Below are 50,887 nucleotides of genomic sequence, written 5' to 3'. Positions count from 1 at the left end.
TAATTTCCTTTGCTACGATCCGAGGGACACGGGATAGTCCCCTCAGAAGATACCATTATGCATACATTTAACCGGGTTGGGCTTGAACCAACCCGACTGCAAAATTGGAGCTCATGCTCTTTGCAACCCTTCTCAGCTCTCACCAGGTTACGCCGCTCTCTATTTTCGTGGACGATGGACAGTGAAAGTATATTTCGTCCGTTCATTTTTGTAAGCGATACATAAAATTATTTTTAGGAAAATGTTTTGGAAATCATTCATTTTCCGCAAAAGAAACGAAGCCAGTAAGATTAATGTTGCTCTAATACCATATGCTTTTGATGCCAAAATGACGCGGGACCAAATTTTGGGTAGTGAAATTAGTTGAGAACAGTAGAAAGGTTAGCGAAATAGGGTAAGAAGAAAGGAAAGAGAAACGGAGAATAGAACGGAAAGAAAAGGAGCCGCGAGCTCTTGGTTACAATTCAGTAATCTCAATTTGATTCATGGTAAAGGTCGAATTTACCAAGAGTAACATGAGCACCTTTTGTCGATATAGTATCCCACCAAACAAATTCAAAGTAAAGGTCGAATTTGATTGGAACTTGACATCTGTTGGAAACGAACTTAGAACTATCATCAATGACAGATATTCAGTACGAATCGAATGTGGTTCATGACTCAATACTGAGTTTCAAAATTTCAACCAGTGAACTTATGATGTGATTTGAAGGAGAAGCGTCGCCAATGAAGATTTCGGACACACTTTTATAATATTAGGAAGCATACGAAAGACACTATTTCATTTCCAAGCATTCAAAAGATAATTGACACGACACATTCAACTTGACTTACCATAGACAAGACGTATTAGTCCAATTGACGAATGACAATGTGATTGACTATAATTAGGGTCGGATGGATTTGCAGTTGATTGGATTTCCACAAATGGTTCGCATTTTCTTCGTTGCTTTAGTCAAAGAGAGCAATGGTTGAGTAGGGCTAGGAATTAGTCCCGGCATGGCGACAGCTATTCCCTTGCCGGCAGATACGGGAGCCTGAGTTGACGGCGGCGACTTGGAGCGACTCCTTATAGTTCATAACCCGATGGGTTCTATTGGGTTTTTGGACTTGGGCCGCCCATAACGGGCTTGATCCAAGCCCAACCCACAAGTCTCGAAAGTTCCAATGGTGGGAATAGCTACAAAAAGAGACAACTTCTCTTCTTGCTCAACCCATGCACGTATAACAGGTAGACTGGGGAGGTTTGACATGTAGACGTCCCTCCCACTGGCGGGGTTTGCCGATCTAGGGCCATCTGGTTCAAAGGGCAGCATAAGTTCCTAGGATCTTCCTAAATCCTAGGTCCGGGTACTATATATATCATTGATTCACTCTCTAATCAAATGTGGAGCCACCACCAATCTGATTGGGGTAAGTCCTAGACCAATAGGAGATCTACTACCTATGTAGCATGGGACATTTACCACCTAAGCTAAGCTACTAATTTATCGTGAAAACTAGAGTTCTAAGGTCTGTGGACTCGGTTACACGTGGGGAAGAGTTAACACCCACGCACGCTCTTTTGGTCCTACAATTCTATCAGTTAAGCTATAGTTTCCAATCATTATTGATTTTCTAAGTAAAATGCATGATTTCGGGTTTTAAAACCAAATGCCGCCTAGTTGGTTATTTGGTACCGCTACTGATTAATGCCCACATTCTTCTTGAAAGGGCGTGACCCATAAGTGTGGCCGTTGTTGCCGTCAAGTTTGCTTCGAATCAGCTGATGTGCTTGTTTGACAGTGAATTTTCCAGTGGAATTAAGCCACAGAACTAGCCTATCTTCGGACGGAAACAGAGGCATCTAGATTTGGGTGATGGCATGGACAACACTTGGCCAAAAGAATGGATTCGGTTTGGGAACATCCCAGTTTGGGATAATGATACAAATAATTTCTGAACTTTGGCCCAATGTACAATGTGGTCTTTGAACTTTTAATTTGTTCAATGTGATCCATAAATTTTTGGTTTATATTCAATATAGTCCCTAAACTATATAAAAATGTTCAATATTATCCATAAACTTGAATTAATGGAATAACAATATCGAACTTTTTCATATAGTTTAGGGTCTAAATTGAACTTGTATCAAAAGTTCAGGGACTACTTTGAACAAATTTAGAGTTCTGGGACATCATTGCACATTGAGCCAAAGTTCAGGACTACATTGCATATTAAGTCAAAGTTTAGAGATCGATTGTGTCATTTTCCCTATTCTCAACTACTTTCATGGGTGTGGATTGACAGAAACATCATTTCTTAGGAGTGGAGCACCCACGGTTGGAGTCTCCAACCTCAATGGACCTGATCAATCTCTTTCCGGATAGGCTACGCTCGTGGCTGTGTCTCATGGTCCCAAACCCAAGTTCCATAAGAAAAGGCTCTCTTGAAATGGCCATGCCTTCGGAAACCCCAAACCCCCCCATCTTTGCTTCAACCTTTTCCCAATGCATCCCGGCTTTTAAGAGCGAGAAAGCGTTGCTTGTCAGGGCCGGCTCCCGGTATAACAGCTGCAATTTCACGGGGGACATTTTAGGCACTTGTCCTCGATCTAGGCGCGTCATGTGTGTGTCCAGTTTTACGGGGTCGTGAGTTCATTTCACGTCGCGAGCGAACCTTTCAATAGCTCGTGTGCAGGGTTGAGCTATAACATAACTCGGGTGGAGAGACTTTCTGACTTCTAGCTCCTAACATCTTGGTGGAGCTGCGGTGACGGGCTCGCCAATCTTGAACCTTCAGGTTTTGTGCGATGTAAAATATCTATTACTTAAACTAAACATTCCATAGTGGGTGAGGACCTCTTGTAGCAACGTCTAGAGAGAGTCGTTAGTGATGGTCGCTCCTCACTACCCTATTACTAATGAAAAAGATATTTGAATTATTTTTGTCATATAACTATTCTTTGTTGTTCTTTTGTTCTTATTCTAAACACATTTGTACGAGAAATGTTACGGAAGTTTTTCCAATTATGGACGTGCCAAAAAGTACGTAATTTTATCAAAATAAAGTGGCGTTACAGCAATTTGGCTTTCATGTAGTCATTCTGATTCAGGTGACTAAGTAACATCCCATCCCGTAACAAGATTAAATTGGTAAAGCTATTGACTAATGTGTCTTCCCTTTTCTTTTTCCTATACACACGAAATTTCCAAGTAAAGAGAATTTGTTACAATTGTTTGCCCTCGGCTGTACGGCGCGGCCCGATTTTGCTATGCTTGCTGGTCTAGGCCACCCAACTTCGATTTGCTTTGAGTTCACGCGATCCACAATCGAACTTTGGGGAAAAGCTGGATCTGCTTAGTTCGGTTCTCGCATAATTGACATTTTGCATACTAGATTTATCAAGTTTAATCTCGTAGTTTGGTAATTTTAGTGCCCATCTAAGCAAATGTTTAATGGTTCTATTACGTTAAACACGTGCACCATGTAAATCAATTAATGAAGGGTTGGTTTGGTTTAAAGCTCATTCACTGGAAAAATGAGACTGAGATTTAACTTAACTGTCAACCAAACCGACCTCTTTAGTTGGAATAGCTTGGTTAGATAGTATGATTTCTCAATCTTAGGCTCTGTTTATTTCACGGAAAATGAATGATTTGGAAAACGTTTTCTTAAAAATAATCGCTTATTACGCTTGAAGTAATTAAGTCAATGAAAATTATTTTCATTATTAACAACAATTTATGTCTAAATATTTTCGTGAACAATGATGATCTTTTTTTCGTTTATTTATTTTTGTAAGGGATATTATTCATTTTCCGCGCAACAAACAGAGCCTTATTATTTTCCTAAGTTTGTAATGATTCTTGACCAACCAAGCTAACTAATATTGTCTCATTCTCCCAAAGGGAATCACGTACGTGCCAACACTTTACTTCATTCCGTTCAACTTTTAGCTAATCAAAGCTCTCCCAGTTCCTTGCTTTACGCATTGGCCTTCCTCTTTAAAGTAGCAGAATTTTCTTAGTTTTTTGCTGCTCAATAGATGCAAGTTATTATAGGAATGATAGGAGAAGTGTATATAGCAAGAAAGTATGGTCACTTTCGAGAGGTTTCGGCTTTAAATGAGGTGGGGAAGGGCAATGGTGGCAGAAATGAATCCATGCTTAACGCCTAGGACAAGGATGGTCTGTCCGATCTATTGAAGAATAGAATTGGCTTCATTGGCTTGGTCCATCTGAAAATTGAAAAGCATCGAGCCTTACATTGGTCTACCACTGATCTGATGGTTCAGATGTATCGAGTTCTCATAAACTAAGCTCCGGCTAGATGGGGTAAATTTTGTCTGTGATTCCTATACATTATTTCAATTTTCATTGGTTGATACACTAAGATTTGTAATTCTTTCAATTCGATGCACTTTCTTTTTTTCCGGTACAGTGAGTCAGGTGCTGTTTGAGCCCAACTTTTGTGTATCTTGACTGGTTCTCCTCCCCGGGCAATATTAAGGGCATACTCCTCCACATTGAGCTACATTTAGAATTTTACTCTAGAAGTGCTACCAACAAGGTTTGAAAACCGACGCCACAAAAAGTGGAATCTCCCTTTCTATCGAAACCAACACATTATTGGTTGATTTGATGCACTGTAATATTCTACGGAGCAATTTTCCACAGAAATCTTAGATGTCTACCTCTATGTTTTGTTGCTATTTTTACTGATATTGATAGCATCCTCTTCTAGATATACATTACTGCTTAAAGCATGCTATTCGAACGCGAAATGATATTTGTACTAAGAAATCTAACCGTGACTCTTTTACTAAGTGATGCGAAGATGTTTTTTGTCGGGTGTAAAAGTAAGTGTGACTAGTACATTGAATGATTAGTTTGCTTAGAGCAGTAGAATTTAGTACCTATGTTCATGATCTCCTTTACCACATGAGTAATGCCAAGTATATTGAGAAATCTCCCTAAAACTTTTTTATTAAGTAATGATTCTTAGGGCCCGTTTAGTAACGTGCCAAACAGTAAAAATTTCTATTCTTTTGTTCCCAGAAATAGTTTGGGAACAGAAATGCGTTTGGCAAACTTTTTGTTCCCTGGCACATTTTTGCAAAAATTTATGCCCAGAAACAGTTTTGGAAGAGAAACAAGAAGTAAAAAAAAATTGCTTCTTGTTTCTCGGCACAATTTTGAGAATCAGTTTTTTTCTTCTTTTTTTTTGTTTTCTTCTTTTTGTGTTGCTCTTCTTGGGCTGTGGTCGGTCTCCGACCGCTGGCGGCCGCGCCGGCCCGGCCGGCCACGGCCCGGGGCCGAGGAGTCACGGCCCTCGCCGGCCGGCGGCGGCGAGGGTCCCCCTTGCCGGCGAGGGCGAGGCTGGACCCTCGCCGCACTTGGCGAGCGGCTTGCGGTCGGTCATGGCGAGGTCGGCCTCGCCCAGATCGGGCGAGGCCGAGCCTCGTTGTGGGTCGCGACGGCGAGGCTCGGCCTCGCCAAATCTGGGCGAGGCCGGCGGCGAGGGCCGCGACGCCCTGGCCTGTGGTCAGTCGCTGGCGCCGGCGACCGGCCATGGCCAAAGAAGGAAGGATAGAAAGAAAAAAAAAGAAAAAAAATATTAGACAATTTAAAATATTATTAAAATATTATTAATAAAAAGAAATTTTGTGTAGTTACCAAAAGTATTTCTGTTCTTTTTTATCCCAGGAATAGAAATTTTGGACAGTTACCAAACGCCTTCAAATGCTTAGAAATTATTTCCGAGCACAGAATAAAAAAGAACCATTTCTGAGTAGAAATAGTTCCCCGGCATAGAAACATTGTCATGCGCACCCTTAATAAAGTATATCAAGAACATTAGATCTCCCAAATGTATTGAATTTAATTCTACTATTATCCCCTAGTTCATAGAACATCAATTCTTGAGCAAAAGTTAACTCAAGTTATAGCTATAGCTGACAAGATTCTCCTGAAAGCATAATAATTATATGATGCATGTGTAAAGGAGACTAGATTTCTGTTCTTGTTAGTGTTTCGCCGGAAATTGACCCACGTAGCGAAATACCTTTCACCAAAGGTTTATCTTTGGTTTTTATTGAATCGGGTTCAGTGGCAGTTAGGACAAGAAGTGGATCGTGTAACAAGAACTAATTTAAACTAAAGGAAAATAAATGCAAGTACTGGAAAGATATATTGATAAACTGAAGAACTACGTAAGTGTTTTTGTTGATTATCATGAATCCTTTTATAACACTTTAATATAGCTTTATATAGTCTACTATAAAGTGTAACTACATATAAGCGGTCGGTATTCAAATTAACATTTATAAACGCATCTCTGCGACTTTAGGCTGCATGATTGCACATTGACTTTATCTACAAGCAGTTACAACTTCTCAATTATCGTCGGATATAACTGTCAATCGGTATCCTCACCATGGTTGTAACCATACTTTCACAACTTATAGGCTCCATGACAACAGGTTACAACTCCCCAATTGACAATGGATATAACTGTCAATAGGCATTTCACCATGACATCTTCATTGTCTTTAGTTTTTGTGTTCAACATTCACCTAAATTTGTTAAGTGTCGATCATTGACCAATAGCCATTGTATGCCGACCAGTATCACGGTCATCGAGACAAGGTTGTCGACTAGCGTCTCCGCTATCAATAACTCATCAATTATATACCCACAACACTGACTCATATCGACATCCTGTGGATTTTAAAAGATTTGATCATTTTTTGGTGCCAACATTAAGTAACGAATGTCATTGATATCACAAGAATAGGTAGTAGTCCCACTATTGACACCATATAATGTCAAACTGTTAGCAATCCCAATATAGAGCATTTATTCCTATCATTCAAACTTAGGATAACATTATAAGCTAAATCTAGTCTCTTTGACCAGTACTAAGAGTAGACATATTTAATTAGGGAGGCAAATGAGGCCTAAAAAGATTCGAACTTGGGACCTTCTGCTCTGATATCAAGTAAGATTTTGTGGGACTAGTGCCAACTATCCTAAAAGCTTAATCTATTAATTGAAGGCTTGGCTTAATTATTTTATAACTCCCCCTCACCATTCGTCTAGACGTGGACATATTTAATTAGCCGAGAAAGCTCGAGGTCACTTAGTAGCTATTCATGAGCTCAAGCCCAAACTATCAATAAAATATGAATCCAAACTATAAAAGCTCTTTGGTGGCTTAGCAGCACTGCCTCCTACAACCCTCTCGACCCCCGTGCCTTTCTGTCGATGGAGAGTATGAACCACATCGCAACATATATAAGTCGATCATTTAGGTGCATTTCAATGTAACTTCTATGCAATATATGGAGATACACAACACCGAAGTTTACTCTTTCTTTGATCCAATACTATCGATTGGTGGGGATTAGATCCCCAAGGATTTGAAAGAATTCCAAACAAAAGTCACCACTACCCAAGGAACATGCGACTCCAACACACGGTGAAGGAATTAAAATAAAGTTAATCTCATATGTACGAATGAATAAAAGGATTTGGATCCTCTACTGCACAATTACCCCAAAATGACATAATTCTCCACCCATGTTGAAAATGCAGATATTACTTGCTATTAACATGTAATTTATATGTATTATGGGGTCTTTCCGTAATTATGTTTCTATTTGTACCCCGAATGTACTTAATCACTCTTATAAATACATATCATACCACCCTAATTGGGATTGAGCTACCATTAACACTTTGTTGTTATTTCTTCTCGAACTCTAAACCATCAACACCTGCAAGGGTGGAGAGAAAAGCTATCGTAGATTATTGCTTCCACCGTTTCTACGCAAAATCACAGGCCTCTTAGGTTGCAATATACAGGCACGGTCCGGTTCTTGGATTGTACTCCGATCGAGAGTGCGAAACGGAGTCAAAAGAGACGGTAATCCATCCATGTCGCGAATCCGCAGGGTTCGTGCCATCTCGATCCGTGAAATTTACCGGGCTCAACACGAGGAGCGCTAGGTACTTTCAGAGGAGCCAGAACCTAGCGCCCCCCACCTAAACCAATCATCGTTTCCTAATAGAACTAGGGTTCTCTCTTTCCTGTTATATTTTTTGCACTTGAGCAGGTCAGGATGTGGCGGTGCCGAGAGAGAGAGCATGATGTTCAATAAAGTCTAGCCGCGCGACCCACGATTAAGCTAAATTCCAAAATCATCATCACCACCACCACCGTGATCTCGTAGCTTTTATGGCCAAGAGGCCCCGCCAGAAAAGGCACCAGCTGTATCAAATGCCCCTATTACGCCAAAAGGAACAAATCAAAACTGCCAGCACATACGCAAAAGCTAGCGCTAACACGCAAATCAAGTCTCCCCCACAGCTAAAGTAGGAGATTGATTGCTCCCGTGGACGCCGTTCACCAAATCATTCCTTTTCCTTCTCGTTGAAGATGGAAAACCAAAGTAAGAAACGCAAGGTCATCCTGTTGAACAAGCACCATCTAGTCAGATACTTGCCCTAGCGTCCCTTATAAGTTCATCATATAGGGTTAGTACAAGCGATCGACGGCATTGCATTAGTTCTTTAACATCACCTCTCAAATTCGGTCTTTTGATGTAGGGAAAATAACACAAACAGTCTCTGAACATTAGCCAAATGTCCAATTTATTCCCTAAACTTTTAATTTATTCAATATAATTCCTGAACTTTAGCCTAATATTCAATGTGGTCCATGAATTTTTAATTTGTTCAATGTGGTCCCTAGACTTGTGGTACATATTCAATTTAGTCCCCGAACTATATGAAAATGTTCAATGACTAAAGTTCAAGGACCAAATTGCACATTTGATCAAAGTTCAGAGACTATTTATGTCATTATCGCTTTGATGTATGAGCAAACTGAATGGTATCTTTCGATTTCAGTCGTTGTCCCTTGAGTTTCGAAAACCGATTACTTATGAGTGGTGACCGTGCCAGGCCGGTATCCATCATACTGTGTTGTGAGATTGAAGCTTAACTTTCCATTAGGGCAAATTTAAAGTAAGACAATGGAAGCATCGACTGCGGAAAAGAAAAAGTCGCGCGTGTGAATGATAATGAAAATGCACAGCGAGTAAAGCAAGAAATAACCATCTATTGCTATAAAGTAAATCAAAAGAAGGAAACACCTTTTAGAAAAGAGACAAAATCATAAAAAAAATTCCAAATTATGTTTATTATGACATATTTGTCATAAATTTTTTTTATTGTAACATCAAAAATTCTAAACTTGTACTCGTGCTACACATTTACTCTCTTTTATGGATCTATCAATTGACACCGTTAAAAAATCTGCCTACATAGACGAGAGAGGACAAACGGTGTTGACATAGCACCCACATGATTTAAGCGAAATAAAAAAGACATCGTTTTAACTGAAAAATTATCTGACAGAACCTTGACAGAAGGTACATGTGTCACACGAGTATAACTTTAGAGTTTTTTATTTCACAATCAAAGGTTAAGGCTAAATATGTCACAACCATAATTTAGGGCCTTTTATGGCTTGTTCTCTTTAGAAAGAAGGAAACACCTTATAGAGACATGTTCTTTTATCATGTCAAAAAGTATCACCATCTCCATTTTCTTATACATCAAGTGAGATTGCAAAAATGCTCGTTGCTGAGAAGGCAAACTCATTTGGCAAAAATGATCGGGCGACATCATTATTCTCCATCGAGCAATGTATCATCTTCGTCGACGATAATTCTTCGTCGAATAAATTACAGAAAAAATCAAGCAGTCCTATGATCCACATTGCGAAATATCATAGGAGCCTTGGACCATTGCATTAACGGGGCTAGAAAATTTTCGCCAATCGATATTTTATGACAAGATTTATTAGCCATCTAATATGAAAAATGATTAATACTACAAAAAACCTCAAGCTAGTACACTTATGATAAATTTATTCAAAACTAACTTTTTGACCACCAAAACCCCCAAACTGGTACGACAAATTTACCTTTTGTTAGTTTCCATTAAATTTTGCAGTCAATTGCTGAGTTTGATGACACATGGCTGTTGATGGGTGTACCAGTTTAGGGTTTTACCTCTTTATTTGTCACGGGTTTATCAGTTTGTGATTTTCATGGCATTGATCCAATTTAACGGAGGGTATAATTATTATAAATGTACCAGATTATGATTTTTAGTGGTCAAAAAATTAATTTGGAAGTAAATTTATCGTACCAGTTTGAGATTTTTCGTTGTATTAACCCAAAAAAATAAATTTATTAGTCATTGAAGATTTTCGTGGTGTTAATTTTAAGAAAAATAGATTTATTAGTCATTTTTTTAATTGCACGACGTACATACATACATTTTTGTGTCAATTAGCCACCCGACATCACATGCACCTCCTACGCCGAGTGGGCCCCGGCCAGACTGTGTCGCCCGGCCGCCCCATTTTTTGCCCTCGCAAAATTTTGTCCCGTTGCGGGGCCCCCTCTAATTTATTGGAACCTTCTTGCCCCTCTTCGATCCAACGGCTGCGAACGGCCCCACACGCATTTGGGCCCCACACGCCCCCACCAACGGCCCAGATTTCACTGGCCCATCAAATCACCGCTTTCGGCCTATTTATGCTCTGTAACCAAACACACTCTCTCACTCCCATCTCATCCCTCTCTCTCTCTCTCAAGCAATGGATCAGAAAAGCGTTATCACACTCGCCTTGCTCTGCGTCGTCCTCGCCGGCGTCGGTGGCCAGTCTCCGGCGTCGGCACCGACGAAGTCTCCGGCGACCCCCGCGCCCGCGGCCGCGCCGGTCTCCGCCCCGCCGGCTAAGTCGCCTGCGAAGGTCACGTCGCCCGCGCCCGCGGCGGCGCCGGTCTCGGCCCCAGCGGCTAAGTCGCCCGTGAAGGCCACGTCGCCCGCCCCCGTGGCTTCGCCGCCGGCTTCAACTCCGACGGCGGCTGCTCCCTCCCAGAAGAAGGTCGCCGCGGCGCCGGCTCCCGTCGCCACCCCGGCTTCCCCGCCGACGGTGGAAGCTCCGGCTAGCTCTCCTCCGGCTGCTGCGCCGGTCAGCTCCCCGCCATTGCCTTCTCCGGTCATATCGCCGGCCGCGTCCTCGCCGACGGCTGCTCCGGAAAGTTCTCCTCCGGCTCCGGAGAGCTCTCTTCCGGCTCCGGAGAGTTCGCCTCCGGCCCCTGTGGAGGTTCCCGCACCGGCTCCGAGCAAGAAGAAGCCTAAGAAGCACGTCTCGCCCGCTCCGGCGCCAGCATTGCTCAGTCCGCCCGCGCCGCCGACGGAAGCCCCCGGGATGAGCCCCGACGCGTCCGGTCCGGCACCGTCATTGCCCGATAAGGTAACGATCTTGCCGTTCTCGTGTAGCGCTCGTACTGTTCACTTCTCTGTTTCTATTTTGAGGTCTTTTTTTGCTGCTAAATTTTCCTGTTCCTTTATTTTTTTTAATGATTTTATGCATGTTATAAGTTTTGTTGCCACTAATTAGATCTTTGCCATTAATTAATTATTTTATGGAATATATAGCGTTGACAGCTTCTTGTTAGGGCCTATTTATGTAAGAAATATTCGAGTTGCCGCATTCTGCAAACAATTTCGTAATTAAAATCGTTCTATTTATCGATACTAGAAATCGTTTACAAATTAATGTTTGGAAATTCTTAGGCCAACATATCTAGGCATTACATTAGCGTGCATATTCGCAAGAGGCATTTTGTAAAAATTATTTTACGAACGGTAAAGTTATATAGCGATTATCAAGGCAGAAATATAAATTTTTCTAGGAATACTGTAGGTCCTTTACGAAGTGTCATTTGCTAGGCTTGATCTACGCAGTCTAGATAATGTGCACGATTGCCTTCAATTATTAGACATGTTTAATATAAATTAGTTAAATTTTCGAAACATTTATCACAATGTAACATAAAAAAATGATAAAATATGAAGAATTGCCAAATTTTCTTAATTATTTCCATATCACTTGATCATGAAATTCGAAATAAAAAAATCTCGTTCCCCAATATTTTCGGAAAACTGATTAAGCATATCTTATTATTATATATTCCATTTTTCAAATATTAATAACACGCATCACAAATAACCATAATTATGTCAAAATAATTTTTACCCTGATGTGTCGGTTTCCAATTATTGTTGGAATCTAAAAGGACGGAGGTGAACTGGCTTCTTGTGCTTCGTGCCGACGCTGAAACTTTCGTCTTTTTCATCAGAAGCACGATGACAGCAGTCGGCACTTGTCCGAACCATATTTTCAACCCTTTTTTTTTTAAAAAATTTGCGATAAAATCCCTGGAAAATATATTTTTTCTCCCATATTTCTGTATTTCGATATACCCATTTTCTTTTCCTTTTTTGGTCGAAATATACCCATTTTCACACGACACTAATTTTTTGGAATTTGGACCGTATGGTATGGTATGGTATGGTATGGCATGGCAGAGTGGAGCAGAAACTGCGAGGAGCGTGAAGGCGTTGGCGTCGGGGTTGGCGCTGGGATGGGCTGCGCTTGGATTGGTTCTCTAGAGACGTTGGCCATTTTCACATTTGATTTATTATTATGTTGCTGATCTGATGTTGCTGTGTATGATATGAAGATTGGCCCTCACATTCTACAATTATTTGATTATTATAATGTCATATGAGTGCCTCCTCCTTGTTCTACACTTTGCTCATATCTTGCTGTTCTGCATCTCTGGGCCCGTACAGTGATCGAGTAGTTTCTTTCGGTCGAGATGGATTTGTGAATCGATTCGGAAACGGATGTGGTTTGGCCTTGTTTGTCGTGCATCGGGCGTCGGGATGTGGCTTCTGATGGCCCCGTTTAGAGCTTATCGCATCGTCTGGTGAGCTCATGTTTTTTGTAAGATCGGGCTTTACCTAACGTCTTAAGGTGACCACGAGACTGTAAAATTAGAGAAAGCGACCCGACTCCAAGTACGGATGATTCGGGACCGAGGGGAGTGGATGGAGGAGTTTAAGAGGGTCGTAATTGCTCGTTCAGAAAACAATGCTGGAATTGGTGGGACGTGTTGAATTGGATTGATAAGGCATGAGTGGTTGGGACAGCGAGTACAGTGTACATGGAAATCTGTAATTGACAAAGCAATTTTTCCTTTTGCAACACCAACGGAGTTTACTTCTCTCCTTATGATTCTTTGTTCAAGTTTTGTTAGAAGCATTGCGAGAGTAAAATCACGAATGCATTAGATCCATGTAGAGGAATGTACTCTTAAGATCGCATGGGGTGGACCGGTCGACGCACACGAAAATTGACATGTACATCATATAACCCGCTTTAACCCCCCCCCCCCCAAAAAAAATCCCGTTGCAACTACTTCACGTCACGTCAAATTTAGGTGTCTTGTGGCCATCATCTGTACAATACAATAAATGCAATCTGCGGCATCCTCCTTCCGCTTTCATTATCAACAAATATAATCACGTATGACACAATGAAAGCATATATTAATAACATAGAAGGCTCGATGTTTGTTTTTCTCATGGCATGGGACATCCTAACCATTTTACTCGAGAAAGTATTTTAGGTTACCATTGAATGATTGACGTGACGTAATCGACTGATTCTAACACCCGCGTGACAAATGACTGAACTCTGATTGATTTGTCTCTCCACGTCACTAACATGTCACATAACTACTACACGAGGTATCATTTTTTTTTCTTCAAATTGACCAGTTCGCATGAATACATGCAAGCAGCCTCATTTATGTATATCAAGTAAGGCTTTACTACATTATAATATCCAAGTGCATTGGATAAGGTTTCATCTGCAGGGTGGTGGACGTGGTCATTAAGGTCAATATGAATGACTCATTGATTTGAATATAGAATCTGCTGGGTCCGAACCAAGTACTTAACCACTCACTCAACATTTTGGACAAAACCGGCAACTCTAGTATATAAGAAATAGAAGGGATTGGAGTATATTTTTTACTCTTCGGGACAAAATATATACGGTGTCTTATTTATGGATTTTTATTAGGTCCATTGTCGATGCAATATATAATTTACACATTCCCGTTAAATTGTTGACACATGAAGCGATTCGGTCATAAAATGACGAGAAAATTATCAAAAAAATTCTAAATCTATTGCAATTGTGCAAATGTAGTCTTAAACATTTTTTGCCAATTAAGTCCTAAATATTTTGCATTTGCGCCGATTCAGTCAATCTAACCAATTTTAGCCGAAAATCGCTGATATGGACGACAGTCGTCTTACATGGCACAGCCGGCGTTGACGTGGACAATTTGTAAAATATTTTTCAAGATTTTCATTTTTTTTTCCTTTTTTCTCTTTTCTTTCTCTTTCTTTTTTTTTCTTTTCATCTTCCTCTAGCCAACAAGGTCGTCCTCGCTGTCACCTCATCCAGTGTCAACCGCGCCATGTAGGACGGCCGGCGTCCATGTCAACGATTTCTAGCCAAAATTGCCTGAATAGACTGAATTAACACAAATGCAAAAGGATTAGTACTCAATTGGAAAAAAAAACGTTTATGACTAAATTGGAACAATTGCAATAGGTTTAAAACTTTTTTGATAATTCTCCCATAAAATAACTCCAAACACACATGTCACTCATCCATCGGTGAACTTGTAAGTTTTTAATATGACGTCAGCAATTGATCTAACAATACTCCATTTTTTATTGGTAATTCTTCGTGGGGCTTGTACAATATATATTTCTATATATTTTGGTTATGATATGGACCGTCTTGGTATAGCAAAAATAGGGCCTCGGGTAAGACTTTTTTTTTTTTTTATAACCAAGGTGTCCGCGCGGCCGGCGAGCTAGGGCTCAAATCAGCGGTGATGCCCGACTAGTCCTCGAGGGGGCGCCTCGGGTAAGATTTCATGCCCATTGAATGTCCAAAAGCCATAACCTTAGATAGATCCATGTACCTGTGCGTCCAGGCCACTAATAGAATAGACTGAGGTCCATCAACGGGGACTTTGGCCCGTGTCTGAGAAGAAATGCCCGGCAGCAGGAGATTGAAGTGTTTGGAACTGGAGGGGCACCTCCATTAGAGATGATCATTGGACGGGCTCGAAGATCGGGCCTAACGTTAAACAGATCTTACAAAATCGCGTTGTTACGCAACATTCGAATCATTAATTGTAGATATAAACTGTTGATCCGATATAAAGAAATTGTACATGTATACGTGGAAAGAGAAAAATAAATTAAGATTTGAACTTTCTTCTTCGACCCAAAAGAAAAAAAAAGAACTTTCTTCTACAAGATTACTCATGAGTTAAAAAAGATTGAAATTTGAAGAATTGAAATACATGAGAAATGAAAGGAAATCATTCATGAACGCATTTGTTTATTAATAGAATATTTACAAAATAACCGATCAAGGTGTAATACCCTAAAAATAGGAGACTCTATTTATTTTATAAAATAGAATATATATATATATATATATATATATATATCTGTGTGTGTATTTCGCTAAAAAAAGGTGGAATATCATTTAAAATATGATAAACCGAATTGATATGTTATGAAATGGTTTTTGGTGGTTTTGGACGGAAAAGTTAATGGTTGGAAATTAAAGGAATTTAAAGTGCATGTACAGTATACGAAAGGTTTTTTTTTATTTTTTGAACAAGAAGTAAATGAAAGGTTGCAAGAATGTTAATGGTACTTGAAACTTTTACTGGAAATGTAAATTTAAGAAGACATTAAAGATAAAAATGCATAAATTGTGCTGTCATTGGTTGTGTGTGTGTGTTTTTTCCCAAAGATTGTAGCGTGGGCTTTTCATATCTTACTAATAGCATGTATTACAAACATTTCCAGATTGTGAATTCATAAATAACCTCTTAATCCTACTCGCAATTGTTAATAAGCAGTCACAAGCTCTTGACAAGATCTCCTATTATTTAGTAATGACTATCTACAAGAAATTGCAGCTCCCAAGAATACCAGCGTAATCACTCAATAGTTACGTGCTCGTGTCATTCCACCATCTCTATCTTCGACTATTGGTAGTTAATCATTATGTTCATTAATTGTGCTGCCTTAACACTTAATCAAAATCCGGGATCGCTTCCATCAACTTTTCTCAAGTTCTAATTAAGGCTCTTATCGTCAACTTCCCACACTATAGTTTGTCGATTTCCTCTACGGTCGACAAGTTTGTAATTTGCCGATTGTTCTTGTTCACTGATAAATTCTAATTTGACCAAACTTTACTTTTGTCGACCGAGCTCGCTACCAGTTAATAATAAAGAGATGGACATTTTTTTGGTGTTAACAATGTAACAATGTAACAATGTGCGTAAGTATCACGAGAAAGAAAGATTCATGTTTGCTTCCGGACAAGTGGAGTTGTTTTAAATTAGGGTGGAAATCCAGCACGGATCTTCGCAGGAATCCACCTCGACTCGTAATAATGACTTTGGACAACTGGCAAACAACATGTCTTCGCGTCGAGGGCAAACTTAGGCAGAACCGAGGAAGCCGCGTGGGACTATCTTGTGAGCAAGTACGACCAGCTAATTGTCCCATAACTTTTTTTATAAGAAAATGAAAGAAATAATTTGTACTAAACGATAAAATATTCACTCTAATTATGAATTACTGTCGAAGCTCAATTAGCGGACGTACTAAAACATCTGTCATTTCTCATCTTCACTTTATGCTATCCAAAGAACAAAAGAAAATTTGAACTCAATTCTTTCGAAGTTTGAGTAGCTCAAGAGCATAAACGGGCCATTTTATGTTTATAAATGAAAGAATTCGTTAATAGGTGTTCAAAGTTGAAAATTTTTATTTATAGTTAATTAGATTTATATAAAATAACAAAATGATTGTAATGTCAGTCGTGCTTTCGAAACTCGAGCTCGATCGTTGCTGCCTTAGTTTTTTTTTATCGATCAAGTTGAGTCTAGTAGAGTTCAAATCCGAATGTCCAAGTAGAATATTGAGCAATGAACAATTTGCATATATATATAACAGAGAAATTCATGCATGCTAATTGCATGTGGCAGAACTCCATGGGGAAACTGCATGGGGAGCTTCCTTTTTATTTTTTATTTTTTTGGATCAAAAACATAGGGAGCTTCCTTGACTCGCGAAAACATGGTCAAGAAAAATAAAAAAAATGAGAGTCAAGAAGACCATAATATACCAATAAACCAATGCATGCATGCATGTCGGTGAACTGCCGGAGGAATGGCTAATGAATTACTTACCCCAAAAACTTAGCACGGACTCTTCCAAGTCCTAACAATCTCAACTTGGTATTCGATTTAATCAATTTAAATATTCAAATTATTTCGTTTGGGAGTTGTCACTAATAAGTTGTTGGCAGGTCGATTAGACACCTAAGTAAAGTGGGAAACTATTCTTTTATTTCTTTATGATTTGAATCTGACACTATATTCTTTAATTACTCACTAAGTTTGCTCTCAATAAACCAATTTTCCGACTTGGCATTTTATAATGCAAATTTCAGTCATAAAGATTTTAAATGGGTTTGGCCAAAATTACATGCTCCCATAGGCTTAGTCTAGTTTATCAATTAGGAAACCATTTATTTAAGTACACCGACCACCGGTCCGATAAATAAGCAGATGTATGGCCTTAATTAACTATTAATACAAATAATCCTAATATTTGTACCACTTTCAACTAATATTTTTTTGTTTAGGGGCTGTGATCGACTTCTAATTTTCTATTGAATTAAAGATCAAATGGGTTGGTAAAATTTAAGTATCAACAATGCATGCATTGCATTTGCATTTGCATGTTCCTTCCACTCAACTTACAACCTGCTTCCGGTCTGTTTAAAGCTGTACCATTAATTAAAGATTTAATCCTTGTTTTTTTTTTTTTTTGGCATTTCTTCTTTCACTTGGATTCTTCTTCCTTGGTTCCTGCCCCCATTTTGAAAAGCATTTTACACAGGCCTTGTGGGTCAGGCCCCTTTTAAAAAGTCTTGTAAGAACTACTATAAGAACCATAGTAGAGCTCTTCACAATAGCATCATCACCAACTAAGAAAGCCTTTGCTCTCCATCATCTCTTCATTAGCCCTTCTCTCTCTCTTTTCCCTTTTTCCTGTTTAGCTCTCGCAGTTGTTGTCGTTAGTAAGAAATATGAAGCTTGCTCTTGCAACCCTCCTCCTTGTTTCTCTTGTTCTTAGCTCCTCTTTGCACGCCATGGCTGGCGGTTTGAGCCCACAACCTGCTCCGAGTAAGCATTAAACACACATATTTACGTGTTCGTAACATTCTTATTCATGAAATTGACATGATTGTGTTTTTTTTTATTCACTTTCGACTCCGAGTGCCACGTACTCTCAATGTCTGGCTCTTGGATAAGCCGAATTCATGTAAAAGGAAGAAAAAAGAAATGAACTACCTAGTGCTAGTAATGTACAATGGGAGTATGCGTTGAGTGCTGGATACAATGATTGATTCAATGCACACATTCGACCGGATTCCAAATCTTGCGTTTTCTTTTGTTTTGTCTGACAGGTTCGTGCGACACCAAGTGCGGCGCGAGGTGCAAGGACGCAGGGGTGAAGGACCGGTGCCTTAAGTACTGCGGAATCTGTTGCCAGAAGTGCCAGTGCGTGCCGTCGGGGACGTACGGGAACAAATCGGAGTGCCCTTGTTACAATGACATGAAGAACTCCAAGGGCAGTGCCAAATGCCCTTGATTCATTCCATTCCTTTGTATCTGATGAAAATTCATTTCCGATTTATTCCTTTTATTCTGTAATATGGCCTTGTCAAAGCTTCTTGGATCATTTCCTCCCTCAATAATAAGAAATATTTGGTTGGTTTTCACTTCTTATGTTGGATTTATACGTCCCTTGTCAATAACCACGTTTTAAAATACATAGAGGGAGTCGAATTACATATGATTAGGGATCGCCAAAAAGTTGTTATGGGGTTTGATGATAGTCAAGGACGGTCGAATTAAGTGTCAAAGAGTAGGACGAAGTGTAGAAAGGTCGATAGCTGTCAAAGATCCAGCACGAAGAGACGATGTTTTTTTCATTTTGGTCGTTGACTTAAGTCAAAGGAAAATGGGAAAGTTGAAAAAAAAATGAGGGTTAGGAAAGTTCTGCACAGCAGCTATTGATCACTTTAATTAAGGCAAAATGACACTATAAGTGCCATAAGTTATGTACGGAGATCACTTTGATGCCATAACTTTTTTTCGGATCACTTTGGTACCACCTTTTTGAAAAACGATCCTTTTAGTGTCAATGCTAACATGGCTGCCGGAAATCTGACGTTGCTCTTTTTTTATTAATTTCCGATGCTGACATGGTTCACCGGAAATCTGACGTGGCTCTTTTTTTGGCCGGAATTTTGCCCGGAGTCACTAAAGTGATTTATTTTCCTCCGATTTGGCACCAAAGTGATCCGAAAAAAAAGTTATGGCACCAAAGTGATCTCCGTACATAACTTATGACACTTATAGTGTCCTTTTACCCTTTAATTAAGCTAAAGAACCGACCATGTGAAGAGACTAAAAAGATTAAGCAAAAATGGAGAATCTATATAATGCCTCCTAAATTTTTCAATCTTACCAATTTAATCCTAACCTTTGCGAGAAATTCCAATTTAATAATTCCGGTCAATATTCGCCACAAATTGCTAACGTGGCGGTCCAACCATTGCAGATGTGGCACACCACCGCATCGGTAATTTCCTGCCAAAATTGGCCGGAAAGATTATATTGAAATTTTGCATTAAGGTCTAGGATTAAATTAGAAAAAATTGAAAAGTTTAAAATTGAAAAAACATGGACTGATTGAACAATTTCCCCTTAAATGCTTATATATTTATGAATGAAATCAGGTCAAATAACAAGAACCTAAAGGTGAGCGGCTCCAAGAGTTCCTAAGCAAATTCATTTTAAACCTGGAACATATCTTGTCAGGATCAGTTCTCAAGTTTTGAAACTTGGAACTTATCATTTATACCTTAGAATCAAAACTAGGGTCTACACGAAAACAGTCAAACTCTTTTCTTTTTTCTTTTCATTACCACATACAACGAATATGTAGTTAGAAACTTCATGTTCTTACAGTTCAGACTTCAGACAATCACATAACTTGTACTTATTTCTACGAGCATGTTTTTATGATTTTCCATACCTAGCAAATTTCACCCATGAAAAAAGTGGACAATCACAGGACCTAAATACATCTTCTGTGATTATCTCAGCTTTTGCAGTACTTTAGTCCACTCACTATATTTTTTTTATTTAAATTTTGTTATCATCAAATTACCCAGACACGTTTTCCGACGATCTCCTTTTTTTTCATGAAGACAGCTCCCATACCTCCCCAAACTTGCAGGTGTTATGTACATACACATGATTTCACTTTTGCACAGTCAATGTAATGCAGAACCAGAATTTGCATGACCTATGCATGCTTTTACTATTATTTTTGTCGACCGAGCTTACTACCCGTTGATAATAAAGAGTTGACCATTTTTTTGTGTGTTAACAATGTGCGTAAGTAACACGACAAGAAAGATTCATTTTTGCTTCTGGACAAGTGGAGTTTGTTTCAAAATTTGAGTGGAAATGCAGCACGGATCTTCGCAGGAATCCACCTCGACTCTTAATAATGACTTGGACAACTGGCAACAACATGTCTTCACGTCGAGGGCAAACTTAGGTAGAACAGAGGAAGCCGTGTGGGACTATCTTGTGAGCAAGTACGACCAGCTAATTGTCCCATAACTTTTTTCATAAGAAAAGGAAAGGAATAATTTGTACTAAACGATAAAAGATTCGGGCTAATTGTGAATTGCTGTTTAAGCTCAACTAGTGAACGTACTAAAATATCTGTCTTCTCTCATCCTCTCTTTACGCTATCCAAGGAAAAAAAGAAAAATTTAAGCTCAATTCTTTGGAAGTTTGAGTAGCTCAAGAGCCTAAATGTGAGATTTTATGTTTATAAATAAAAGAATTCGTTAATATGTGCTCGAAGTCGAAATTTTTTTATTTATGCGTAATTAGATTTGTACAAAATATCAAAAAGATTGAAATGTTTATCGTGATTTCGAAACTTGAGCTCGACCTTTGCTCCCTTGATTTTTTTATCGATCCAGTTGAGTCCAGTAGAGTTCAAATCCGAGTGTCCAAATAGAATATTGTGCCATGAACAGTTTGCATTAATATATATTTGACCAGAAAATAAAGAAAGAAATCCGTGCATGCTAATTGCTTGTGGCAGACCTCGGCGGGGAAGCTGCATGGGGAGCTTCCTTGACTCGCAAAAACATGGTGAAGAAAAATTAAGACTGAGAGTCAAGAAGACCATTATATACCTATAAACCCATGCATGCATGCATGCATGCATTGCATTTGCATTTGCATGTTCCCTCCACTCTACTTATTACAACTTGCTTCCAGTCTGTTTAAAGCTGTACCCTTAATTAAAGATTTAATCCTTGTTTTGTTTTCTATTGCATTTCTTCTTTCACTAGGATCCTTCTTCCTTGGTTTCTCACTCCATTTTGAAAAGCATTTTCCACAGGTCTTTCTGGGTCAGCCCCTTTTTGCAGTCCACTCTCTATCTAAGATAAAAAATTATTAAAAAAATCTAGCAAGAAGTACTATAAGAACCCTCGTAGAGCTCTTCACAATAGCATCACTACTAAGAAAGCCTTTGCTCTCTCCGTCATCTCTTCATTAGCCCTCTCTCTTTCTCTCTAATATTTTCCCCTTTTCCTGTTTAGCTCTCGCAGTTGTCGTCGTAACTAAGAAATATGAAGCTTGCTCATGCAACCCTCCTCCTTGTTTCTCTTGTTCTTAGCTCCTCTTTGCACGCCATGGCCGACGATCTCATTCCGCAACCCGCTCCAAGTAAGACATAAACACGCATATTTACTTGTTCATAACATTCTTATTCATGAAATTGACATGACTTTTTTTTTAAATTCACTTTCGACTCAGAATGCCTCTCTCAATTACTGGCTCTTGAATAAGTCGAATTCATGTAAGAGGAAGAAAACAAAATGAACTTCCTAGTGCTAGTAATGTACAATAGGAGTATGCGATGAGTCTTAGATACAGTGATTGATTCGATGCACATGTTGGAGTGGATTCCAAATCATGCATTTTCTTTTGTTTCATCCAACAGGTTGGTGCGACACCAAGTGCGATGCGAGGTGCAAGGACGCAAAGGAGAAGGACCGGTGCCTCAAGTACTGTGGAATCTGCTGCAATAAGTGCCAATGCGTGCCGTCAGGGACGTATGGGAACAAATTGGAGTGCCCTTGTTACAATGACATGAAGGACTCCAAGGGAACTTCCAAATGCCCTTGATTCATTTTATTCCTTTGTATCTGATGAAAGTTCATTTCATATTATTCTTTTGATTATGTAATATTGCGTTGTAAGAGCTTCTTGGATCATTTTCTCACTCAATAATAAGAAATATTTGGTTGGTTCTCATTTCCTAAGTTGGATTTATACGTCACTTGTCAATGACCACGTTTTAAAAATATAGAGAGGGAGTGAAATTACATAATGTAATTTATTAATAAAATCAGGTCAACTAACATATGAACCTAGGGATAAGTGGTTCCAAGGCAAGTTCATTTGAAACTTGGAACCTATCTTGTATACCTTGAAATCGAATACAAGGTTAGTTTCGGGGTTTACCCAGAAAACGACCAATTCCTTCCTTTTTGTTTCATTTTTAGAAAGCTCACACACAACAAATATGTAGTTAAAAAGTTCACATTCTTACTGTTCGGACAATCACATAATTTACACTTAGTTCTACGAGCTTGTTTTTACGATTTTATATACTTAGCAAATTTCACCCATGAAAAATGTGGACAATCATCTCAACTTCTGCAATACTTTAGTCCACTCAGTAAATATTTTTTATTTTAAATGTTGTTATCATTAAAATACTTAGACACATTTTCCGACAATCTCCTTTTTTTTATGAAGGACAACTCCCATGCCTCTCCAATACACATGATTTCACTGATGCACAATCGATCTAATGCAGAACCAGAATTTGCAAGACCTATGCATGCTTCTACTATTACAGTTTTAGAAAAATATCTCTAAATATATAAAGATGTACTCCCCTTAAGTATCGGAGCGTTTAGATTCGGTTCTCTGATTCCCATTCCAGTTTGGTTTGGTTCGGTTCCTACACAGGAACTGAGAACCGAACCACACAATTAAGGTTCCAAAAATTTTGAAAAAGCAATCAGATCCATTCCCATTGAAACTTGGAACCGGACTGGTTCTCATGGCTGGTTCATTCCAGTTTCCAGTTCTACCCGAAATCCATGGTCACCCCTACGAGAACCATTGACCATTTTTGCCTACTATAGTCCACATCCCTAAATTTACTGTTGATTTATAAGAAAATGGCTTGAATTAGCTACAGGCCGAGCGGCCATTAGATACTGTCAGCTAGGTGGTAACCATTGATAGGAGCAGAGGTGAATCCAGCCACATCTTGTAATATTCCCACCATTCAAATAGAAAGATCCAATTATTTCAATTTAACGCTCTCTCTCTTTTTGTTAATTTGAGCAGTTCAAAGGCCTCCACCAAGCTCGCCGCCTCCATCGCATGTGATAATCGTCAGTCGTCACTATCTAGTGGTCACTCATTGTCACTTACCTTAAGACGATTATACAAAAAGTCATAAACTTATTGTAAAGCAGCCAATTTAGTCATAAACAGTATCAATTTAGTCTAAACATTTTGACGAACTAATTTAGTCCTAAATCTTTCTTTGTGTCAATTGAGAACTAAAATTTTTAAATATTTGCCAATTTAGTGCTAAACATATTATTTAGATATTTGGTTGGAAGGACTACATTAACAAATGGTCAAAACGTTTATGACTAAATTAATTGGTAATTCACTAAAAGGTTTATGACCAAATTGACATAATTAAAAGATTTACGACTGAATTGGCTTCAATAAAATAGGTTTGTGACGTTTTGGACAATTTTCCCCACTTACCAATGCATCTCGATCTCTCTCTTTCCTTCCGTCGTTGTAGAGAGCGAGGTCCATGACCTGAGGAGTTCGGGGTGTTAACCTTGACTATGCTCGAAGGCAACCAGCAACCTCAAATCCGAGGGCCTCTAATTTATTGGAACCTTACGAACATTTTTACACCATTTTGGATAGCGTAAAGTGCAGAGAAGAAAAGATAGATATTTAAGTATGCTTACCCATCGAGCTTATCTGTAATTCACTATTAGCATAATCGAAACGATTACGACTGAATTGGTAATGAATAATTTGCATCAATATATATTTGACCAGAAAAAAAGGAAAAAAAAAAACAGAGCAAATGCATGCTAATTGCTTGTGGCAGACCTCCATGGGGAAGCTGCACGGGGAGCTTCCTTGACTCGCGATAACATGTTCAAGAAAAATAAAGAATGAGACTCAAGAAGACCGTGATATACCAGTAAACCCATGCATGCATGCATGCATTGCATTTGCATGTTCCCTCCACTCTACTTATTACAACTTGCTTCCAGTCTGTTTATAGCTGTACCCTTAATTAAAGATTTAATCCTTGTTTTGTTTTCTATTGCATTTCTTCTTTCACTAGGATCCTTCTTCCTTGGTTTCTCACTCCATTTTGAAAAGCATTTTATAAAAAATTATTAAAAAAATCTTGCAAGAACTACTATAAGGACCCTCGTAGAGCTCTTCACAATGGCATCACCTACTGAGAAAGCCTTAGCTCTGTCCATCATCTCATCATTAGCCTTCTCTCTCTCTCTCTCTCTCTCTCTCTCTCTCTCTCTCTCTCTCTCTCTCTCCCAGTTGTCATAACTAAGAAATATGAAGCTTTCTCTTGCAACCCTTCTCCTTGTTTCTCTTGTTCTCAGTTCCTCTTTGCACGCCATGGCCGACGATCTGAGTCCACAACCTGCTCCAAGTAAGACATAAACACACATATTTATGTGTTCGTAACATTCTTATTCATGAAATTGGCATGATTGTGTTTTTTTATTCACTTTTCGACTCCGAGTGCCACTTTCAATGACTGGCTCTTGGATAAGTCGAATTCATGTAAAAGAAAGAAAAAAGAAATGAACTACCTAGTGCTAGTAATGTACAATGGGAGCATGCGATGAGTCTTAGATACAATGATTGATTCGATACACATGGTGGAGTGGATTCCAAATCATGCGTTTTCTTTTGTTTCGTCTGACAGATTCGTGCGACACTAAGTGCAATGCAAGATGCAAGGATGCGAAGGAGAAGGACCGATGCCTCAAGTACTGTGGAATCTGCTGTGGGAAGTGTCAGTGTGTGCCGTCGGGGACGTACGGGAACAAATCGGATTGTCCTTGTTACGATGACATGAAGAACTCCAAGGGCACTGCCAAATGCCCTTGATTCATTCCATTCCTTTGTACATGATGAAAGTTTATTTCATATAATCCCTTGATTTTGTAATATTGGATGCTTCTTGGATCATTTTCTCCCTCAATAACAAGAAATATTTGGTTGGTTTTCATTTCCCATGTTGGATTTCTATGTCCCTCGCCAACGATCACGTTTTAAAATATTTATAGAGAGAGAGTCGAATTACATATGATAAATTTATGAAGAAAATCAGGTCAACTAACATAAGAACCTAGGGATAAGTGGTTCCAAGACAAGTTTATTTGGAACTTGGAACCTATCCTGTATATCTTGAAATCGAATCCATAGTCGGTTTTAGGTTCTACCAGGAAAACGACCAATTCTTCTTCTTTTTTGTTTCATTTTTAGGAATTTTATACAAGACGAATATGTAAATATTTTTTGGTCAAGAACGAATATGTAATTAGAAAGTTCACATTCTTACTGTTCAGATAATCACATAACTTATACTTAGTTAAGCTTGTTTTTACGATTTTCCATACTTAGCAAATTTCACCCATGAAAAATGTGGACAATCACAGAACCTAAAAGCATCTTCTGTGATTATCTCAGCTTCTGCAGTACTTAAGTCCACTTACTAAATATTTTGATCTAAATTTCGTTATCATCAAATTACTCAGACACATTTTCCGACAATCTCTTTTTTTGTATGAAGACAACTCTCATACCTCTCAAAACTTGCAGGTTTTATGTACATACACATGATTTCACTTTTACACAATCAATGTAATGCAGAACCAGAATTTGCTTGACCTATGCATGCTTCTACTATTACAGTTTTAGAAAAACATCTCTAAATGTATAAAGATGTACTCCCCCCTAAGTATTGGACCATTGAGGTTCAATTCTTCGATTCCCGATCCGAATTGGTTCGGTTCCTACACAGGAACTGAGAACCGAACTGCATATTTAAGGTTAGAAAAGTTTGGAACAGGAAATCAAAACCATTGCTATTGAAACCTAAACCATACTAGTTCCCATGGTCGGTTCGATCCAGTTCCCGTTTCTACTTGAAACTTATGGTCACCACTACAGGAACCCATGACCATTTTTGCTTACTATAGTCCACATCCCTGAATTTACTGTTGATTGATAAGAAAATGGCATGAATTAGCTACTGGCCGAGCAGCCATTGGATACTGTCTACTAGGTGGTAATTATTGGGAAAATTACCAAAATAGTCCTAAACCTATTGTAATTGTGCTAATTCAGTCCTAAACTTTTTTTTTGCCAATTCAGTATTAAACCTTTTGTATTTGTGCCAATTTAATCCATCCAGTCAATTTTGGCCGGCCGGCGTTGACGTGGACGCCAGCCGTCTGGCCGACGGTGACGTGGACGCCAGCCATCCGGCCGATGGTGACATAGTAATTTTTAATATTTTTAAAGATTTTTTTCGAATTTTTTTTTGTTTATTCCCTTTTTTTCCTTTTTTGTTTTTTTGCTTTCCTTCTTCCCCTTGGCAACTGGCTAGGGGCTAGGGCTGGTGAGGTTGGCCATGGCAAGGGTGACGACCTCGCCGGCGAGGTCGGGCCTCGCCATGGCCGTGGGCCTCACCGGCACTGGCGAGGGCAAGGTCGCCCTGCCATGGCCAGATCTGGGCGAGGTCGGCCATGGCGAGGCTTGACCTCGCGGTCAACCTCGCCAGATCTAGGCGAGGTCGAGCTCGCCCTCGCCATGGCCGACCTCGCCCACGGCCATGGCGAGGCTTGACCTCGCCATTGTGGGCGAGATTGTCACCCTTGCCATGGCTGGGCAAGCTTGGCACCCTCGCCAGACCTTGCCGGCCCTAGCTCCTAACCGGTCGTCAAAAAAAAAAGGGAAAAAATAATTAAAAAATAATAAAAATTAAAAATTACCACGTCAGTGTCGGCCGGTTGGCTAGCGTCCACGTCAGCGCCGGCCGGCCAAAATTAGTCGAATGGACTGAATTGGCACAAATACACAAGGTTTAAGACTGAATTTGCCAAAAGAAAAAGGTTTATGATTGAATTGACACAATTACAATAAATTTATGACTGTTTTGGTAATTTTTCCGGTAATTATTGATAGGTTTTGTGTATTGAGCAGAGGTGAATCCAGCCACATCGTGTAATATTCATACCATTCATATGGAAAGATCCTTATCCAATTTAACGCTCTCCCTATTTTTGTATTTTGAGCAGCTCAAAAGGCCGCCACCAAGCTCGCCACTTCCGTCGCATGTGATCGTTGATCGTCCCTATCTAGTGGTCAATCGCTGTCGCTTACCACTTGCTCTCAATCTCTCTCTTTCCTTCGGTCGCAGTAGAGAGCGAGGTCCATGACACGAGGAGTTGGGGTTGTGAACCTTGACTATGCTCGAAGGCAACCAGCGACCTCAAATCCGAGGCCTCTGGTGATCGCCAATGACCTTCATGGCCTCAAATCGATAGAAGATGGTGGTTGAGGAGGTGGTGGCCGTCGTGGCCATGACTCGGTGGACAACGATAGCTAGCGAGAAATAGAAGGGAGCTCGAGTTAGCCATAGCGAGAAATAGAAGGGAGCTCAAGTTAGCCATGGCTAACTGAACGATGGTAGATGACGGGTCGTGACTCAGTGGACAACGACAGTTGAAATGGTTGTCTCGGTGGCCGTGGCTCGGTGGCATCTGCTTTTACCAAAGGCTATTTTAGAGAGAGAGAAGAGGTAGGGGTGATCGATTCTGAGAATAGAACCAAGAAACTACCCTATAGATACTTGAAACCAGCTTGGAATAGGCCGATTCCCGGTTTTATCCAGAACTCGGCTTCTTTTGTAAAAAGCACATAGTTGGTTTTACATAGTATCATTTTGGTCTATGACTCGTAAAGTTTTGTTGGTTGAATGGTCTCGTGGGCTTACTTCAAGTTGGAGGTCGTGGATTACATTCTCCCTAGTTGCATCTCACTATTTTTAAGTTAGGCATAAAACCGGTTCGACCTTGGAACCGACTTGCTTGGTTATTTCTCAAGTCAAACCGGCAATTTTTGACATAAGAATCAAAAACCGAGCCGGTTAGAGGTCGATTCCGGGGTTTAGGACCTGGGAAACAGACCAGTTCTTCCCAAAATCGGCCTGGAATTGGTCGGGTAAGGCCTGTTTGCTCCGATTTCTGGCCCTAAGGAAGATGCTAGCTTCCAGGGGTGAATTAACTAATCTGTCGTAGGTTATCTTCAAAAGCACAAATTAGAAACTTTGATAAAAAAATTCTCCCTGTATACTTATTATACATTAGACCTATATAGACAAACACATGAACCTTATAGTATGAATGACATGTGCGTGTGAAATATGTCAAATACTACAAGTGATCATTTTCAGGTAAATATTTTTCAAATCATTCATATTTCGCGAAACAAACGAAGCCTTATAGTATGAATGACATGCACGTGCGGACTCTAGGACTCTCCGTTCAATTGCAAATTGGTTGAAGTCTTGAAGAGATCTGTTATTCATATGCGCTGAGTATCACCTCCACTTCACTCCTAAATTCATGCAGTTTAACACTAATAGATTATTAATTGGCTTCCCCTACAAAATGTCATCTAGCACTCCTGGAGTTTTGACCACGGCCTTACAAATTCATGAAAATACTTAGCCAAGCCCCAAGTTCAACCTCTCTCTATCTCTTCGCTTTTTAAGCCGATGTAATTTCTCCCTATGCAACGCAGCGAGTGGTCGACCACGCATCTCCAACAACCTTAAATCGCCTGTATCATCTACTACCACCACCACCACCTTTTACATTTAAAATAAATCAATGTTGATTCAAAAATGGCGCAGAAGATGATGGTTATATAGATAAGACCGATATACGTAACTTAGTCATCCGAGAAGAATGTTCACAACATCATAAGCGTGTGAGAAAATGCTTAGAGAGCACAAGGAATTTGACAATGCCAAGAACCAGGGTGATATCAGATCAGGGAATCGGAACCAGGGTGATATCAGATCAGGGAATCGGTGGTATATAAAGTAAGAATACATAAGTTGACATAAGATTTTGGGCACTGACTTACGTATAATCTGTACATCGACATCAAATTATAATCAGATAACAAGGGCAGCACAGGTCTTGTGATTCCGAAGTTAATGCAGCGCAGTGCATCTTTTGAGAGAAATTTGATGCTTTAAGAAGAAAGACTTCATAGGCTCCACACAAGGGTACCTGGATTGGAGTATCAATAGGACGGTCCACTTTCAGGATTTGTCTGCGGTGTCCATGGTCTGGTGCGATGTCAGCCACTTTCTGAGACCACCCAGCTTATCAAATACTACTCAAATGGTTCTGGCATCAAGCACACACGAGCAACGAACCTCTGTTACACCCTAACTAATCAGATGTATACTAACTATTATACTGAAATGCATTTGCTGTAATATCATCAAACTGAGAAGCAGAATATAGGGTCAAAGGATCCCTTTCACGATGTCATCAATGAACCCACCGAATACCATTACCAGTCCACTAAAACAACCACTATACAAAAAAGCTCAGAGGCTCAGAGGGAACCGATGTCACAACAGTATCCTAATTATTAGTATAATTATCATAATTTCACGTCGGACACCACTGAAAGCATAAGGCAGATCATGAATGAAGAAGCAAAGTTACAAGAGACTAAAACCCTGCAAAATGTGAACTTGGAAAGACTACAGTTCTATCATCTTCCTAGTTCAAAAAGATGCAAGGCACCTTGAGAGGACAAGAAATCACAAGACTCATACTTCCATCAACAAGAAAATTGGTCACTTATAAGTCATTGAGTAGCCCAAGTCACTGCCAAGATGAGGATCACATTACAAATTTTCAATCCACATTCACAAAGGACGTATTAGAGGACAAACTAATATCCTCCACGGACAATCTCTTTACAGATCATGCTTTAATCCAAACACCAATTCTCACATGCATTATTTGCATAATCAAATATACATTCTACACTCGTGAACTTGCCTCAAAATCTAGGGCAAAGGTACAATCAGGATCAGCCCCTCCCAGCATTGCCATGTCGTTGATTTCTGAAATAGGTGAGAAGTGCCTGCGCCTGCAATGGACCAAAATGCCTTCAGAGGTGGTAAAACTAAAGTTGGAGCCAAGTTTAGGGAATCAGTATACAAGCACTCTCATTAATAAGATGAGCAACGGGAAGTAAGAGATGTCATACAGACTTACCTTTTCTTTAGCCCTTGGGGTGCCGGACTGAGACAAAGCCACCAATGGTGGGACAGCTCCCTCTTGGAGCACCCTACTACAGTATCTGTTGCTATTGGTACAAAGCTGCAGAAGAGCAGCAGCAGCATTTTCCTTTCCTCTTGCAGAACCTAACTCAACAACTTCAACTAGAACCGGAATTCCACCTTCCTGTCCAATAGCAGTCCTTCCCTCTTGAATTGTGGCAAGATTTGCCAACACAGCTACTGCCTTATCAACCATCCCAGCAGCCGGGTCCATCAACTCCACGAGGTACTTTACAGCACCGGCTTGCACAATACGTGCCTTGTTCTCATGAAAGATGGATAAGTTGAACAAAGCTGTGGCTGCATCTTTTTTGCCTCTTGGAGTACCATTGCCAAGCAAATCAACCAGAGGTTCAATCGCCCCCGACCTTCCAATTTTGACTTTATTGTCTTCGATCACAGAGAGACTAAAAAGAGTGGCAGCTGAGTTCTCCTTGGCCTCAGGACTGCCAGTCCGGAGAACGTGGATCAAAGGATCAATTGCATCAGCATTAGCAATTGCAATCTTGTTGTTATCATTGATTGACAGATTAAGAAGTGCTGTGACAGCATCTTCCTGAATCTTGATGTCTGGAGATCTAAGCAAACTCACCAACAAGTTAATGGCACCACAGTTTGCTATTACAATGCGGTTGTCCATGTTGTGCTTAGCCAAAAGTCGAATTTCAGCTGTTGCTTCTCCTTGAGTTTCAGCTGAATCACTTTTCAAGGCATCAACAAGCTTTCGGACTTTAGTTTCAATTTCAGAGAGATCAGCTCTTGCTTCAACAGCAGGAGAAGAAATGATCCTTGGACCAAACCTATCTGGCTGCCGACGCCATATCGTCTGGCTTCTTGACCTTGTCTCTACCATTCGAGGAGGAAACTCCGGTTCTCGCTGAGTAGTAGTCACGTTGTTAGGAGACTGTAGTTCAGGTTTCATCTCCCCAGAAGCGTCACTACTGTAGCCTGTCAGATTAGTAGATCCATTTGCATCTCCAGATGATCCTAGAGGCCTACTTGCACCAGAATGTGTGCCAGATGCCGAAACAGTTCTCTTGTGGTTCAACATCCGCTCATCAGCACCAATGCCATTGGAGAATTCACTCCTGTTTGGGGACGTAGACACTTGGAGAGATGAATCAATAGGACCTTCTTCAAAGTTAACCGAACTTTCTTCAGAGGCTGCTATAGATAATCTTCCAATATCCAAGCCCCGTCCATCTCCAGCAACAGTTGACAACAAAGCATCTGACCTAGAACGAGGATGTGACGGAGAATTCGCATCCTGGGGAACACCACTAGATGCAACAAAGTTCTTAACTGGCGAACCCATGTGTCGGACAGACTCAGGTGACATTGGGGGGTTCCCCCTGATATGTGGCTCCCTGATTGTACCAGACTCTGCATGGCTAAGCAGTGGCGAAGGTTGGTTTGAGCTCACAGATTTCATAGGATCAGGCAACTTCACATGGTTGGATTCACACCAATTAGCAATTAGTGCCTTTACAGTATAATTAGGTATTAGATTTGTGTGACCCAATGTTTGCCGTGTCTTTGGACAAACCGTGAGCCCAAGGTCCAGCCATTTCCTGATGAATGCCCTTTCATACGTTTGCCCTGATGCCACAATAACTGGATCTGTCATCAGCTCAAGAGAGAGAGGACAGCAAAAATCTGCAGGTATTGGGATGGGGCTGGAGATCTCAGACTGCTTTATCAACACAAGACGATCATGCATCCGTGTGATAATAGTGATCAATTGGTCAAAATAATCCACCTCACTGGTGTTCTCAGATTGCTCTGCATTCTCCTTCAATTTTTCAAGGGCAACAGCCTCAATCAAGATCTCCTGGTTTGACTTTAAACTAAAAATTTCTGCAATTTTCACAAGGTCTGCAGAGCTGGGACCAACACCCTCTGCTTGATCCTTTATGGCTTCTGTAATGACCGAACATGCTTGATCATATTCTATATGCTTGATCTTCTGCACGCAGTGCTACAACCATCCAAAAAGGAAAAGAACTGATTAGCCGAGACCAATAAACATTAGCTATTAATTAACAGGTCTGACAAATCTGGTATATACAGTGCTACATCCGGAAGATTGGCACTCGAGTCCAACTCATGGGTAATTAACTATGTAGATACAATTTCTATCTCGAAAGTCGTGTAGAAAACATGAAAACTTAACCACAGCAACTCTACAGAGTATTACCTCCAGTGACCCTGAACTCAACTCATCAGGGAGGTTTTGATCAGCAGACTTCAGCAGCTGGAAAGTATCAAGGCCAGCACTTCGAATTTTTGATATCAAGACCTCTACTCGAAGAATCTACAAACATAAAAAGAAGAAGAATGAGAAAGGAGAGAACCCACCTCCTATATCAGTACTTTACAGGTCAGGAATTTCAGAATTTCCAGTAAAGAAAAGAAACCCCAACAGCTTTCCATCTCCATTCCATAAAAAGCAGGCAATATCCGGTCACCAGGAGGTATGATTTGATCATTACAACAGGAAAGCTAATTTTTTTACATAACTAGTTCAAACTGGAGGACTTCACAGAGGAAGAGAAAGCACAAAAGCCTTCATAAGCTAACACTGCTTGACAGTTTAGAGATATCAATAGAGAAACCAAGGTGTTGGCATTACAAAGGACCAAAAGCACTTCCAGCTGAATCAGGAAATCAACACAATCCACAAGCAAAAATAATCTCTGCCCTGAAGCCTAAACCTTACAGACACTAGTGTCTAAACATGTGAATTAGAGAGAATTTGAGCTATTTTGAACAGGCAACAGAACAGAGGTTCAGTTTGCCCCACCACCAAGTTTCTTATGCCCCAATTAATCAAACAGATGGCATCTTAAACTGAGATGACTAAACTCAAGTAAAATAACGATGATGGAGTGGAGCCAGCACAACAAGCTAGGTGCAGCTCCAATGAGCTTTGGAAGAATAAAAAGGATTAGCAGGCAACAAGTGTGCTGGTCATGCTAAGTCCCTTTAGATCAATTCACATGAGTCAGGTAAGATCCTGTCATTCTCTAAATGTTAAACAAGATCTTGCAGTGACACATACCAAAGTATTGAACTCTCTCAATCTCTCTCATGGAAATACACAACGCACTAGCAATAGCATGCCTCACATCACACCTCGCATGACAAACCCTTTTTCTTCCCAAGAACAGATCCTGCATGTTTCTTAAAAAATCAAACAATTTCTATTTACATAAACGTTACTCTGTTCTGTCCCTTTACGGTTATAACCATAACGAGTCTTCTTATCAGTACTAATTTTACCATCATTTCCATCAGATGCTTTTACTGAAGTGAACCACATTTGATGGTTGATCGCAATCGTTGGGCTCAAAAGAAGCAAGAAAATGCATGAAATTATCATCAGGAAACCAAAAATAAAACTCATGATACCAACCCAAAAAAACTGTAGCTTGGTTCGCCCAAAATGCTGTGCCTATAAAGAAAATAGAAACAAAATGCTTGGGGAAGCAACAAGAGGCACAGAATAACAGAGAATAAACATTAGCCAAATGAAATCATAATTCCAGCATCATCAAAATAGAAGCAAGAAAATTGGCGCTTACAAAATCAACTTTACTCGACAATGGCTGCCAGCTTTCAAAGAGCTCCCTTAAATCCTCCACAGATTGATGAATCTCTCCAAAAGCCTTATTAAGTGACTCGTTAGAAGCTACTTCAGAGCCAACAATGACATCAAGAATTGGCTTCACCAGCTTCAATATTTCCTCTGCCTTTTTATAATATTTCTGAGCTGGTTCCAAGTTTATGCTATCAGAAGATGATAGATGAAAATATAAGGAGATATTACTTAGTAGTGCCTTCAACAGGGATATCTCCATAACACCTGAGACAGAAAACAGTCACACAAGGACCAATTACATTAGAAAAAAAAAAAGAAGAAGAGCAATTTAGCAGCAAACAGTATATATAAAGAACTTTATCAATCATAAATTCTTTCAACCAGTTAAATTCAGAAGCTAACCCTCTCTTTATCTCTTGTATCCAAACAGATTCTGAATTAATCTCATGTCAATAAGTGAAGGACATTGAATGGTCACAACTTTTAACTCCTTTTGGTCACAAGCTAAGCAAATCTGCTGCAAATATGCTATTTTATAAACCATGCCTGACCAATTTCTAGGCACAATCAAGTCCATTCACCATGATGACACTGAGATATGCCCACAATGAAAGAAGTAGAACAATTAAATCGACTCATGCCTGGAAATGGCACAAAGAATGAAAATAAGAAAGAAATTACAAATACCACCATGAAAATTCACTGCAGATTAAAGGAGACAATCTAGTCGGCAGGGTTACTCAAACTCATTGTTGGCGGCCTGCAGTTTGCTATCTCAATTGCACGTTGCACATCAAGGATCTCCAGATGTCTATTGTTGAAAGAAAGAGAACAAGAGGTGCGAAGGAAGAGATGAAAGAAACCGATTTGAAACCCTAGAGCTGAAGCTGAAGGAAGAAGACGGGTACATCACATATTTGAGGTCTTCTGTTTTAGGATTTTTAAAGCAAATTGCTTGTTCTTTTTCCAAAAAAAGACATGAGCTTTTTCTTTGTTAGAAATTGTGGAAGACCCATAAGTCGTAAGGATTGAATTTGATATAATAACATATATATGTTACGGTAAAGCAATATAACACGGATAAAAGTTTTGTATAATTGTACACATACGAGTTTATCTATTAATCAACAAAGTAACAAAAACATGAGTATTGATTGTTACATTGCTTATTTGAATGTTCTTGTTGTATGAATATTTATTGTGTAAATAGCCAAAAACTATTGGAATTTACTTTTTACTATATATCGCAAGTGATCTCTTACCTACCTCCTTCTCAAAATGCTATCAACAATTTATTTTTCAAAATATATTGATCTAAGATCAGATGCTTAAATCGACAACTTTCATATAAGAATAGTTTCATGTTAATTAATCACGAATCTCAAAAGACAGTCTAGAAATAAAAATTACCTAAGCAATCTCCTAATAAAGGCTTCTAGTAAAATAGAAAGGAAAGCACGATGTGAGATATAACATTTAAATAAGCCTTTGACTGGAATACTTTAAGTTCATATAGTATCATGAAAAAGACCATGCAGTTATTAGTATTTCAGACCTTAAAAAACAACCTAAGTTGAGCTATGAATAGCTTTTATATAGTTCAGCTTGATTTGAGCTTCAGCATCAGCTAATTCCTAACTAACAAGTGCTGCCACACATGATGACTTCTTTCTGATTATTGACAATAGACGTAATTGCAAGTATGTTAAGCAATTAGAGAGAAATTGATTCTAGTACACAAAAAATGATGTGTACCTTTCTCCAGACTCCAATGGATTCAAATAATGAAGTAAACTTAGTCACATAGCACTTTAAAGATCAGAGGCGTGATTAAAAGAGAACTCTGGTATCAACCGCCCACAAAATCATTTCTATATTCACTCTGACTCCAAGTTCTCCAGCTGCTACCTGGGCAAAAGCATATCCTTTAGCCTCAAGTTTCCAATTGGTAAACTTATAATGTAAATCTAAAATTAAATCCCACAGTCAACTACGTTATAGAATAGTAAGTTTTTGCCTTACAATTAAGTACCAAAAAACTCATCCATATCCCTAACTACGCCCACCAGCCTTCAACCTCTGATGCAAATCAGCTTTTAATTAAACTAGAGATTATCTGTTAGGTCGGCAGGGGCAGCTAACATGTATTTATACCGAGGATCAAATTAACCATTTATCACTCAGTTAAGAGCTAGGAAGCTAATAATTTTACCCAGTCAAGGACTCGCAAGACCGATAATTTTCTAATCAACTGTGTGTTTCTAAAAGGATTCCATTAATTTACAAGCCAGAATAAGAATTTGGCACTCTATCAAGTTGGTAGAAGAAGAAACATCTAGACTTCTCCTTCACAAGAACAAATTCACCCAAAGTTCTTAACATTCCAACTACTAGCAATTTCTTGCTATTTTGCACCACCAATGCACTTAACCGTATTCTCAGACCTGATTTCTTTATGCTATTCATTATAGTTCATCAACTTGCATTATCTTATTGAAGTTATTGAATGTTGCTGTTTAACATTCTGAAAACACCTCAGATGTCTTGTCATATTCTTGCATGGTGCAAAAACCACTTTATCTCAAGTATGCTCATTGGTAATCATACCTATTGTTGTTTGCCATTAATCCACTACCGCATTTTCATCTTAATAGAACTCATTTTGACACAAAGAGCTAGTGGTCTGCTCCTTTAGATGAATTAACCCCTATTTTGCATTCAAGTCATGATATAATCATGTACTGACAATTTTGGTATTTTTGAGACTCTAATCCACTCGTCAATTTGATAAAATCCAATCCGAACCATATATGATCACAAGAGCCCGCTCCTAAACCATTCATTTAGGTCTAATTTCAAGGAAAATTTCGTCATGGCTACACTTCGAAATATCAAATCCACACAGAAGTGTCCAAGATCACTTCCTCATCTCCATGTCAGCGCTGACCAAAGTATAGCAGTACTTGCATATTGTGTATACCTTCTTCAAACTAAATACAGTTTTACCAGAAGAGTAAATTGAAGCAACCCGAGGTACTAGAACAAAACATACATATTTTGAGCAAGACGAATCTCGCAGTGGACTTGCGCACCATACATCATGCGAGCAACAAATGATGCAACCTACATAGCCAGCTCTCTCTAAACATTCAATCTAGGGAGAATTATTCTTCAATTTACTTCTCTCAAGGAGCAACAATTTCAAAAGAAAGATTACCAAGACAAAAAAAAAAATCACGAGAAATATTATCCAAGACAATCTATGAGAGCTGAAGGTAGACATTTCATGGCTCTCCAGCATAGACTACGTTCAAAGCGTCCGAACCCATTTCGCAACTCGTGCCCTAAATCTACATCATACAACCTCTGATCTCATCCACCACCCGGCATACCAAGCCTTCTCAAACATCTCTAAGATCATACGGCAAAACCACCACTACCCATCACCAGCAAAGGCCAGCCCACACGCCAAGATCGACACCGGAACATGGCAACGCGCATAAACTCTCCAATACCACATCATCACTACCCCAGCCTAGAGTCTCAAGATTTCCTTCCAACAGAAGCAAGAAAAGGACGGACGAAGGCCGTCCGCCGCGCGAATCCAAACCCGCCTCGAAAGGCAGCAATCATTTCTCAACGTTCCATCCCCCCCCCCCCCCCTCGCAACACGACTCCACGCGCGGGAGGGAGACCCAATCCACCACACCCCCCCCACCCACCGCAGCACGTAAGCCCGCCCGCCTACCCACCAAAGAGTCCAATCCCTCCACATAAACAGAACAAAATTCGCTCCCAAAAGCAAAACCACAACCAAGAGCAGCTCAAAGCAACGAGGAACGAAGCACCATCTTCGCCGCCCGTCCGCCGCAACCAAATCGAATTCCGCAAAAAAAAAAAAAAAGAAGATCAAAACAAGAAACTCAAAACGGAAAGAGGACAAGGAAGGAAGGAAGGAAGGGAGCTCCCTCCATCGCAGATCAAAATCAAGGGAAGAAGCGCGTACCTTGAAACGGATTGCCGGGACGAGACGAACGCGAAGGGGGGAAACCCGAGCTCGGAAATGGCGGATTCGAGCTCCTCCTTTGACCTCTCCCTTCTCCCTTCTCTCTCTCTCTTTTCTCTCTGGGAGCACCCGATTTCTCTTTCCCCCAGTTTCGCTTTTTCCCAGTCCAAAGTTCTCCTCGCATATTCTCTTTTTTAATTTATTTATATTATCTCGACCCAAAAAAAAAATCAAAAAAATTTTGTCGTTCATGTTTATTGTTGAGATTGATCGAGGTCGTGCCCGAAAAAGAATACTTAAATATGCGAATCGTGTTTCATGTTTTTGGTAGTGACATTTTAGCGTCGCTGGGGCACGTCGATTTTTTCGCAAAATTAAATTCGACGAAGGTTTGTTGCTGAATAACCGATTAAAAAAAGTTCACGTTTTTTTCCTCATTTTATGGCTCTTCTGTCGAATTATTTCGAAGTTAATTTATTCGATAAGCATTTTGTGATCATGTGTATGTATGGCTCGTTTTAAATTCTAGTATGCATTGTCCTTGTATCATTTTTTTTTTTCGCGAATTTGCTTGTACTTTGAAATTATATTTCATGGGCTCGCGTAGGAAGGGGTGCATCCTTTTTTAGTTTTTTTTTTTTGTGTGGAATTTTTCTTTTATTTGTCTTGAAGATATGATATTACCGTCCGCACATGTTTGAACGTTCTTCGCTTCTATTTCTCCTGGTAAAGATATGTTGATATTTTGATGCGATATAAAGTATTGAAAATTTAAATATTCAGGTTGTTAATTAAGGCTGCGAATGACAACCATTCTGTTTCATAAATCAATTTCTGGATATTTATGTTCCTGGACGAGTTTATGAGCAAAAAAACACATTTGATAACGACACAAAATTTCTGTTCCCGAAACAAAATTTTGTTTAATAACGGCACAAAATTTCTCCATCTCGGGTGACCGGCGAGTGAATGGTGGGCGGATGGCGGCGGTGGACGTTGGGCTGCGGACGGTGGCAGCGAACAGCGGGCGGCGGGGGGAGGCGGCGGAGAACGACAACACGGCCGGTGCAAAGGACGTCGGCGGGAGGCGGCCGACGTCGGGTAGCGACGGGAGGCAGGTGACGGCCAGTAGCGGGAGGGGAGCAACAACGGGAGGAGGACGAATGGTGGCAGCGAACGGCGGGCGGCAAACGATGGGGGGAGGCGACGACGGACGGCGACGCGGCCAGTGCGGAGGACAGCAACTGGAGGCGGCCGGCGTCGGGCAGTGGCAAGAGGCGGGTGACGACCGGCGGCGCTAGGGGGCGGTTGGCGGACGATGGGCAACAACAGGAGGAGGGTGCCCTACGGTCGGAGACGGTGGCCAGCGGCCCACGGCTGCTGGCAGCGAGAGACTGCGAACGGCGGGAGGAGGCGGTGGTCGGCAAGTGGGCGGCAATGAGCAGTGGATGGGCGACCGGCTAGTAGTGAAGACAAGCGATTAGAAGAATTTCTCATTTTTGTTCCAGAAATAAAAAAAAAGTAGAAAATTTTTACTTCTCATTTCTGCTCCAAACCTATTTCTGAAATCAAAATTTGTTCCAAAAAATGAAAAATGAAATTGCGTTACTAAAAAGATTTCTGTTTCAAACTTGTTTCTGGAACAGAAAAATAAAAAGAGAAAAATTATCGTTCGCAGCCTAAGTAGCCGCCAAAATAGCGGGCTTACCAAATAAAGTGATTGGTGCGATTTTGAAGAGAAATCGCGTTGAAGACTTTTTTTTTATTTGGGTCGACCCGTCCACATTTCTCACGCAGCTGCCACAATAGTCGACTCCATGCTTTAATATAATTTATTTAGATATTTATTATACTTTTATTTTATTTTATTTTATTTTATTCTTGTTCGCTGCTATCTTACTTTTTCAGAAAAAAAGAAAAAGAAAGAGAGTTTTAAAGTTGCACCGTGTTGACAATTGTCCACGCCATAAAATGTTTTTTTTTTTTTGGTAACCCAGGGAACCCCGCACGGCCGACAAATGAAGAGTAAACCCCTGAGGGGCGACATCGCTAGGCCACCACACACGTGCCACCGGTTAAGTCACCTTGCGGCGCCCGGGATTCGAACACTCAACCTTTTGCGAGGGGAAGAGTGCGCGCTCCAGCAGCGCCACCCAGGCGGGTGGTGCCACGCCATAAAATGTTTGTAGGGCCAAAAGTCCAAAATCGGGGATTAGGTTTTGAATTTTCTTATTTTCCCTTTTCTTTATTTGTTTTATGCCATTTTCCTTCCCCTTTTCTTTAACATAACTTTTTTTTTTCTCTAAAATTATTTTTTTACGTATTTCTTTAATCTTTTTTTTTGCCTTTGATCCGCAGGACAAACTTAAATTGTTAATTAGTAATAATTCGTTTACTTGATTTAACATCACATTCTTCTATTGCAATGATAAACATATGAAAGAATACGACCGGCTTGGCTATTATACTTAAATTAGTAAATATCCGTCGAAATTTCTGATAAAACGATACCCACCGCAAAGCTCAAGTTTCCACTAATTAGACATATATGAGAGTTCTTAAAAGTAGCCCGATCTTATAATTCAGTATGTACGAAAAATTTAAGATTTAAAGTTTCGAACTAGGTATCTAATTGACAATTTTCAATTTAATGAGAATCTTATAACACCAAAATCGAAATAGTGACCTTACTTTTCACCTTCTTATTTTCACGTGGAGGGATCTCTATATAAATAAAAATGAAAAAAAAAAACAAGTTCTTACAAAAAAAAAATGAAAATAAAAAAACAAGTGCAAGGACATGTGCGTTTTACCTTTTAGGGCAAAAGTAAAACGATGCTATTGTCGATACAGCTTCAATTTTTTGTTTGTTCCATGATTTCTAATGATATTATGTTGCCTTTTTTTTATTGTAATTTAACGTTTTTCAGTATATAACTCTTTTTGATTGATCTGCGCGAAAAATTAGAGTTAGCTATTATCATTAAAAAAAAAAGCATTGACTTTCCATGTACTAATTATTTAATTTTCATATTTTTACTAATTTCTATATAAGAAAACACCCCCGAGTCATCCCTTTAAAAACAAAAAATATGTTCATAATTGTCATGCTGTTTTGCGAATCAAAGTTGATAGATAGAAAGGGTCAAAGAATTCCACATCAGCATATGATTCTTGATTATTTAAGAAGGATTATGAGTAATTCGAAACTTCTAAAGTCATCAAGGAAGTTCACCTTGTAATTTAACTGATAAGGACCTTTTGCACATCAAACTAATTAGAAGCTCCTAATGCCATGAAGGACTTTCTCCATGTAATTTAATAGATAAGAACCTTCTTTTTTCTTTTGCATATCAAACTAGTATAATCTATATACTTTATTAAGAATTAGTGCATGAAGAATATCACCACGATGCTTAGTACCCCCCTCAAAGCTCCTAGAAGAGAGGATCAAAAATAGTACCTCGCAAGATATGCTAAAGGTACGTTTTGTACGAAGAAAAACTGTTTTCAGCAAAAAAAATTTCGACTTTTCTGTATTTGGATGACGAAAATCTAACTCATCTACGGAAAAAGTTTTCCATGAATTGAAAACAATAAGCTTAGATTGGAAAAAAAGGACATCCATTCTAGTAAATTACCAAACAAATGAAAACTAGAAATTTTCCTTGAAAATAACTTTCACGAAACATAACATATTTCCCTTTATCATAAAATTTTTAGGGAAACAAACGCACCTTAGGTAATTAAAAACCTAATGAGTACACATGGCAAAATATTCCGCACCCTTTTGGAAGAAATTGTTATTATATATACTAGTCGTGAATGCTCGCAATGTGAGGATATAAATATTTATTATTATTATAAGCATCACGCTCGATATGATATTTTTAGATTTTTTTTGCGACATAGGGCCTGTTTGGTTCAACTTTGAAAATGCTACTTGGGAAAATGCAAATACCTTTGGGTGAAAGCCCATTGCGGAAATGCAAATGGTGTTTGGTAAAAATATTTTGTAAAGCTACTTTGGCCAAAATATAGTGTTTGGTGAATTTTTTTTGCAAATGGACTTTGGGAAGAAAAAACCTAACTTACCCTTCGCTGGAGCCGGCGTCGGCCGCCTTGGCGAGCGCACTGCGCCCGGCGGCCGTCGCCGAGGTCGGGCGACCACCTAGAGGCCAAATCTCAGGCGGGCGGCCGTCGCTCGAGGCCGAGCGACCCTCGCGAGGGTCGCCCGGCCTCGGCGACGGCCGCCGGCCTCTTGCCCCCGATCCAAGACTACGGCCGCCTGCACGGCCTCTCACGCCGACCACCTCACGAAGAAGAAGATGAACAGTACACACGAGAGGCAAAAGTGGATTTTTGGACAAATTTTGAGAGCAAAAAAGGCAACTAACATATTTCATTAAATGGGGTACTAGCATTCCGAGAATGTTGAAAGCTCAAGGCACCCTAGGAGGTGCCTTGAGCTTCCAGCTTTGAGAAGGCCAACATTTGACCAAAGAGCTCCAAAAATAATTTGCCAAACACAAAATAAATATCTGGACTCGACTAGAACCGTAACAAATTGTGATTTATTTTGTTATAAAACGAATCGAATCAATGCTCAAATTTGTGTTGGGATTTCATCTTCATGGGTTAGATGCGAGAAGTCAACATACCAAGAATCAGTAACTTCTGACAACTATCTTTAACTCATCAAACGAAAGACATTTTCCTGTCTTTTAACACTGGAGGTACAGAAACTCCACCTTCTGTAACTCCACCGCCACTTTCCAAGTCAGCAGTACATCAAAAGAAGAAGATAAGCCTCTTCCATTGAATACATGTTTAGGCACAAGCAGAAGGCCGTCCCATAGGTTTCTAGTCGACAATGCCATTGCTAAAAAGGATCTGATCATCAGTAAAGAGAGACAAGCAGCCTGTGTAACCCAGAGTTTCTTTCCCATGATTGCCTAGTCTTGCCTCTCAATGTGAGTAATATCCAGAAAAAGAAGATAGATTTCCCTTCTTTTACAGAGGTCCATCACATGTGCATTACAAAAGGAGCTTTCAAAGACACTTTCGTGTCGTCGCAAATACAAAGTTAGCTCTGACCGTCAAACCATAAGTAACACCAGACCTACCAAACAGGTGCTAAATCCGGTAATCACGAGTATGGCTGGTGTGAAGACGGCAAACCACGGATATGAGCACCATATTTTGGCACAGTGGAGTTGTAAGAGGGTGCTGCAAACCTGTCATGATGGGTGTACTGTTGTCCTTGATCACTAGCTTGATAAGCATACTCAGACTGCCCCGGAAGTTGATAATTTGGTGCAAACCTCACCGCTGGCGGCCCCAAGTACGGCGCATTTTGGCTGAAGGCGGGAACTTGCCTACCAATAGCATTGGCTCCTGGAGCACGAGATTTATAAAATCCTCCATTTGGCTTTGGCTTTTTGGATTTTTGATTCCCCCCGTGCTCTCCAGCCCTTTTCTTGTCGGATTTTGCTTTCTCTAATTGAGCGACTCTTCTCTCGAGGGGATCTAGTTGGTAACTAGCCTCAAGTCCATAATCTTTGACACACTTGATCACAGCCTTGAGCGCCTCAAGTTCTTGTGCATTTGCTTGACTCTGTATGTATTAAGATAGATAAATTACCAACAGATAAAAATATTGCTTGCAGTATGTACTACTCGGGGACAGAACAAGTACCGATGCAATAGCAGCACCTTCCGACTTTGCACCTGCCCCCTGCGAATTTCTCCTCAAGTCCTTCAAGTATGTCTTCAAGAGGGGCACTGGGTGAAATCTTTCAGTAAGCTGAAAAGCATGTATAAGATGTACGGCATCGATTTGTCGCCCACTATTGATAAGAGACTCAACAACACCTGCGCCAGAAGATTGTCTTAGGAGTGCAAAGATGGAACAGCTCTCTGAGCATATAGATGAATCTGGTTGTCTCATATGCGTAATTTCTATCAACTGTTCCCTAAACGGGAAATGAGGGATATCTTACAGACAATCCATTTTCCAGACCCCATAAGGTCTGTCAGTTGTGAGAAAACCAACCTGGAACTTTTTCAGTTAACCCAAGAGAACGGCAAAGCTCAGGAGCTTGCCTGAGGTGAGCAACTGCGGGAACAAGCTTGCAGAGTTCAGCTTCATCAAACTCTGAAGCAATATTAAAAGTCGAGAGGAGCTGCAAAAATGCTTCTGCTTCTAATGCATTCCCATCGACAGCATTAGTGCCATCACTAAACAACTTAAACTTCCACTCATCAGCAATTGCCTTGGCTTGCTGCTTTATTTCAGGGTTCAGAAGGTGATCAGCACCTGATTCAACCCCCGCCAAAAAGGTGGCCATGGCTTCCATAAAGGTAATACAGGATTTTTGCATGCCCTGAAGGGCAGCATCCCCCCTATTTTCTGGTTGGTCTGTCTCATCTTGAGAGTAAAAACCCCCCAGTGAGTCCAGCACCAAACGGGCCGGATCTGTTGCACATCGTAGAGCAACAGAAAGTTCCCGAAAAATAGCATTTAAGTTATTTTGCTTCTTCAAAGTAAAATTCAGAAGCCCTTTTGCATCCATCTGCTCACAAAATTGTATCAGCTCTATACAAGGCTTGACATCAGTCAAGCCTTCAGCTTCATCAATGTTACTAGGACAAATATCCTCTTTTGTACTTGCATCGCTAAGAGGGCCACTTACCTTGCCATCTTTGATATTGCCATCATCAGCTGCCTCAGCGTTAGATTCTCGGTGATTCATGCGTGAATTTATGATAGCAGCAACTGCAGCATTTTTTAGCTCCTGCACTCGATCTAACATTTCCTGTTCCTTTGCCGCAATAGCCGCCTCTCTCTCTGCCAAACTTGCCTCAGTCTCAACTGTTTTCGCCGCAATTTCTCTCTCTTTAACCTCAAGCTCATCAAACTTTTTTCTGAACATAGCGTCAAGGTTGCGGAAGTGCTCCTCAATTTCATTCCATGCAACTTTCTCCTCAGAAACGCGCTTACAGGCTTCCAGTTCAAGAAGTGCCTTGCTCAGCTGATCTATCAAGGAAGTTACTGTATCATCTCCAGAAACTGGTTCGGTTTCTGCCATTGAGGGCAACTCTACAAATTCAAAGCAGATAATCAACATACTTTTCACTTCAGAACACAACTAATACATCTTGGTGACAACACAAATATGAGCAGTGGGGTCTTAAGCTACGCCACTGCTCAACCTTTGAAATCTTGATCCTATGATGCTTTAGCACTGCCGCAACAAAGCCAAGCAGTACACAATAACTTCAGAAGGCAAAGTTGGAAAATCTTTTCACCAGTGACTGAGTCAAATCTCCAAACTCCTTCCTTTATCAATTTCTGGAGAACTATCCACTAATTTACCCTATTTAATGTAAGATTATGAGCAACAAGTTCTGGTTGAAATTAATAACAGGTTCATATTAAAAGTCAGGTAGCCTACTTGAGTTTGATTCTCTCACTCTATACATGCAAACCTCCTTAAATTGTTGAACCAAAGTTGGAAAAGGGTTTCCTTTTCTTACCTAGAATTGTCTTTGACATTTAAAATAAGAACGTAAGGTCATTCCTCAAAGTAGAAGATATCCTGAACCCCGCAAACTAAACAGGCAAACAAACATTTCTGCTCATGCTGCAAGTATTTGTAAGTTCTGGTGGTGTCTTGCTAACTTGAGTTAACAACATAACTATATCCTCTCAAATTTCATATTTTACAAGCTCAAAAACCAACAGTTCCAGAGAAATGACAGCAATTATCTCGCAAGCCATGACTTCACATCCACAGTTGGAATACAAATGCAAAAACTAGTTAATCTTGCACATCAATTAAATCATTTACTTTAACAAGACATAATAAGTAAAATTCTTTGAAATATGCAGTCTCAACAAGTTCACTCCTTACTGTATCAATTATGAATTATTAAGTTCTTAATCTACACAACCTAGAGTGCATGCTATGGTTAGGTCAAGATTTGTTTCTCTGGAGTACCCATTTTCCCCTATTGATTGGGTCAAGATTTTCGTCCAACGGCATTTGTAACTCCATTTAAAGACAATTATCCATCAATTTCTCACTAAAATTCCTTCTCCAAATCATTCGTTTTTGCTAAGCTACTTTGCAACTGCAAGTTGATTATTTTCGGCGACACTAGCCAAAAGACATTAAAAACAAGGTCCCATTGAAGTACGACCGGCGCTACACAATCTGGACAGCATGGTAAGGTTCTGTAAACTAAAACTTCTTCCCCTTATATTTGTCATCCAAATGTTCATTGTTTCAACCACACCACTATGATTGACCTAGCCTTCAGCAAAAACTCCAAGTGCTACTGAAAAAGAAAATCAATTCATCTATATACGGGCTTATGTAACTTCATGTAAACTGTAAAGATTAGATAACCACATCGATGGATAACCACCGGTTGATAATGGTATAGAGCTTTCTTTTCCTAATAGCTAATAGAACATATCTGAAATCAAAAAATTATACAATGTATACCATCGATAAGCAGGCTGATGGTTAAAATGAGAGAGAGAGAGAGAGAGAGACACACACACACACACACACACACCCCACACACAATGTTGAAACGTGCCAGACTGTTGTTTTCATCATGGAAGATGCAGAATGGCAAACACAAATTGAAGGAGAACATCCATTTCCTCAAAACATAATAAATATGCTTGTTGATCCGGAATATACACATACGCTAGCTTTGTTGATCGGCTGTTGCCAATTAAAAAGAGAAAATATTTCTTGCACCACAAAATGTGTAGGTAAGAGATGAAATCATGGGTAATGAGAAAGTACATAAATGTGTGGCAAATCAGGAATCTAAATAAAAACAAAAGGTTTAGCAATGGAGTTGCTGACTTAGCCAGAGAGGAGGGGACTGTCTAGAAAGCCAATAGTTAAAATTAATGATGGATGGTAGGCCTTTACAATCAAAAGATGAGCTGAACGATGTTTTTCAGATTGATAGTTGAAGGGATCTTAATGTATCATACCAAAATAGTTATTTCCAGGTACTGTATTACTGTATTCTGCCAGTTACACCCTGATAACAAACCCCAAGAGGGGGAGAGGAGGGGATTGCAGAGGCGGTTTTCTTGTTAAAAGATGCGTATAAGGTGTGGGCTTTATCCTCAAGCTGAAGGAGAGGAAGCCTGTCCGATGGCCAGACCACCATAACATATAAAGGTCTCGAACCAAACTCATAATCCCTTGTGCAGAAGACAGGATTTTTCCTGGTCTTCAGGAATGGGTTTAAAATCCAAATCGAATGCTCTTCTAAGCTCAAAATTAGCTCCAACTATTCTAGACCAATTAAAATTGTATGTAAGTAAATAAAAGATCACAATGATTGTACATCATGGAGTCGCATTTCAATCATGATATAGACAAAAGCCAGTCTCTGAAGCAAGATTTCAATGGAAGGCCTCTGAACTTAAAGCTTTTCATCATCATATCTAGCATCACAGATGCAGTCACATGCAATCCTTTGACGACTTACATTCCAAAGACATGAAAAGTGAACTTGGAGAATCACACGGGGAAAATAAGCTTAGTAACACATAAGCAAACCAACTTGTCACAAGAATCAGAAGGGCATAACCTGAAGATGCTAGCCATTTCAAATAGGTTTAATCATCTCTAACTTCAGGCATTTAAAATGTGACGGGCGCTTGGGTGGTTCAACTTCAACCAACAATTGAGCCAGCAGAGATCGCTTTCTAGGGTTTCTTCCTCCCACTCAATCCAAAAGCACGAAAGAAAAGAATTTTTCTTTTTCTTTCCGCACCTCGACAGCGAAAAGATTGGCTAAACATTCATGAAAGGGCCAATTTGTCCCAGTCAACATTTCCCGAAATCTCGAAGGATCGCTGCAAATCGATCTTAAAGACCAAGACAGGTCGTAGTTAGGTTTCCTTGCATCTTTTGGATACAATAACAATACTTATCACCACAGTTTCACTCGCGCAATACAGGCGCAACTTCAACGAGCGCAATCATCTGAAAATATAGTACATTGAGTCCGACAGACTGACTCATTGCTGTACCCAACATCTTCAGGGGCAATGAACTGCAACAGGAACCATATCTTCTATTCCCAATTCTTGCAAAAACCCAATCACGAACCAAAAGCAGAGTTTTTTTTCTCGCTGATTTCTTGGGAAAGCAAACATGCGGAAAATTCCTTATCGCAGGAGGCCGAGGAAGACGACGGAGCGCAATGGGTGAAGCAGCGAAATCACAAATTGAAGGCTTCTTGTTCGAGAGGAGAGGAACTGCGTACCTGGAAATGCAATTGGGAGCAAGCTGAAACCCTACAAATTGGGTTGCAGAAGATGGTCGGAGAGTCGGATTCCCCCCGAAAACTGAGCTGGGGGTCGACCGGAGACGACGGCAGCTTCACATCCCGCGGCGAATCATTCCGTCGCTAGCGCGGCGGCGGAGCTCCGTCGGCTCTGTTCCGGTGAGGGTGCCGACTGAAGTGAATGGCCCAACGCCTTTACGAGTGTCCTGAGTAGGCAGGTATTGTTAAAGCGAGCTGTCATAACCACGGGAAAATTTCAAACAAGGATATAAAAAGTTGAATCATTTTTCTCAAAAAATGATTTAAAATGAATTTCGTTTCGAATAAGGATATGAACTGGGCCGGAGGAGTCTCAAATAAGGGAAAAATACATAGCTATAGGTAGAGGGAATCAGTTCTATAATCGCTTGCACACGCAAATTAGAGAAGTGGAGATAACAGAAAGAGAGCACAGTAGAAAATTCTCTTACTGGGCCTCTCTGCCGGACCCTTTCTCTCTGGGCTCGATCACCTTTAAAACTTCGCACAAAACCTCGATGTCACAGCTGATCGACATTGTCTTCCACCACCAGAACGCCGTCCGCTCGCTGCCGTTCGTCGTCGTCGCCGCCGAGCTCATCTTCAAGAAATACCAATCATGTTCTGTTTTGCCGTTACAATGGAGAGTATTGAGTCGAGGATCCCAACCAAGTTAAATCTTGTATAAACTTTGTACAGCGCCTTCAAAAGAAGAAGATGATCTCTCTTCGGTGTAGATAATAAAGAAAAAGGCTCGAGATTCTTACTACCAGAGATACTTAAATAAAGATTCTTCTATAGGACCTCTTGGTGAAGGTTGTGGAAAGTAGCAGTTTAGGGTATTAGAGCCGTGGATTATGTGCCATAGTATCGTTCTAAGATTCGTAATTCCATAGAGTTTGAAGCGAAGGTATCAATAACCGTGAGTGAAAACACCTCATCCGAAACACGTTCACATCACTTAGTAGATGTTCCAGTTACCTTAACTCCATCAAATTCGTTTTGTAGTCTAAAGCCTCCGACATCAACTTGCTCTATGAGGTATCTTACCTCAATGAAAATGAGAAGATCTCACCTACTACTCTTCCTTTTGTAAATCCCAATGCTGCTTTTGCTAAACACACATCCTCCTTTTCTCCCATCCGCTCTATAAGATAGTTAATTCGTCACACTCCAAAAAAGGTGAAGGAATATGCACAATCTACTCGGTTTGATCAACATCATGTTCCCGCTATCCAGTAGGAATAATTTGTTACTCTTCAAATTCCTCCCGATTTCCTTCGACAGTGGATCCAGTAATGATACACTCATATGCACTATGGTGCAATTCGTCTTGCTTTATCATTCCATTGTCGACAAGGTCTTCCTGTTGTTTTTCGTATAACTCTTCTAGATAGAAGCTTTCTTGACTACTGACACGCCTATATTGGGATAGCCGAGACTACTTTGAATGTTGGAATGGTGTTTGTCACCTTGTTTCCAAATTTCAATATGGCACTTTCAAACCCTCGACTCCTTACTGCCCTAAAAGTCCAACTCCAAATTGTTGGAGCTCCCCAAGTATCAAATTCTGGTGTTGCTACCTTACACTAGCAAATGGTGTATAGGGTCCAGAACCATGCCATAAATCTATCACTCCCAGCATCAGAAGAAGCCTTAATGATCTCCGTGGATAATAACCACACAACATCCTGTATTCATTGTTGAGGTTGATGTCTTGTATTCTGTTATCCAAGAAATTATGAGGCGGTTCCGAAAGGCCCCCTGACGACTGGACAGCACGGGGGGATTTATCTGGGAAAGCTAAATATTTTAGGCTATGTGGGCAACTTTGTAATTTGTGCCATGTAGGGTTTCGCTTTATATATTTAGGGCGAAACAGGTCTCTAGAACAGAGACAGGGGGTGAGAAAGAGTGGTTGTACACTTTTCTACGTTATTAGTGAAACGGATCCCTTCTCCCCGTGGACGTAGGTAGGTGAAACGTCTCCCCTGCTGAACCACGTAAATTCTTGTGTTGTGCGAATTTCCATTACTTTCTTGCATCGTTGATAGGATCGAATTTAGATATTCGACATTCATGTCCCAAGACAAATTTCCAGAGATGAGTAACCTGTACAACCAACCATGAAAAACAGCTTTATTTTCTACACTCTTCTTATGGTCCAACCTGTTCAGCACCACCAAAAAAATGAAGAAGGTGGATCTAACCTCAAAATTTAGAAAGGTCCTCCGGTTCATTCGTTTGATGCAA

The 50,887-nt window shown here is 40.0% G+C and overlaps 6 protein-coding genes across 6 annotated transcripts; 4 read left to right on the top strand and 2 right to left on the bottom strand.

Moving 5' to 3' along the window:
* Positions 1 to 10,618: 10,618 nt before the first annotated feature.
* LOC130135592 (lysine-rich arabinogalactan protein 18-like) lies at positions 10,619 to 12,659 on the top strand. Its single transcript, XM_056305120.1, has 3 exons — positions 10,619 to 10,812; positions 10,876 to 11,319; positions 12,438 to 12,659. Exons 1-3 carry the CDS (start codon positions 10,657 to 10,659, stop codon positions 12,519 to 12,521), a joined length of 684 nt encoding a protein of 227 aa, XP_056161095.1. The 5' UTR covers positions 10,619 to 10,656; the 3' UTR covers positions 12,522 to 12,659.
* Positions 12,660 to 18,029: 5,370 nt separating this feature from the next.
* On the top strand, positions 18,030 to 18,796 carry LOC115676936 (peamaclein-like). The gene is made up of 2 exons (XM_030599971.2): positions 18,030 to 18,223; positions 18,508 to 18,796. Exons 1-2 carry the CDS (start codon positions 18,127 to 18,129, stop codon positions 18,690 to 18,692), a joined length of 282 nt encoding a protein of 93 aa, XP_030455831.1. The 5' UTR covers positions 18,030 to 18,126; the 3' UTR covers positions 18,693 to 18,796.
* Positions 18,797 to 21,771: 2,975 nt separating this feature from the next.
* Positions 21,772 to 22,330, top strand: LOC130135624 (peamaclein-like). Its single transcript, XM_056305228.1, has 2 exons — positions 21,772 to 21,868; positions 22,146 to 22,330. Exons 1-2 carry the CDS (start codon positions 21,772 to 21,774, stop codon positions 22,328 to 22,330), a joined length of 282 nt encoding a protein of 93 aa, XP_056161203.1.
* Positions 22,331 to 24,844: 2,514 nt separating this feature from the next.
* LOC115676946 (peamaclein-like) lies at positions 24,845 to 25,405 on the top strand. The gene is made up of 2 exons (XM_056305227.1): positions 24,845 to 24,923; positions 25,221 to 25,405. Exons 1-2 carry the CDS (start codon positions 24,845 to 24,847, stop codon positions 25,403 to 25,405), a joined length of 264 nt encoding a protein of 87 aa, XP_056161202.1.
* A 4,759-nt stretch (positions 25,406 to 30,164) lies between these two features.
* On the bottom strand, positions 30,165 to 38,428 carry LOC115676855 (U-box domain-containing protein 4). The gene is made up of 6 exons (XM_030599864.2): positions 38,285 to 38,428; positions 36,034 to 36,186; positions 34,262 to 34,542; positions 32,875 to 32,991; positions 30,613 to 32,655; positions 30,165 to 30,484 (listed from the first exon to the last, which is right to left on the bottom strand). The coding sequence occupies exons 3-6, from the start codon at positions 34,535 to 34,537 to the stop codon at positions 30,425 to 30,427; spliced, it is 2,496 nt and encodes an 831-aa protein (XP_030455724.1). The 5' UTR covers positions 34,538 to 34,542; positions 36,034 to 36,186; positions 38,285 to 38,428; the 3' UTR covers positions 30,165 to 30,424.
* A 4,781-nt stretch (positions 38,429 to 43,209) lies between these two features.
* On the bottom strand, positions 43,210 to 48,827 carry LOC130135617 (FRIGIDA-like protein 3). The gene is made up of 4 exons (XM_056305211.1): positions 48,596 to 48,827; positions 44,340 to 45,386; positions 43,983 to 44,158; positions 43,210 to 43,901 (listed from the first exon to the last, which is right to left on the bottom strand). The coding sequence occupies exons 2-4, from the start codon at positions 45,373 to 45,375 to the stop codon at positions 43,434 to 43,436; spliced, it is 1,680 nt and encodes a 559-aa protein (XP_056161186.1). The 5' UTR covers positions 45,376 to 45,386; positions 48,596 to 48,827; the 3' UTR covers positions 43,210 to 43,433.
* Between the last annotated feature and the right edge of the window lie 2,060 nt (positions 48,828 to 50,887).

The sequence above is a fragment of the Syzygium oleosum genome, unplaced genomic scaffold (assembly GCF_021117445.2).
Source record: "Syzygium oleosum isolate NSW1041296 unplaced genomic scaffold, Sole_v2.1 Sole_v2.35, whole genome shotgun sequence".
NCBI lineage: Eukaryota > Viridiplantae > Streptophyta > Magnoliopsida > Myrtales > Myrtaceae > Syzygium > Syzygium oleosum.
This window is presented reverse-complemented; position numbering and strand designations above follow the sequence as displayed.

What these genes read in the sequence shown, in the direction of transcription:
- LOC130135617 (XM_056305211.1), bottom strand. Translation starts at nt 45,375, where the DNA reads ATGGCAGAAACCGAACCAGTTTCTGGAGATGATACAGTAACTTCCTTG. An exon ending in GTTAACTGAAAAAGTTCCAG is followed by an intron (nt 44,159 to 44,339) that starts GTTGGTTTTCTC and finishes CTTCTGGCGCAG; the next exon opens with GTGTTGTTGAGTCTCTTATC. An exon ending in AAGGTGCTGCTATTGCATCG is followed by an intron (nt 43,902 to 43,982) that starts GTACTTGTTCTG and finishes TAATACATACAG; the next exon opens with AGTCAAGCAAATGCACAAGA.
- LOC130135624 (XM_056305228.1), top strand. Translation starts at nt 21,772, where the DNA reads ATGAAGCTTGCTCATGCAACCCTCCTCCTTGTTTCTCTTGTTCTTAGC. An exon ending in CATTCCGCAACCCGCTCCAA is followed by an intron (nt 21,869 to 22,145) that starts GTAAGACATAAA and finishes TTCATCCAACAG; the next exon opens with GTTGGTGCGACACCAAGTGC.
- LOC130135592 (XM_056305120.1), top strand. Translation starts at nt 10,657, where the DNA reads ATGGATCAGAAAAGCGTTATCACACTCGCCTTGCTCTGCGTCGTCCTC. An exon ending in CGGCTAAGTCGCCTGCGAAG is followed by an intron (nt 10,813 to 10,875) that starts GTCACGTCGCCC and finishes TCGCCCGTGAAG; the next exon opens with GCCACGTCGCCCGCCCCCGT. An exon ending in CACCGTCATTGCCCGATAAG is followed by an intron (nt 11,320 to 12,437) that starts GTAACGATCTTG and finishes ATGGCATGGCAG; the next exon opens with AGTGGAGCAGAAACTGCGAG.
- LOC115676946 (XM_056305227.1), top strand. Translation starts at nt 24,845, where the DNA reads ATGAAGCTTTCTCTTGCAACCCTTCTCCTTGTTTCTCTTGTTCTCAGT. An exon ending in CGCCATGGCCGACGATCTGA is followed by an intron (nt 24,924 to 25,220) that starts GTCCACAACCTG and finishes TTCGTCTGACAG; the next exon opens with ATTCGTGCGACACTAAGTGC.
- LOC115676855 (XM_030599864.2), bottom strand. Translation starts at nt 34,537, where the DNA reads ATGGAGATATCCCTGTTGAAGGCACTACTAAGTAATATCTCCTTATAT. An exon ending in TGTCGAGTAAAGTTGATTTT is followed by an intron (nt 32,992 to 34,261) that starts GTAAGCGCCAAT and finishes TTATGTTTGTAG; the next exon opens with ATTCTTCGAGTAGAGGTCTT. An exon ending in TGAGTTCAGGGTCACTGGAG is followed by an intron (nt 32,656 to 32,874) that starts GTAATACTCTGT and finishes GGATGGTTGTAG; the next exon opens with CACTGCGTGCAGAAGATCAA.
- LOC115676936 (XM_030599971.2), top strand. Translation starts at nt 18,127, where the DNA reads ATGAAGCTTGCTCTTGCAACCCTCCTCCTTGTTTCTCTTGTTCTTAGC. An exon ending in GAGCCCACAACCTGCTCCGA is followed by an intron (nt 18,224 to 18,507) that starts GTAAGCATTAAA and finishes TTTGTCTGACAG; the next exon opens with GTTCGTGCGACACCAAGTGC.